The sequence below is a fragment of the Oncorhynchus tshawytscha genome, linkage group LG21 (genome assembly GCF_018296145.1).
Source record: "Oncorhynchus tshawytscha isolate Ot180627B linkage group LG21, Otsh_v2.0, whole genome shotgun sequence".
Lineage (NCBI taxonomy): Eukaryota > Metazoa > Chordata > Actinopteri > Salmoniformes > Salmonidae > Oncorhynchus > Oncorhynchus tshawytscha.
Genome location: NC_056449.1, coordinates 6520051 through 6592139, shown reverse-complemented (window position 1 = coordinate 6592139; position 72089 = coordinate 6520051). Strand labels below are relative to the sequence as shown.

Genomic DNA, 72089 nt, shown 5'->3' with positions numbered 1-72089 from the left:
ACTACAATATGGAGGTCAGTTTGGGTCTTAGGGCTTTATTCAATCAGATCCGCTTTAGCCAACATCCGCATAGCCGTTGTTTAGGTGTGTCAAAGGTGGAACTGCTTTAGAGCTGTCAAATCCACAAGTGGCTCCCGGCATTACACCTAAAGTGAACATTGCCAATGTTCATGGAGTTGCATTAACAGAAATCCCATGCAGCCTGGTTTACAAGTTTCAACACCGGAACTTGAGTTGTAAGGTAGGATTTCATTAGGATTTGAGTAAGAGATGGATTGAAGCCTGGATTCAAACCAGGGACCACTGCGCCACTCAGAAGTCTTAAAGAGGAGGGTATAGTGCTTTTACATCTAGTCCAGGGGAGGGTCATGTCATTTGAAATTGATGAAATGTTAATATGTCTCAGTGTTTTAGAAGGAGTTGCTGATAAAGCTATATATCGATGTGTGTTTCTTGCCCATGATGTAGGATTATTTATCAGCGTTATTGACCTCACAATAGAGGTTGACCGATTCATTGGAATTGCCTATTAATTAGGGCCGATTTCAAGTTTTTTTTAACAATCGGGAATCGGCATTTTTGGACACCGATCATGGCCGATTACATTGCACTCCACGAGGAAACTGCATGGCAGGCGAGTGCAGCAAGGAGCCAAGGTAAGGTGCTAGCTAGCATTAAACGTATCTTGTAAAAAAACAATCAATCTTAACATAATCATGAGTTAACTACACATGGTTGATGATATTACTAGTTTATCTAACTTGTCCTGCGTTGCATATAATCAATGCGGTGCCTGTTAATTTATCATTGAATCATAGCCTACTTCGCCAAACGGGTGATTTAACAAGCGCATTCGCGAAAAAAGCACTGTCGTTGCACCAATGTGCATCAACGCCTTTCTTAAAATCAATACACAAGTATATATTTTTAAACCTGCATATTTAGTTAATATTGCCTGCTAACAGGAATTTCTTTTAACTAGGGAAATTGTGTCACTTCTCTTGCGTTCTGTGCAACAGAGTCAGGGTATATGCAGCAGTTTGGGCCGCCTGGCTCGTTGCGAACTGTAAAGACTATTTCTTCCTAACAAAGACAGCCAACTTCGCCAAATGAGGGATGATTTAACAAAAGCGCATTTGCAAAAAAAGCATAATCGTTGCACGAATCAATGCCTTTCTTAAAATCAATACACAGAAGTATATATGTTTAAATCAGCATATTTAGTTAAAATAAATTCATGTTAGCAGGCAATATTAAACTAGGGAAATTGTGTCACTTCTCTTGCGTTCATTGCACACAGAGTTAGGGTATATGCAACAGTTTGGGCTGCCTGGCTCGTTGCGAACTAATTTGCCAGAATTTTACGTAATTATGACATAACATTGAAGGTTGTGCAATGTAACAGGAATATTTAGACTTATGGATGCCACCCATTAGATAAAATACGGAACGGTTCCGTATTTCACTGAAAGAATAAACGTTTTATTTTCGAAATAATAGTTTCCGGATTTGACCATATTAATGACATATGGTTTGTATTTCTGTGTGTTATTATGTTATAATTAAGTCTATGATTTGATATTTGATAGAGCAGTCTGACTGAGCGGTGGTAGGCACCAGCAGGCTCGTAAGCATTCATTCAAACAGCACTTTTGTGCGTTTTGCCAGCAGCTCTTCGCAATGCTTCAAGCATTGAGCTGTTTATGACTTCAAGCCTATCAACTCCCGAGATTAGGCTGGTGTAACCGATGTGAAATGGCTAGCTAGTTAGCGGGGTGCGCACTAATAGCGTTACAAACGTCACTCGTTCTGAGACTTGGAGTAGTTGTTCCCCTTGCTCTGCATAGGTAATGCTGTTTCGAGGGTGGCTGTTGTCGATGTGTTCCTGGTTTGAGCCCAGGTAAGGGTGAGGGGAGGGACGGAAGCTATACTGTTACACTGACCATACTAAAGTGCCCAGAAGAACATCCAATAGTCAAAGGTACAGTGCCTTGCGAAAGTATTCGGCCCCCTTAAACTTTGCGACCTTTTGCCACATTTCAGGCTTCAAACATAAATATATAAAACTGTATTTTTTTGTGAAGAATCAACAACAAGTGGGACACAATCATGAAGTGGAACGACATTTATTGGATATTTCAAACTTTTTTAACAAATCAAAAACTGAAAAATTGGGCGTGCAAAATTATTCAGCCCCCTTAAGTTAATACTTTGTAGCGCCACCTTTTGCTGCGATTACAGCTGTAAGTCGCTTGGGGGATGTCTCTATCAGTTTTGCACATCGAGAGACTGAAATTTTTTCCCATTCCTCCTTACAAAACAGCTCGAGTTCAGTGAGGTTGGATGGAGAGCATTTGTGAACAGCAGTTTTCAGTTCTTTCCACAGATTCTCGATTGGATTCAGGTCTGGACTTTGACTTGAACATTCTAACACCTGGATATGTTTATTTTTGAACCATTCCATTGTAGATTTTGCTTTATGTTTTGGATCATTGTCTTGTTGGAAGACAAATCTCCGTCCCAGTCTCAGGTCTTTTGCAGACTCCATCAGGTTTTCTTCCAGAATGGTCCTGTATTTAGCTCCATCCATCTTCCCATCAATTTGAACCATCTTCCCTGTCCCTGCTGAAGAAAAGCAGGCCCAAACCATGATGCTGCCACCACCATGTTTGACAGTGGGGATGGTGTGTTCAGTGTGATGAGCTGTGTTGCTTTTACGCCAAACATAACGTTTTGCATTGTTGCCAAAAAGTTCCATTTTGGTTTCATCTCACCAGAGCACCTTCTTCCACATGTTTGGTGTGTCTCCCAGGTGGCTTGTGGCAAACTTTAAATGACACTTTTTATGGATATCTTTAAGAAATGGCTTTCTTCTTGCCACTCTTCCATAAAGGCCAGATTTGTGCAATATACAACTGATTGTTGTCCTATGGACAGAGTCTCCCACCTCAGCTGTAGATCTCTGCAGTTCATCCAGAGTGATCATGGGCCTCTTGGCTGCATCTCTGATCAGTCTTCTCCTTGTATGAGCTGAAAGTTTAGAGGGACGGCCAGGTCTTGGTAGATTTGCAGTGGTCTGATACTCCTTCCATTTCAATATTATCGCTTGCACAGTGCTCCTTGGGATGTTCAAAGCTTGGGAAATCTTTTTGTATCCAAATCCGGCTTTAAACTTCTTCACAACAGTATCTCGGACCTGCCTGGTGTGTTCCTTGTTCTTCATGATGCTCTCTGCGCTTTTAACGGACCTCTGAGACTATCACAGTGCAGGTGCATTTATACGGAGACTTGATTACACACAGGTGGATTGTATTTATCATCATTAGTCATTTAGGTCAACATTGGATCATTCAGAGATCCTCACTGAACTTCTGGAGAGAGTTTGCTTGCACTGAAAGTAAAGGGGCTGAATAATTTTGCAAGCCCAATTTTTCAGTTTTTGATTTGTTAAAAAAGTTTGAAATATCCAATAAATGTCGTTCCACTTCATGATTGTGTCCCACTTGTTGTTGATTCTTCACAAAAAAATACAGTTTTATATCTTTATGTTTGAAGCCTGAAATGTGGCAAAAGGTCGCAAAGTTCAAGGGGGCCGAATACTTTCGCAAGGCACTGTATATGAAATACAAATGGTATAGAGAGAAATAGTCCTATAATTCCTATAACAACCTCAACCTAAAACTTCTTACCTGGGAATATTGAAGACTCATGTTAAAAGGAACCACCAACTTTCATATGTTCTCATGTTCTGAGCGAGGAACTTAAACGTAAGCTTTTTTATATGGCACATATTGTACTTTTACTTTCTTCTCCAACACTTTGTTTTTGCATTATTTAAACCAAATTGAACATGTTTCATTATTTATTTGAGGCTAAATTGATTTGATTGGTGTATTATATTTTGTTAAAATAAAAGTGTTCATTCAGTATTGTTGTAATTGTCATTATTACAAATAAATAAATACAAATAGGCCGATTAATCGTTTCGGCTTTTTTTGGTCCTCCAATAATCGTATCGGTATCGGCGTTGAAAAATCATAATCGGTCGACCTCTACCTCACAAAAAGGCAGATTTGAGTAACTTACATTGTGGTGCTGAAACTTGAAGAAGCATTTGTGGTGCTGAGAAGGCATTTCAACCGTCTTTATTTTAGACTTTACGAACAACAGGAGGGCTTTGTGTTGGAGCCTATTTCTTCCTATTTAGGCACATAAGGTAGGCCTACCTGTTTGACAGACGAAATTAGGCTATAGGCTGCTACATCTATAGATTTTGTCGGTCAATTCCTCTACCCACCATGCACTCTTTATATAGCCTACCTCCGTGAAGGTAAGTGAAAACCAAGACTGGAATTGTGTGAGTATGAGAAGGTATGCCATAGACCTGCACAGACCTACCCCTTGTTAGCTTAAGCTTTTTAAGAAAATAAAACAGATCCGAAAATATAAAGTGATTTATAACAGCGCTTCGGTCCGCAATGCTTTATGCTAAAAACAAGCTGTTGTGACTCCAGTGCATATGAGAATATCACTGTTTCATTTCTTTGGCATTCAGAGGCTGAGCTACAATGTTCTATAGCCAAGGAGACAAAAACATGACTTGGCTTGGGAAGTAATCTAATTCTCTCACTGTCAATAGATTAAGCTATTCACTTTCTGCACAATAGAAGATGTTTAAACCCAGACAGCTTTTAGGGAAACACTTGTGACCTCTCGTTGGGTTAAACCACAGAAGAAGAGTAGCCAGTAGTTAATTAAAGCGTATGTTTTTTTCTGCATTGGTAGGCTTACTCTGTCTGAGGTGGAAAGGTAGGCCTAACTTTTGAAATGACCATGCTTAGATTCCTAATGATGTCTCAGATTTTGTTATTTGCAAACAGGGACCGTTTCGTTGCAAACAAGACACACCGATTTGACATTGGAGAAATATGAATAGATGGGCACATAGGCCTATCTCTCTGTGATTTCAGTCATTTGTGTGGTATTAAAAAAGATTCCTCTAATCCGTAAAATGACTTAGAATGTTAATGAAAAGCCATTTTTTTTCTCGGACCTGCAAATACAATGATAGATTAATTTACTATAAAGGAGATATTTCCACCCCTCCTCTTGTCCACGGTGGTCTGCAAGCCCACAGCCTCCTGGTCCGCAGCCACGTGTGCTATAAAAATTCCTGCATTACCATGAAACGCTAACAGGATGAAGAACAGTTTCTAAGATGGCATATCTTAGGCCCTGGTCTGTCCAAGAAGTGAGGGTAAACAGTAGACATGTTCTCTGCTTTCCACTTTGTGTTTTAATTATTATTTTGGGTACACAGGAGGGTCATCCATTTTCATTTCAGAGAGGTCTGATATTCTCCATGTAACCCTTATAATACTGTAAATAACATTCACTCCCTATTCATTTCTATATAGCCTACACTTCCTTGTTCTGATCTTCTAACGAGAGTGAGGCGGGTGTGGCTTCTGTGACAATGATCTCCAGAGGAGGGATGTCACTAGTTACCACAGCCACAAAGTCGAAATTGACTATAATCGTAAAAATGCATGGTTCATTTTTTTAAAGATTAGGGTTAAGCATAAGATTAGCAGTGTGGTTAACGTTAGGGTTAAGTTTAGGGATAGGTTTAAAATCAGATTTTAAAAGAGCGTCTGACCCTAAAAAACAACTAATCCCTTTAAAAACAGCCAATGTGGGTTAGGGTTAGGGTTAGGGTTAGCATCGATATGAGTCAGAAACATTTTTTCAATGCCAAAATTGACTATAAAGTGTAAATAGGATCATTTTTGGTCATTAAGTCAGTCTCGTCTAAAGTTTGGAGTAATGAGTAAATTAAGGTTGGGTTTGGATTATAATTATGTCAACAATTCATGCCCCCTTTTGCCAACCTCCATGTGCAAGTCGCACCTCGGCCCCTTTTGCTTCGCTTCATGATTGAGGCTCCTTTGTTTCATCTGCCCCCAAAGGATCACGGCCGCTTGAGACTGAAAATCTCTATAGGGCTTGACCACAGCCAACTCTGGTTTGCATGCCCTGCGAAAGGACCCTAGTACCCTGCCATGCGGACGGAATAGGTGGTTGGAATGGTGGTGAGTATACTGGTAGCTAGACCATAGACTGCTGATTAGTAGTATCTGGTTTTGTACATTTTCATAATCATTATCACTATCATTGCTAGCATAGCTGACGTTACCTAACTAGCTAGCTAACTACCTAACTAGCTAGTTACCTAGCTGGGAATGTCAATGAAATGGGAAAGGTGCACATTAGTTATATTAGCACAACACTGCTTCTATGGTATTATGTAAAGGGTTGTTTATCCCACATGGACCTGTTACTACATTTGAAAACTATCGAATCACGTAGTTTAGAATACCTACATAAATTCATCAACTGCATTCTTCTCGTGTTACTCTGTAGGATACTGACCCGTTGAAAGCTTCCGCCAGCACATCACCATACATCTGCCTGTAGTTATTGAACTTGTTAGTTTTGATTGTTTGTTGTGATTGAGTGGGGCGGGGTGGGGAACAGCTGAGGGCAACGTTCTAACAGATGGGTGCCTCTTGGCTGTACCAACTCTAGTTTGGCTTCTGACATAGCCGTCAGCATTCCATGAGGAGAAACACTAAAGAAAAAAGGCCAAATCAGTGGGTGCAGTTCCCCTTTAAAAAGAGAAATTGTGGGAATAGGCGGGGTTTATGACTTTGTGGCTGTGGTAACTGGTGATGGCCCAAAAGCGACTGCTCACCGATTTGACGACTCCAGCGCAATTCCAAAACATCCGCGAAACGGGTGTCTGCTATCGCCGGCTTTATGCTTGATCTGATTGAATCTAGGCCTTAGAGGAAGAAGCAGATGAGACCAGGAGAAGAGTGGGAAGAGGGGAGGAGAGCAGGAGAAGAGTGGGACGAGAGGAGGAGAGCAGTAGAAGTGAAAGACAGTGAAAGAGGAAGGATACGGCGCCCCAGAGAGGCTGGAGTCATAACTCATCTTTTATTAAAAATAATGAAAAAAGTTAATGAGTTAATAAGATCTGGAGAGAGGAGGGGTGGAGAGCACGGGGGGAAGGAGGGAGAGAGAGAACGAAAGGAGACCAGACAAAAAGACAGATTGGGACATAGGCAGAGATCAGATAGTGGAGTTATGTAGCACAATTCACACTTGACACCATAATTTGTTGAACATTTACAAACACCAAGATATCTTCCAAAACATTTAGGATGGATTCCCTTGAAAGATTTAGAAGGATGGATTGTTTAGTTGAACTCCAATCAACTTCAAGAAGCTATTTTTTTTCTGATGAGCCAACTCCCACAGTCATAGACGTGTAATTAAATGTAGTTAGTAAGCAATTAACAGTGAAGCAGCTTCACATTGTCTCCTTCCACTAGGGTTCTGCATTAACACTGGATTAAGGGACAGATACTGTTTGGAGAAGAACTCTCTATGGTCCATATTTGCATATGGACAAATGATGGATTAATTACTATTAAAACATCAGCATCTTAATGAGTTAGAAAGCAATTAAGAGGTTGTTAGCAATAACACAGAACAGCGAGGAACACACATAGATGTTTAGAGAGAACACAAAACACACATACCGGTATGTACAAGATGTACAAAGAAAGAAAGTTACAGACAGAATATTTTCTCCCCTCACCCTCCCACCCTGTGCTTCTCCATCTCAGTCTCTCTTCCTTTCTTTTTCCTCTCTCTTTTTTCCTAAATCAGCCTTTTTTTCCTCTCTCTCCCCCTCTCTTTCCACTATCTATTATCTGTCTCTCTTTCCTTTTTCCCTGAAACATGCTTACAGGGTGCAGTCCTGTGAAGGAATTTAATATGCAACTTTATATGAGAAACCTATTGTATGTGTCTCTGCCCATTCGGACTGCAATCTATCGGTTAGCCGGGCTAATGCAATAGAGAGAGCCTGGGCTATTTATCACAGCAAAGCCAAGCCTATATCTTCCTCTCTCACTATCTCTCTCCCATTCTCTCTCTCTCACACTCTATCTCTCTACTTATCCATCTTTCTCTTGTTCTCTCTTCTTCCCTCCCTTTCTCCCTCTCTCACAACTATCTCTCTACACATTCCTCTCTCTCTCGTTCTCTCTCTCTCTTGTTCTCTCTCTCTCTCTCTTTCTCTTTCTCTCTATTCTACTCATACATTCCAGCATGTGATTAAATCACTGGAACGATGAGCTATCACTGTCCAGAGGGCTTCTCTGTGTTAGAGATTGGGATTCTGCATTATCCAACAACACTGGTCATTTCAACCATGTTTAAAGTCAAGACTTTAAAAAACAAAGAAAACAAGTTTAGTGTCTTTATACTTGTTCTTTAATGTCCCCTTCCTCTCACACACGTAGGCTACACACACGCACACATACAAACAAACATAAACACACACACACACACAGAGACTAGGCTTGGGTAGTACCCAGATTGTCATACAGACCCTGAACACAAGGGGCACTATTTTCAAACCCCACTGAGCCTCTGTAATTCAAAGGTTAGCTATGCTAAAAAGTACATGTAAAATCCCATAGAGAATGCTAACTAAATGATATCAAGTGCATTGTGAACATTTTATACTGTCTCTGACCTAAACTATTTGCAGGACAGACATCCCAGTTCATAATGTTATACAATTTACTCAAAAATGCTGCTAACAACAAAAAACAAATATTAGACAGCAAAGCTCTTAATCCAGGAGGGGATTCTCTGCAGATACCAAGCGAAGCTTGATTTTGGAAGAAGCTAACCACTAGCTAGATAGCTAACTAGCTGCTAAATTAGCAGACCAAATGCACAACTGCAGAGCATTTAGCACATTTTAAAAAGTTATAAAAGATTTAGCTGGCAAAAGATTTAGCTGTAAATTCCATACTGTAACTCGATCACCTGGCTCGTGCTGCACAACAGTGAGTGACTCACAAGGCTCTGGTCTCTCGTCGTTGTGTGCTTGTAAACAAACACCACATGACTGGGGACAACTAGTAAGTTTCATAATTAAAAAATGATGTGACAGGTGAAATGAGGAATACAGCATTGCACCAGTTGACTGCAGGTATTTAATTAAAAAGTGGCTACAAATATTCACATTTATTTAAAAAAATATAAAAAATAGTTTCAACGGTATTGACGGTATTGAAAAACCATCCCGTGCCCATTTCCAAATACCCCGGTATATGGTGTATACATTATACCGCCCAAGCCTAACGGACAGACACACAAACACACACACAAAGACAAAACTTTTGCATTAGCATACAGACTGATGAGCCACCTGCAGCGATTAAAAAATGCACATTGCTAAATTCATTACACAAATCAGCCGGATATATGGCCATTGTGTAATAGCTGATGGCAATTAATAAGAGATTAGTGGTAATCAGACTTATAATAACATCTCACCCAGAGGGCACTGCTGGAAATTAATAACCACACATTCATCTTCACAAAACACACACACACACACACACAGGTGAGAGCACACACATCTCTGGTAAGTTATTCATGAAGAACCTGAATGGTCCGATACTCTCTCTCTCTCTCTCTCTCTCTCTCTCTCTCTCTCTCTCTCTCTCTCTCTCTCTCTCTCTCTCTCTCTCTCGGGTTTGTACAATGTGCTGAACTGTGTCAGCCAACCTCCTTTTCACTGCAGTGGGAGATCCCCATTGAAGACTGTGTTTCAGTGTGTGTACAGTATCAATGGTTGAGGGTGTGTGTGTGTGTGTGGGGGGTGTCACAGAGATGGGGAGGGGGCAGCTGGATACTCTCCCCACCCCTAGGGGTCCTCACACCAATCAGCAGAGTGCACTGAGAATCAATTAACACCAGTGGGAGGGGGCAGAGGGTACGGACACACACACACACACACACAGACTCCCCGTCCACACACACACTCTGTCCACACACATGGTCCTGTCCGAGAAAATATCCATCAGAACGCACACATGTGTTGTATGCCAAAAACCACAAACACACACACACACACACACACACACACACACACACACACACACACACACACACACACACACACACACACACACAGAATTACACATGCTCATAAGCTGTGTGTGTGTGTGTGTGTGTGTGTGTGTGTGTGTGTGTGTGTGTGTGTGTGTGTGTGTGTGTGTGTGTGTGTGTGTGTGTGTGTGTGTGTGTGTGTGTGTGTGTGTACATCTCACTCTCCTGGTGTGCCCCGGTCTCTGGTGGTGAGAGGTTGGGGAACAGATTGGGGGTCAGCAGGGGAGGCAGGCCTGGGTCACCCCCATCCGTGCGTATGTGTGTGTGTGTGTAGAGAGAGGGGGTACTATAATCACATGGGTGTAAAATGAATATGATAAATGATGTTCACTCCAAATTCACTTATACAGCCATCCTTTTGAATCCACAGGGAGGGAGAGGGAAAATCCCACCGGTCCAGGTGAGACTAGGAAACCTACTTACCCCTCCCTTTCTCTCTCCCTCTTTCTCTCTCTCTCTCCCTCTTTCTCTCTCTTTCTCTCTCCCTTTTTCTCTCTCTCTTTTTCCTTCTCTCTCCCTCTTTCTCTCTCTTTCTCTCTCCCTTTTTCTCCCTCTCTTTTTCCTTATCTCTCTCTCTCTCTCTCTCTCTCTCCCTTTTTCTCTCTCTATCTCTCTCTCTCCCTTTTTCTCTCTCTCTCTCTCCCTTTTTCTCTCTCTCTCTCCCTTTTTCTCTCTCTCTCTCTCCCTTTCTCTCTCTCTCTCTCCCTTTCTCTCTCTCTCTCTCTCTCTCCCCTTTTCTCTCTCTCTCTCTATCTCTCTCTATCTCACCCTTTTTCTCTCTCCCTCTCTCTCTCTCTCTTGACATGGTTAAAAAGGCAGACGGCAAAGAACTGGAATGGAATGAGAAGTAAAAAGAGGAGAAAAGTGTGTGGGTTCAACAGGAAAATGCTTCTCTCCACTGCTCCACTACCAACAGTCTCCAGACCCATCTGTTAACCCATACCACATAGACACGAACGCACACACACACACACTCTCCTCCTCCCTGCCCTGAGGGAGGGTAAGCTGATAGCCCTGTGCTGGTGTGAGTGACTGGTATTAGTTTCTCCTTCTCTCTCTGATACACACTAATGACGCACCAGGGACTACCTCTGATAAATAATGGGAAATCAATAGAGAAATAGAGCTCCATGATCACTAACATACTATCTCTCTCATTAACATACTACCTCTCGCTCACTCACTCACTACCTCTCGCTCACAAACATCCTACCTCTCGCTCACTAACATACTACCTCTCTCTCACTCACTAACATACTATCTCTCTCATTAACATACTACCTCTCGCTCACTCACTCACTTACATACTACCTCTCGCTCACAAACATCCTCTCTCTCACTCACTAACATACTATCTCTCTCATTAACAAACTACCTCTCTCTCACTCACTAACATACTATCTCACTCACTTACATACTACCTCTCGCTCACAAACATCCTCTCTCTCACTCACTAACATACTATCTCTCTCATTAACAAACTACCTCTCGCTCACTCACTAACATACTATCTCTGTCATTAACATACTACCTCTCTCTCACTCAGTCACACCTCAGACCAACACGTGTGTGCAGGGAAATATATGAAAGTTTGTGTGTGTGTGTGTGTGTGTGTGTGTGTGTGTGTGTGTGTGTGTCAGACTGCAGCCTGGGGCAGGACAGGTGGGACTGGTGGCAGTGCAGGCCAGGCGAAGCAGGGGACTGGAGTATCTCCTCTATCAGGGAGGGGAGCACTACGGCTGGTGGCAGCTGGTCCCCCCTTCTCCCCTCCACCAGCACCCCGCGGGTAGGCAACAGGAGGGGTGAGGAGGTCAAAAGGCAGAAGAATGGGCAGAACGGCGACACGCAGGATAATCGGCTTTTATGAAGCGCAGAGAACAGAGAGGGCTGGTAAGCGCTGCTCTGACACAATGATACTGAGATGAACACTAATGAATTAACACATTAACACAGGACCAAGGGGCCTGCAGGTCGCCTCAGCTGCTCACACACAAACACACACACACACACACAAATCAAGTCTGACACATCTACACACTCGCTAACGTGCTCACTAATTAATTTCATTAGTCATTTGTCAAGGACAGCCAAATGCATTTTGAAATGTGATGCTTTTTGAAACATTGGGATGTCTGGGTCTAAAAACTATGACAGACAGACAGACAGACAGACAGACAGACAGACAGACAGACAGACAGACAGACAGACAGACAGACAGACAGACAGACAGACAGACAGACAGACAGACAGACAGACAGACAGACAGACAGACAGACACTAACCAAAGCCATGTGATACTCATTAATGTGTTAATGCCGATTCTCTTACATCTCAATCTGGTCCATCCTTTTCCTCTCCATCCATCCCTTTAATTCAAGATCGTGTGGTTACCTTCCTGCCCCCCTCCTCCTCCCCTCCCCTTTCTCTTTCTTTCTCGCTGTCTCTGTCTAACCAGCATGAAGAGGCAGACGTGCATTCAACCATCAGACAAATGTTCCACGCACAAACACACACACTCACACACTTGATCTCAGCCAAACCCCATCCTTCCCTTTGTTTTTACAAACCAAGAGCACAACACTCAACAAATATCTCAAAATAAATGCTCAAAATATATACAATAAAACAATCATTTTCTGTGATTGGCTTTGTCTTCCAAACCTATTTTAGCCAATAGTAGCCTGCCTACTAAGGACTTTGTGCATGCCCTGTACCCACAAGGGCAAAGCCCTACCACCCCATAGTCCTGTGTTTCATGCTCTAACACAGGCAGGGTTATCCTCGTCCCCAAAGGGACTGGAGATCCCGTTCCAACATCTCCAACCTATTGAATCATCCCACTGAGCATGTCAGCATGCAACACAATTCCCACACTGGGAACACCATACGCTGAGCATGGAAAAGAGCAAACATTATCTTTCTCTTTCATTGTAAACAGAGATTTATTCTGTCAAGCAGTGTAGGCTAATGTGAAATAGCCCCAATAAATGTTGTATGACTCAAGCTTCATTGATTGCTATAGCTGCCTGTTGCCCAGTAGCTAGCACCAATGTCTTGGAGCTTAATATGTATATTAAACACTTTAAATATTTCATGAGGACGGCAGGAAAAGAATCGTTAGGAGCGGTAAAGTTTCATTAGCAACTCCATTTGGCTGCGAGGCAATCTCGTCCTCTACCACTGTCGCTTCTATTGCAATAAAACACATCTCTCTAGTCCCCTCTCTCCTTCCTATCCCACACTCATCTCCCCGTTTTCCCTCTCTTTCTACATATCATAATAAAACATTTGTAGATCCTCTTTAAATGCACTATTACTTACGGCTGCCTTTTCATATTCTAACATCACGGGCACTTTAGTGACGACAGAAAAACGCGTCATTCATTATTGAAAAGAAGACGATCACGTCCCTAAGAGAGACAGAAGCCCGCTCGTGAAATTGATAACAGTGGAGACTCGTGCAATAAAAATGGAGCCCGCGGGTGCCACGAGCCCGAACCTCGATTATGCAGATCAAGTGGTAATTTCTCAAACAAATCGCACGCTTTCAGTCTTTTGTTCCCTTTTCTTTGGACTGGAGCAAATCTCTCCAGAGAACCAGAATGCCAGCTGAATAAATTGGCTTTGCAATTTTGCACGAGAATTGACGTTCTAGCAGAGGGTCATTTAGATGAAGAGAGCTCGCCAAAGTCAAGTGTTACGCCAAATACTCGACTAATAATTATAAGTGTTACAATTATTTTAGCCTACTATAGTATTGGCATTGTTGTTTTTTGTAACCACTATTATATAATTGTTGTTAAAGGCTTTAACATTTTTGTTCGAAAGTAGGTATATCTACATGTTCCCTGAGCTGTCTGTGCTCTTGCCAACTCCATTGGTGTCATTGTCAATCAAGCACACTCTTTTTTTATAAAGTTAATATGTTTTGTATCCATTTGCGTATTTATTTATTTATAGTATTTTTATGATTTATTACGGCTATTGTTATTTTATAAACCTAATTGTGATTATAGGATCCATACAGTGGGCCTATGATGCTTATATGTAGTTGCTTGTATGTAGTTCTGTCTTTGAGCTGTTCTTGTCTATTGATGTTCTGTATTATGTCTGTCTGTATTATGTTTCATGTTTTGTGTGGACCCCAGGAAGAGAAGCTGCTGCTTTTGCAACAGCTAATTGGGATCCTAATAAAATACCAAAAGCTTTTTCCGCAATTAGTGACATCATGGGTGGTTTTCCGGGGTACATCGGGGCTAATGTGACATAATCTCGAAAAATCTGAGGATTACACAAGCTCATTTACACCCACGACCCCTGGACCAACGCTTCCCGGTCCCAGTCCGCTCATTCCATTTCCAGTGGCGCCTAGCCTATGGCACGGTTTCCGCCGCGTTCCAGAATCCACAGTGTAGCAAAAAATACGAAAAATATATTGAAAAAAGCTATGGTATATGCTTACAGATTGTCATATAAATCTAAATCGAATGAATGCAATCTAAAAAATAAATATATATCAAACATATAATTTTATAAACCTATGAACAACATACACAAGGAAAAGTGTTTATGATTTTAATATGACATAGCCTGATAACTATATAGACAGTAGCCTAAATGTGTACGGTCAAATGAGAGTTACTAGAGTCCAATTCTTCCCCATGGAAATATGGCCACCAGCGGGGTCACATATGGCGGGGGAAACTAGCCAATTCTGCCAGTCCGTACTGCTAAATAACCACCTCAAGTTTGAGTTTTTGATACCTCGTTTATTCGTTTACAGATAACATATATATTGTAAACTACTTCAAAATAATTACTACGAAATCATTATTATTCATAGAGAAATTTCCACAGGATGAATCTGAAATCCTTAACGCACGTTTGATAAGAAAAAAAAAAGGTTTAGTGTTGCGATGGAACAGAATAGCCTAATGTGCATTGGTCAAGAAGCAAACAACAAGATAACCTCCATTTATTCGTGGAACAAATTTGATCGAGTTGAAATTAATCATGAATACAGTCTTATTCATTATAGTTACAGTTATCTATGCGTGTCAAAATGTAAACGTATTGCAACCCAAAATATAGGGTTCAATTATAAGCTAATTAATAATAAAATAAAAAACGTGAAACCTGTGTTAAAACCTTGTCTATTGTAAATAAGTTAGGTGAAATGTTACATAGGTGAAAGACTAGGCCTATATCAGCACTAGAGATGAGGACAGGAACCCATTTCAGCAAGGCTCTAGCCAGGGTTCGAGAAACAGTTCATTGTGTCGGTCTTTTCATTGCGTCTGATGGGCAGCAGGTTCAAGCGACCATGCCGACCCTCCACTTCATCTGTACTAGCCCGTGGCCTCGTCACACAATTCCCTTTTTATTAACATTTGATGTGGCACAGCGGTGGTATAGTTTAGGCCTTCTAAGGACTTAGAGCATTATTCCTATTATAATTATTAATCCTGGCGTGTGTATGACATAACCCACTGGTTTACTTACAGAGGAGGAGTAAACTGTAGCTGTGAACAGATGCTCGTAATCATAACTGAGAGGTGATGCCTCGCTTATTCTATACCTTAAACCAATGGCCCTAACCAAGGACCACTTCAATCCATGACGAATAGAGAGAAACTCTTGTGTTAATAAAGGCCCTCTCGTGTTTCTCATAGAAAAAAAATCTATAATACGACTGAACTGCCTGCATTAATCTCCACTACTCCATACTGGTCCGGAGAGAGACGCACAGCCCACAACACACGAAGCGTTATGAACTGTTTTGCCGATCACAGATATACCACAGAGAGAGAAAAAAAAAGGCATACACAATAAAGAGACAAGAGCTATTGAGATAATCAACGATAAAAACGGAATATTATACAAATAGGAAAGGCAATAGGAAATATAAATATAGGTAGGCCTAAGTGTTGCAACACTTGTCTATTATTTCAGTTCAATGGAAATATTATATTACAGCATACTGCATTTCCATGGAGACCGGGACAATGGTTACAAAATAGAGATTAGAAAACATGGACTCGGATCACCCTTTGAAAACCTGTAAACCCACAATGTCAAGTGAAGGATTGTCCAAACAGGTCAAATTAAAAGGTTTAGAAATCGATGCTCTGATATGGCACTAAATTGACCAACTCTGAGAGCTAGGAAGGAGTATGGTGCCAAGTGATACCCACCATGCTTCAATCAGTCATTAAAATGACAACCAATGAACAGTCAAGGCGTTGACAGCATCAACCAATAGAAGCACGGGAATGGGGCTTTTGGGGGGAAACAGCAAGACCAAGATGTTTTGACGCAGGGAGTAGAGCGTCATAGACGTCTCCAAACGCACATCAAACTTCCACTGGCGCTCCCGAGGATGATCTGAAGGAGGCCTTTCCGAAGTTGCAGACGGTCGGATTTTGAAAGGAAGATGACATTGGAGCCAACGGCATCTTCTCTTTGGCACAAACCGTCCGTTTAACCTCGTAATTTAATTTCCATCCAGTCCAGCCATCCCACAGTCTATTGAAAGGTGAGGATGGAGCGCGCACCCAGCGCCCCAAGTCCTCCTCCCAAAGCGGCCCAGCACGAACCCATCAGCTTCGGTATCGACCAGATACTCAGTAGCGGTGCTGACTCAGAGACCGGACGGACCAGCAGCAGATACGGTTCGGATACAAGCAGTGGAGACGGTTACCGTTTGGGAAGCCCAACTGGAGGGAGCGCTGCCTCCTACACTGCGCTGTCCATCTCCCTCTCCGGCATGGTACCACAGTTAGAGGACCCTGGTTTGTACGGAGTGAACTGTAGCCTGGGTAGCAGAGGAGTGATCCGGGTGCCTGCTCACAGACCGTTGACTACCTCCGGGCCGCCGCACTTGATGAGCGCTGTACCCGGGTATGGAGGCCTGTGTTACCCGTGGGTCGGGAATAGGTTCGCCAAGGAAAGGTTATCAGGTAACTTTCCGATAGAACCCTTAGCATCAAATAATGTTATTGAAGAAAAAAAACACACAATTTCATGCGCAGTGATTTCGGTTATCTATGTTTCAAAACAGCTTAGCTTACAATAAGCTTAGAAAACGTGAAAAGACTAATAACAACGAGAAAGATACAGCAATAAACATTTAAATAATAAAGATGATGTGATCAGTAAAATAACAAGGCACATTAATTCAATCTTCAACCTTTTATGCATACAAAATAAATGTAGATTTACATTTTTTTATTAATGTAGTCATTTAGTAGACTCGGCCCACGCAATATTACTGAAATTGTAGCCTGTGTCATTATTTCTCTTAATCATTTAGCCAATGTGAATATTACAATACTTAGCCTATACTATAGCAACGAAAATCACACAAATATTGAATTGGTCTATCAAATTGGCCTTTCAAAACGAAATGAGTGAGAAAAATCTCAAACAAATAATTTGGTGCTAGAAGACCCTAAGCCCTAAATTGGAAGTCAATGAAAATGGAGGCATTTACAGAGAGATAAAATATAAACATGCTATTTTGGTGGATTCTTACAATGCAATTTCAGTCAATTATATGCTACAAATTAAAAAGCTATTAACATACCACGTGAAATAGGAAAACATAATAAACAATAACATTGTAGCTATTATGTTGGGAGTCATTATTTTCCACAACGATTTTTTTTTCGCCATAATTCACACCCAACAGTTTAGACAAAGATATATGAAAAACTCGAAAACATTCTCGCCAAGAGTGGTCTCACATAGTTTGAATGTTTGGCCATAATACTATTGATTTATATACATTTGTTATGTTCCAATTCGGCACCCAGAACTGAAGCCAAAATTATTCACTCCCTGTATTTACTAGGCTATTTCATGTGATTGTTTGTTCACGCTAGAGGAGGCAAGCCTAACTTCAATAGCCAGACAGCAATCATATCTTTATCCACAGAAAATAACCGGATAAAACAGAACAAATTAACCTATATAATAAATATTCAAAACATTTATAGCCGAACCTTTGTTTTCGGGTGAGGATTATGTAGGCCTACTACCAAACCTTATCAACTGTACAACAAAGTTGGAGGCTCACCTCACTTTTCCACTGCGTAAACTCAACCTCCAGTCTGTCTGTCTTTCTGCTCTCTCCATCAGCTCTCGTGCCATTTACGGTGACCAGGCGAATAGGTCATCCATACCAGAACCGCACGCCGCCCAAACGGAAAAAGCCTCGGACATCGTTCTCCCGTGTGCAGATTTGTGAGTTGGAGAAGCGCTTCCACCGGCAGAAGTACCTCGCGAGCGCCGAGCGGGCCACCCTTGCCAAGAGCCTGAAGATGACGGACGCGCAAGTCAAGACCTGGTTCCAGAACCGACGGACAAAATGGAGGTCAGTTGATCCATGAGCTTAACTGTTTACTCAAACCTTGAGTTGACCTCATATAGAGGGACAGAGGCGCAACTTTGGTTTCAGAAGTGGGGGGGAGGCATAATTATAATATATTTTTTAATTCAGTTGGATAAACACTCCAAACAGCCTACCCGACCGCTCGGAGGCATCCGCATGGTCCTAAAACACACCGTTGCCTCGTTTTGTATCACACATAAAATTGGGGTGACCAAAAATGCAAGGTCCCCCGTCACCAGTGAAGTTTGCGCCCATGGAGATGGATACAGGGCTCTAGTGTCCAAAAGCCCGTTTAACATGGGCAGGCCATTGATGACTTTCCCCGTTTTGAAGTAGTCAACTGGGTGGGACTTCCTATGGGTTCAGGAATGATCACATGATTGATTCCATCCGGGTAATCGGGAGGGATCAGCCAATGAATTACACTAGTGAGCAAACATTCCACAACTGCAGGTGGCACTAAATCATCAGACTTGACTTTATACCTTTTCAAACAGCACACTACAGCTGACAGTATGCACCCTTTCAGTTTCTTTGCCAAGTCATAGAAGTAGTAGAAGATGAAAAGTGTCTACTTCAAAATAGACATGGCCTCAATGGCACTGCCCATGCTCTCACAGACACCATAAATAGGACAGGTGCAACGATGTGATGTATATCTAAATCTATGGTTTACCTGTTCGTTTGACATGTTTTCAAATCTCATTCACCAGTCACTTCCGCTCATGTGCAATTAGTCTGGGGAGGAGGTTAGTTTTAGCTAGGCCTTAATGGAGGACTAATCCTTTTTGTGTTGTGTGAATGTGTAATTGCAGAGGATTTTAAACTAAAGGCAAACAGACGCAGGATGTTCTTACCATCATCTTTTTTCCTGACACTGATTTCTATTCCTGGTTCTGCTGGTGGTAGGCCTACAGGATATTCCCATCGTCTTTTGGGAAGAAACATTTGGGATCTACCAGCTGGTTCCAGTCGCCTTGTGTGCTTATTATGGGCTTGTTCAGGAGAGTTGCTATGATCTATGCACTGTGAAGCCAATTTTGTACACTTGTGTTATAAGACAAAATAAGCTGTAGATGCATATGTAAAGTTGAGGGGGTTTATAAATGTCCACTATAGGCTACCTAAGTTTGACCATCGCTGAATGTCAACATATAAGTATTCTTTGTTCATAATTCAATTTTATGCAATTAATCTCTCTCTCTCTCTGCTCTCTCAGGAGACAGACAGCGGAGGAAAGGGAGGCTGAGCGTCAACAGGCCAATCGGCTGATCCTGCAACTGCAGGCCGACGCCCTCCACAAGTCCCTCGGCGAATCAGCAGGCTCCGACCCACTGTGCTCACATAACTCCTCCCTGTACGCCCTGCAGAACATGCAGCCCTGGGCCGAGGAGAGGGAGTAGGAGGAAGTCTCCCCCAACCGCTGTTCCAGGGTCACACATTTGTTCATCCGTCCAATTGGGGTGATCTGATCTGATCCTAGATGATTTGTTGGTGCCAAAATGGAGGGTATGGACAGTGTGATGCCCCTTTGAGATTGTGTAGAGACTAGGCGTCTGATAGGACCACACCCTCAACCTGAATGAATGACTCCACTGTCGACATTACACAAGCACCGTTACCAGTTTCCGCAAGTGTTTTTACCCCTATCTGGCCTTATGTCACATTCCACACTGTGACTCTATGGCTAAAGACTGAGGTTGTAGACTAAAATTGACAGGGAAGGATAGGAGGAGGAGTGTGTGTAAGGTAGAGGGATATATAGAGGGAGGAATTGGACAGGGGGGCAGAAGGATGCATGTCATGTTGGTAATGAAACTAAAACATCCTCTAAAGTTTCATTTGTGACACATTTCCTAATAGGATGTAAATGTTTCATAATTTGTACTTAGGATGTATACATATGTAAATAACGATATAAACTCTTCACTTGAGATCATTTTGTTTATGTTTTTGTGTGACATAGAGACATGAATGGAAAGCTTTAATTGCTCACAGCCTCTCCCCCTTGCTAAAGAAGACACTTCAAAAAAGGTCACTACTTTCTTTGAAAAGTTTATTGTTAAATTTCATTTTGTACAACATTTCAATATACACTGATGTGTTTTTTTCCCCCTTTCTGTCTGTCATTCTCGGTCTGTTAGTCTCACCTCTCTGTGCTTTGCTGATCATGAATCTTGATATTGTATAAAAGTATAGGTGAAGGTAAGGTAATATAGGGGACTGTGAAATAAGGGATTCTGTGTTTTGTTGTCAGTAAGTCTTCACATTGATTAGGCTATTGTCATCACCACCCATGTCATGGCTTTCATTCCTGTATTCTCAGTGACAAGGTCTCTCTCTCTCTCTCTCTCTCTCTCTCTCTCTCTCTCGGTCTCTCTCTCACTGTCTCTCTCTCTCTCCTTGAGAGTTGTTACTGCACAGTTGTAATGTCCCACAGGATACCATGCACACACCCATATTGGCACAAAACAAGCATAAGAATACACTTCAAAATAGTGCTGAGCGAATAGCGCTTTTTGAGGTCGGTTCAGTTTTGGTTTTTGAAAAATAATCGCGGTTTTCTTATTTTTTATTTTTTACAATAAATGCATTGTTCAATGTTCAATGTTCAATGCTGTAACAACAATGAATAAAATAATTGATGGTAGTGAGTGACAGCCTATTACTATCAGTTATTGGGCTCTAAACCATCATTTATTCACATGACTTTACTTACAGTAAATTCAATATTTTGGTTATGTATATTACATATTTGTTTTTAGTATGGTGACACTAAGATATGCAATTACTGCATATCACTTATTAACAAACCATCCCTTGTTCACATTACTTTAATAAAATATTTCAGTTGTTGTGTATATATTTTTTTATTTCATTTCATGACTTAGTATTTTATTACAAGTCATCATCTCATCTCTGCGAGTCATCCTTCCGGATAGCAGGCTTACATAGCTGGTTAGCTGTCTGATGAAATCACATTTGAAGTAGTTCTATAAAGTAGATAAGGCATACATTTAACACTGCTAAATAACAACTATCAATCAATTAGATGCATTGTCGGGTTGAGATACATAAGCAACCGGATTCTAGCCCTCTCCTATCTCTCTGTGTCTGTCTGTCGGGCCACACAGGCTTGCCCGGCAAAGAACCAATGAGAACAGGAGGCAGCTAGCTGTAGGCAATGGATTCTGGTCAATGTAGTTCATTACCACGTTTTTGGCACTTAACTCTGATGAGCTGGACAACATGTCCCAGAGAGAAATCTCTCTAGAGAAATGGCACAAATGGTGCACAACTAAATGGAATTCAAATAATGGAACCAATGTCCGTCAATTAGTTATTTACAAACTGAAAATAAACCAACATTTCGGTTATTCGCTCAGCACTACTTCAAAATTGCCATAGGCCACAGAACATTCAATCCCGGCTCTGTGGGTGGGAATATCATCTGGCCAGATTGACAGACAAAGAGGCAGATGAACAGAGCTCAGTGCAGACAGAAAGATAGAAGCCAAAAACACAATGACACAAGGCACCACAACACAAAAAACATTGACTAACACTAACACACATACAGTAGGAGTGCTGCATTTAGCGGGGTTAGGACTGACTTGTTTTAAATGTATATTTCTTAATATGTTGCGGTCAAGTACAGATCACATTAATTCTACAAATGAAAATGTACAGGAAATGTCCTCAATTTGTATCTGTAAACTGTATTTGTGGTAAAATTGAGGCCAGGATTCAATCCAAGGAGTGTTATAGAGCAGCGCACTGACTGTCGACAGTGCAACCTTTAAGGGCAACTTCCCCGACGTTCAAAGAGATCGCTCTATAGTGCACCTCGGATTGAATCCCGGCCTGACACAGTGTAGGTATGTGTGTATGTCTTAATATGTATGTCTCTATAATGTCAGTATGTCAATTAACAGGTGTTATATACACTCTCTGGGAGAACAGTAACCATAACAACGACGACAACATCAACAGAACAAGACTGAGAGAGTTCGGACCAAGGGTGAAAGATTACAGGGTCACAGGAAGATCAAAAACAGGTACAAGGGGTCAGAGGTCAGTGGGAGGGGTCATAACCCAGCCCGTTGATTGGTCACTGCCATTGTAACGTGATGGTGAGACACTGTGCCACACGGCAGATGCATATATCTGTTGCTGGGCGGCCAGTGTTGAGTACCTCTCATAACCATGCTGACAGCAAAGTTTATGTGGGTCCCTTTTTGCCATTAAATGGTGGGCTGCTCTTTCTTCTCACAGTTCAAAGGTCTTTCCTATCTCTCTTTCATTTTCCCACTGTGTCTCTTTTGTCTGTTTCATTTATATGACGTTTTCGAAAAGCTGCAGGGACCTCATGATGTTTTCATCCTGGGGAAGAAAGTATGAAAAAAAAGGAGAAAGCTGATCATGAGGAAAAAAACAGTAACACCTCTGAACTTGCACATACACAGTGGTGGAACAAGTACCCAACTCTCCTACTTGAGTCAAATTTAAAAATATCTTCATAGAAAATGACTCAAGTAAAAGTCAAAGTCACCCAGTAAAATTCTACATGAGTAAAAGTCTAAAAGTATTTGCTTTAAAATATACTTAAGTATCAAAAGTAAAAGTATAACTCATTTCAAATTCCTTATATTAAACAAACCTGATGGCACCATTTTCTTGTTTTTAAATTTATGGAAAGCCACGGGCACACTTCAACATTCAGACATCATTCACAAATGAAGCATGTGTGTTTAGTGAGTCCACCAGATCAGAGGCAGTAGGGAGGACCAGGGATGTTCAGTTGATAAGTGCTTGAATTTGACTATTTGTCTGTCCTGCTAAGCATTCAAAATGTAACGAGTACTTTCGTGTGTCAAGGAAAATATATTGATTAAAAAGTACAATATTTTCTTAAGGAATGTAAGTGAAGTAAAAGTAAAAGTAGTCAAAAATATAAATAGCTAAGTAAAGTACAGATAACACAAAAAACAACTTAACTAGTAATTTAAAGTATCTTTACCCTACTGCACATACTGTACAGTGTAGTACTCTCAGTGTAGTACTCTGACTGTATCACATAAGTACCACTAGGTGGCAACGAAGACTGAGAAAAGGTTATAAATGAAAATGTCTTACTCAGGCAGTTTAAAATAGAGTACCACATTATGAGTCATAATACCCCAAAAGCCTAGCGGTCAAACAAGGAAATGGTTCCAATAATATTTCCACCATTCATTTTTCCCATACGCGATTTTAGAAACACTTAAAATAAGGGCTATGATTCATGTAGGCTCACCCGGGTGTGAAGTTGTGATAACCGTGTACATTTCTCTAGGACAAGGTAACTTCTATCAACACATTTGCCTGTATTTATCCCCCCCAAATCAAACACTAATTAGCTGTTAAAAATAAAAAACTACAAATGATGAGCTGTGGGGGCCCATGCACCTGACATCAATGTCCACATTTTCATTGAATAAATCATTTTGACAGTAACCTTCCAAAAATTCATTCATAAACCTTGTTTTAACAGACATATGTACTCGGAAGCTAAATGTTTGTTTCTTGGGCTTCGGGTATGTGACTGAAAAAGTGCCCTAGGTCTTGAAAAATAGTGCAATGAGTGGAGCTTACTCAGGTCTTCAAAAGAGCATATCAGACCGAGAGCCTAATGCTTCTTGGGTAGTTCTTTATGAGTTTTAGTTTACAAAATAATCTCTCCGCAGAAGCAACAATTACAGGGATGGTAAAAAAAACTGCTTGAAAATCATAACAACATCAGGAAAACTGGGTTGAAGGGAGTGGTGCTTCAAATACAGCAGTTTCGCAACCGTCCCTTATCACTGGAATATCTTGGCGTGCATTATTCAAGAATACGTTTAGATTGTGTGCAGCGCCATGAACATACAATGCACAATGTCTCAATGTCCGGCCCTGCAACCTGGACCTACAGGCCGTGGTGAATACATTTGCTCACAAAAATGCAAGGCAACGCAGTCACATGCTGTAGCTACTATAGGCCTCTACGTGAAAAAGAGAGACAAGCACAGACACAAATAGATTTATTCTAAGAGAAACAAAGAGAGAAAGAAAGACACAGAGAGAGAGAAAGCAAGGAGGACTTCAGCGGACCAGGGGAGTCTCTCAAATTGGCTTTAATTTCATTGAATTTGATTCAATTTAATTTACCTTGAATACCGCAGCCCATTTGTGTAGGCTATTAGCCAGATAGAACCCACTGAGCTCAACAACAAACAATGGCTGAATTTATCCTCAAGCCAAGTACTTTTTTCTTAATTGTAAGGCTGTTTGATGTGTAATTTTGATTTTAAAAAGTGTATGTAAATAGCAACTAAATGCGGTATATAGCTATAGACAGTACACTGCATAATGAAAGCGTCCCTAGTAAGCTAGTGTTTTGAAGGTGGACTGACTGTATTATTTGGAATTAAAAGACTGGCTTCTAGCATAACAACTTTCTATCCAAGCTGGGAGAGAGCCCGAGGATGGCTCATGTCATGCAGGTTCCGGCAGGCTATACAGGACAATTGATTTTTTTAAAATCAATTGGTAGCTGTCGCATCAAACATTTATTTTACAATCTGCAATGTTAAAATGTCCAACTTTAATTACTGAACAAGCAATTACATTATTGCCACCAGCCAGCAGTCTACTGTAAATGGCAGCATTTCGACACCATGTACAGCTTTAATGAAATGTTAGGCTTAACATGAGAAAATTACAACCAAATAGGCCTACCAATAAACATTTATTCATTAGCTAAAGCACAGCTATAGGCTCATATGCCCTGGCACCAGAGAAAGCATGTCATCGATTCAATAGGCAGCCGCACAGACATGTAGCGATTTCAGCACCATGGACAGTGATCGGTAGTCTATAGTTTGTGAGTTCCTGTCCGGCTGATGCGTTAAACATTTTTATGGGGGGAGGGGATCCAACCTTGCAGGGAACCAGAGAAACTGCATTATGGCAGTGGTGTGAGACCAATGGCTCTGGTCTACTTACTGTCCCCTCCCTGCTCTCTCCACCCGCCCCGCCCAAGCTTAAAAAATGAGGGAATGGGGTGTCTCGCTTTCTCTGCGGTCTCTGGTAAAGAGTAAAGACCAACAGCAGGGAGAAATGATAGTGTAGGATTATTATAGAAGTTATATTATTTTCTAAGTCACTGTTGTGTAGTTCTAAAATAACTAACTACACAAAAGTGTTTGGAATTGTAATGATAATTGATTATTGACTACCTTACTCTATTCTGATTGGTCAGATGTTTGTTGATGGTTAGAAGAGTACAGGAAATAGTTGAGTTGAAGAGTGCTGGCCTAATGGCCGTGAAAATGGTCAGTTGATCATCACATTTGCATAAGAGTAGTCAGTCTCCATCCAGGGTTTGTCTACATAGAGAGTGATCAACCCACCATCTAAAACCCTCAAACTACAATAGTATTATACAGGCTTAAGTGGGAGGGATCTTTAATGATCAAATCAAATTTTATTTGGTAAAAGTGACTAGGCAATCAGGATAGATAATAAACAGAGTAGCAGCAGCATGTGTGTGTGTGTGTGTGTGTGTGTGTGTGTGTGTGTGTGTGTGTGTGTGTGTGTGTGTGTGTGTGTGTGTGTGTGTGTGTGTATTAGTGTGTGTGAGCATATGTAGTGTGTGTGTGTGTGTGTGTGTGTGTGTGTGTGTGTGTGTGTGTGTGTGTGTGTGTGTGTGTGTGTGTGTGTGTGTGTGTGTGTGTGTGTGTGTGTGTGTGTGTGTTTGTGTGTTGGAGTGTCCATTGCAGTGTGTGTGAGTGTGTGCATAGAGCCAGTGATAATCATAGAAGTCCAGAGAACTCCAGTTTACCTCCTGGCAGGACAGAATGAACTCATCCAGAGTGACTACTCCATCTCTGTTCTTGTCCATCTTCTGGAAGAAAGCATCCACATGTTGTTTGGGAGTGTCTGTCTTCAGGGCAGGGTAGGTGTACTTCCCCATCATGTCATATATCGCTCTGACGATGTCTGTCATCTCCTGTAACACACACAAAAGCATAGTTTGTCTGTCAGTGGATGTTGAATGTGAAACAAAACACACAATTATTTAGAAATGTACTACACATGTATTTATTTTATTTTATTTAACCTTTATTTAACTAGGCAAGTCAGCTAAGAACAAATACTTATTTACAATGAAGGTCAAAAGGCCTTCTGCGGGGACGGGGCTGGGATTTAAAATTAAAATAAAAATATTTAAATATAGGACAAAACACACATCATGACAAGAGAGACAACACAACATTACATAATGTGAGACCTAAGACAACAACATAGCAAGGCAGCAACACATGACAACACAGCATGGTAGCAAAACAACATGACAACAACATGGTAGCAACACAACATGGTAGTAGCACAAAACATAGTGCAAACATTATTGGACACAGACAACAGCACCAAGGGCAAGAAGGTAGAGACAACAATACATCACGCAAAGCAGTCTCAACTGTCAGTAAGAGTGTCCATGATTGAGTCTTTGAATGAAGAGATTGAGATAAAACTGTTCAGTTTGAGTGTTTGTTGCAGCTCGTTCCAGTTGCTTGATGCAGCAAACTGAAAATATGAGCGACCCAGGGATGTGTGTGCTTTGGGGACCTTTAACAGAATGTGACTGGCAGAACGGGTGTTTTTGTGGAGGATGAGCGCTGCAGTAGATATCTCAGATTAGTGAGGTGAGGCCGAAGAGGGTTTTATAAATAAGCATCAACCAGTGGGTCTTGCGACGGGTATACAGAGATAACCAGTTTACAGAGGAGCAGAGAATGCAGTGATGTGTCCTATAAGGAGCATTGGTGGCAAATCTGATGGCCGAATGGTAAAGAACATCTAGCCGCTCGAGAGCACCCTTACCTGCCGATCTATAAATTATGTCTCCATAATCTAGCATGGGTAAGATGGTCATCTGAATCGGGGTTAGTTTGCCAGCTGGGGTGAAAGAGGAGCGATTACTATAGCGGAAACCATGTCTAGATTTAACTTTAGCCTGCAGCTTTGATATGTGCTGAGAGAAGGACAGTGTGCTGTCTAGCCATACTCCCAAGTACTTGTATGAGTACTTGTATGAGGTGACTATCTCCAGCTGAATATAAGACTGTATCATCTACATACAAATGGATGAGAGAGCTTCTTACTGCCTGAGCTATGTACTCCCTTGGTGACAAGCAATGGCTGAGAGAGCAGATTTTCTGACTTTGTACACCGCACTCTTTGAAAAAGGTAGTTAGCGAACCAGGCCAAAGATCCCTCAGAGACACCAATACTCCTTAGCCAGCCCACAAGAATGGAATGGTCTACCGTATCAAAAGCTTTGGTCAAGTCAATAAAAATAGCAGCACAACATTGCTTAGAATCAAGAATAATGGTGACATCACTGAGGACCTTCAAGGTTGCAGTGACACATTTATAACCTGAGCGGAAACCAGATTGAATACCAGAGAGAATACTGTAGACATCAAGAAAGCCAGTCATAAACTGTATGCTGTACCCACTTGCATGTGCACCTCACACACACACACACAAAAACACACACACACACACACACACACACACACACACACACACACACACACACACACACACACACACACACACACACACACACACACACACACACACACACACACACACACACCTCCTTGTTGATGTAGCCATCTCTGTTTATGTCATACAGGTTGAAAGTCCACGTCAACTTCTCCCTCACTGATCCCCTCAGTAAGATGGACAGAGCCATGACAAAGTCCTGGAGGAGGGAGAGAACGAGACACGGTCACAAGGAGAACAAGAGGAAGAGTGATCCAGCATGGAATGCACGAAGGTTAACAGATCAGAAGATTGTGAGAGGAGAGTGGGGGGGGTTTGAGACGCGGTAGAGGAATGTTAACCTCAAACTTGATGGATCCGCTGTGTGCTGAGTCAAAGGCGTCGAACAGGTAGTGTGCGTAGGAACTGGCATCTGAAGAGCATTGGAGAGAAGAGAGATACATGTCACTCTTTAGGGGCTTACACAACACACCCACTACACAACTCAACAACTTTACAAGTTATGGAGACACATACACAAACTCATTTCTTACCTCCATGGGGAAAGAACTGGGCGTATATCTGTTTGAAGGTGTCCTCGTTCACCACCCCACTAGGGCACTCCTACGGTGGAAAGAGAAAGAGAGAAAGAAAGACGGAGAGACAAAAAGAGAGAGAGAGAGAGAGAGATCAGCCACAGAGAGACATCGGTGATGGACACAGAGTGATGACGTGATGGAGAAATGGAATGATAAGTATAGACTGACTACATACGTTTTTGAAGCCACGGTAAAGGACTTGTAGCTCTCTCTTGCTAAAGTTGCTCTGAGCCTCCAGTTTATCCAGCCCTTCTGGCCGATGACACACAATGCTCATCTCAAAATCATCATCAATTTTATCTGGAGAGAGAGACATACATACCGTAGATATGAGATTTTCGCAAAAGGTTGCATTTTCATCAGCCATGGAAAATAGAAATAGGAAGGGAGAGGGAGAGAGAGAGAGAGAGAAAGGGGAAATATAGAGTGGTCCAGGTAAGAGAGGGCACAATAGGACAGTGGGAGAGATGGAGCAGAGAGAAAAAGAGAGACAGGAGGGTAGAGAGAGTGACCTCAGTGACCTGATCATTAACAATTCATTACTGCCTCTGCCAGAGGGGAGGGGACCAGAGGACGGACAGACGGGCACAGGCGCACACACACTCCTCCAGGCCATTTGGTTTCATCCTGGTGGCAGAGCTGTCTCTGTCAGTGTCTCATTAGTGAGGGGGTGGAGAGTGCTGACTCCAGCCCGAGGTGAGGTAATTCAGACACAACTCACCTGGGAAGCCAAGTGACACTTACGTTACAGGCGCTCTGACAGATGCACTGTTCAATTGTACCGTACTGTCACACATGCACTGACACACAAAACCAGCCTCACACAGAGCTAGGGTTGCAAAGCTACTGGTATTTTACCAAAGCTACTGGTATTTTACCAAAGCTACTGGAATCTGCAGTAATTTGGGTAATTAACAGCAAATCTATGGCAATCTATCGTAACTTTGATAATTTACACTAACTATACTACTTTTGTTAACCTAAAACATTTATTCATGTGCAGTATTCCTTTTTTGGGCCTGCTTTAAATTATGTACGGCTTGTAACGGCTTCAAAAAGCCTTCATAAACACTACTTAAATGTGTGACAAATCATCTATAACCATATGTCATTCTTTATAAAGGGTTCATAAATGTGGCATAACTGTGGGACATGATTCCCAATGTCAAATGTGACATAACCCACTATGTCAAATGTGGCATAACCCACTATGTCAAATGTGACATAAACCTGTGCTTTATAAAGGGTGACATAAGCGCCACTTAATAAAGGCCTTATAAATCATATTCAATAGAGGCTTCACAAAGCATTTCTAACCCTGTCATGTATCTTGGTAGAGCATTGCAACGCCAGGATATTGGGTTCAATTCTCAGGACCACCCATAAGTAAAAATGTATTCACACATGGCTGTAGGTCACTTTGGATAAAAGTGTCTGCAAAATGTTATACATTTTTAGGATGGCTCAACCTCTTTCCCTCTTCGGTGCAAAGTCAATATTGGACCTGACCTCAACTTCCCCCAAAATGTGCAGTCTCTCGCATCAAACATCATTGTTAGGGCATTCATTACATTTTTTTGCCTACTTATTTTTTTGCCTAAATTCTGTTTTCTTAGTTTTGTTTTCCCAGGTTTCGGATTTCCCACGTTTTTTTTTTATAGAAAAACTAAAACTTTTGATTTTCTGTCTTCACAACAATGCTTAAACCACATCAGGGGGTGACTTTTGAGTTATGGAGGAAATCAATGAAACGTAGATTTGTAATTGAGTGTAATTTTCCTTTAATTCAGTGAGCATGCCCTGCATTGTTGTTCGATTAGCGGGTTTTCTGTAGTGCGTTATGCGCACATGTGATATGATTCGGATGACACCGGAATGGGCATACTCTAATTACTGGAGCTTCACGTGAAAGTTCGCTTCTGCTGCAGTGTTCATGGTAAAATATTAGCATTGTGGCTGTGCTTCGTGTAAAAGGCCAGGAACACTACGTATTATTCAGAGCCCCACGAAAGTACACAATATACAGTATACATCCTACAGATCCTCTGAGCATTCCCTAACATATTTTTACTGCGGCACCCAGGATAGTTATTGCTGTAAGCCAATATGTATTCCATATACATCGATTCGCATTGGCGGCATTTATTTATTTAAAACCCAAATGTAATGCAAATGTCACTTAAATATGAACAAATATGAATCATTTTAATGTTTCAACAATAATTGTTCAAATATCATGAATGGTTCTCGAATATTTTATACTATTACGTGGGATACTTTTATTTAGAACATTTAGTAAATTCCGTGACCCGGAAGTACTTTTTTTAGTGTTGCTGACGAGACGCTGAACATGTGACGAGTTTGAACATCAAATGCCAACTTGTGCTGCCACCGGACAGTAAAAAAAGTAAATTAAGCTTTATGAATTATAATATACATTCTTTTGTTGTAGTTAAGTGTTGAGTTAGATTACATACAGTAGCTACCTCAATTGTTATTTTAAATCATTTCGGTGACTTCGCCTAAATGTAGCTTGCTAGCAGGCTCAGCTAAATGCAATTCACCTTAGACACAGCCATGTCTCATAGTCACGTTATGACATTTGTAAATTAAAGAGAAATATAATAATAGGAATTTAATGGAGTTTCCCCTTCTTCCCACTTAGAGTTTCTGGCGCAGCACAGCAATGGTCTTATCCAGATGGTGGGACAAAGGCATTTCCTAACAAACATGCTAACTTTCTTAGTTGTTACCTTTAAGGTTGGAGCCAACATGCAGTAACTCCAGCAGGAAGAAGGACAATAAGTTTTAGCTGTTGGTGATCATTTCCTAAGTGTTGATACATTTGTGTTTACACCATTAAGCCTTTATGTGTGTGTTATTAATGACCAAAGGTGTCTGACTTTATAGTAAGTACAGCACCATATGATATAAGACATTTATGTGTATGTTATTAATGACCAAAGGTGTCTGACTTTATAGTAAGTACAGCACCATATGATATAAGACATTTATGTGTATGTTATTAATGACCAAAGGTGTCTGACTTTATAGTAAGTACAGCACCATATGATATAAGACATTTGTGTGTATGTTATTAATGACCAAAGGTGTCTGACTTTATAGTAAGTACAGCACCATATGATATAAGACATTTATGTGTATGTTATTAATGACCAAAGGTGTCTGACTTTATAGTAAGTACAGCACCATATGATATAAGACATTTATGATATTAATGACCAAAGGTGTCTGACTTTTAGTAAGTACAGCACCATATGATATAAGACATTTATGTGTGTGTTATTAATGACCAAAGGTGTCTGACTTTATAGTAAGTACAGCACCATATGATATAAGACATTTATGTGTATGTTATTAATGACCAAAGGTGTCTGACTTTATAGTAAGTACAGCACCATATGATATAAGACATTTATGTGTGTGTTATTAATGACCAAAGGTGTCTGACTTTATAGTAAGTACAGCACCATATGATATAAGACATTTATGTGTATGTTATTAATGACCAAAGGTGTCTGACTTTATAGTAAGTACAGCACCATATGATATAAGACATTTATGTGTATGTTATTAATGACCAAAGGTGTCTGACTTTATAGTAAGTACAGCACCATATGATATAAGACATTTATGTGTATGTTATTAATGACCAAAGGTGTCTGACTTTATAGTAAGTACAGCACCATATGATATAAGACATTTATGTATGTTATTAATGACCAAAGGTGTCTGACTTTATAGTAATACAGCACCATATGATATAAGACATTTATGTGTATGTTATTAATGACCAAAGGTGTCTGACTTTATAGTAAGTACAGCACCATATGATATAAGACATTTATGTGTATGTTATTAATGACCAAAGGTGTCTGACTTTATAGTAAGTACAGCACCATATGATATAAGACATTTATGTGTATGTTATTAATGACCAAAGGTGTCTGACTTTATAGTAAGTACAGCACCATATGATATAAGACATTTATGTGTATGTTATTAATGACCAAAGGTGTCTGACTTTATAGTAAGTACAGCACCATATGATACAAGACATTTATGTGTATGTTATTAATGACCAAAGGTGTCTGACTTTATAGTAAGTACAGCACCATATGATATAAGACATTTATGTGTATGTTATTAATGACCAAAGGTGTCTGACTTTATAGTAAGTACAGCACCATATGATATAAGACATTTATGTGTATGTTATTAATGACCAAAGGTGTCTGACTTTATAGTAAGTACAGCACCATATGATATAAGACATTTATGTGTATGTTATTAATGACCAAAGGTGTCTGACTTTATAGTAAGTACAGCACCATATGATATAAGACATTTATGTGTATGTTATTAATGACCAAAGGTGTCTGACTTTATAGTAAGTACAGCACCATATGATATAAGACATTTATGTGTATGTTATTAATGACCAAAGGTGTCTGACTTTATAGTAAGTACAGCACCATATGATACAAGACATTTATGTGTATGTTATTAATGACCAAAGGTGTCTGACTTTATAGTAAGTACAGCACCATATGATATAAGACATTTATGTGTATGTTATTAATGACCAAAGGTGTCTGACTTTATAGTAAGTACAGCACCATATGATATAAGACATTTATGTGTATGTTATTAATGACCAAAGGTGTCTGACTTTATAGTAAGTACAGCACCATATGATATAAGACATTTATGTATGTGTTCTTAATGACCAAAGGTGTCTGACCTTTCAGTAAGCACAGCGTCATATGATATAAGACATTTATGTATGTGTTATTAATGACCAAAGGTATCTGACTTTATAGTAAGTACAGCATCATGTGATATAAGGCATTTATGTACAGTACCAGTCAAAAGTGTGGACACAGCTACTATAACACATATGGAATCATGTAGTAACCAAAAAAGTGTTCTCTCTTTCTCTGTCTTTCATACACACACAATTACTCCATTGTCCAACTATTAGTGCATAACAATACAGCAATAGTCATAGCTATCTTCCATTCATAAGGAAGTTTTGCACAGTACACATTTACAACCTTTTAACTCGATTTGCTCAGCAGGCTAACACGGTCAAGAGACACATACTATCCGGGTTGATATTCAGCATAGTAGTGGTGCCAGTGGTAACTACTCACCCTCAACATGGATGACCCCCACAAGGTGCAGTAGTTTAACCGCCCCGCAGATCAGAAGCATAATAGCTATGATATGGAGACTGCTCGCCTCATGTTCTCCCTCATTATCCATCTCTCCTTTATCTCTACATCTATCAGGTCTACCGCTGGTTTTTCCCTTTCTTCCTGTTCTCCTATCTTCCCCTGCTCTGGCGGTACGTATGTAAACTTTCTACAAGACGTATCCCACCCCTCTATCCCCTTCCCCTCTCTCTACTTCTGTCTCCTCTCACTGACTGCAACCACTATCATTCTACCTGCCTCGCTCTCTCTCCACCTCTTCCCTCCTTATCCCCCTCGCCCATCTCTTTCTCTCCCTCTTACCTTCGCACCATGCCTGTGACCCTCACTCCCCATATCACCAGTTTCCCGCTCTCACACTCATTCCCTCCCCCTTTCTCTCTGTTTAGTAATATAGAATGTCCTTCACTCTCAGGATGGACACCACCTCCAGGGCGAGAGATGAACCACTGAACCTACCAGAACAATGATACACTCACCTACAACCTGCCAGCTGTGTGTGTGTGTGTGTACTGTACATCACAGAGCTGTGCTTAACTTGCTTGAAGGTAACTTTGCGAAATTGACGTTATATCCTTTAAATGATACACAATTACAATAGGCACAAGTTATTGTCCCCCATGTAAACCAACCAGTGACGCCAAGAGCTTTTATTTTTACCTAGAAAATACATTCCACTGTATGTATAGGCCGTCATTGTAAATAATAATTTGTTCTTAACTGACTTGCCTAGTTAAATACAGGTTAAATAAAAATCTAAAATACAAATTAATAAAGTAAAATAAACTTGCAGTAATTAAAATTTACCAGTAGAGGGAGGCAGACTCTCTTGCAAGATTAGATCCCTGACTGTCATTGTCCACTTCCTCCTTTCATATTGGTCTATAATGGTATTATTCCAGAACCTGTTCAGCACTTTGAACATGTCTTGTCAGGGTTTCCTTACAATGGAATGGGCGGCAGGTAGCCTAGCAGTTAAGCAAGTTGGGCCATTAACCAAAAGGTTTCTGGTTTGAATCCCCAAACTGACTAGGTGATTTTATTTTTGTCAATGTGCCCTTGAGCTAGGCACTTAATCCTAATTGCTTCTATAAGTCTCGCTGGATAAGCGTGTGATGTAAATAAGTGTATGCATCCCTATTCTTCTCCTCTGTCGTCCTATTCAAACTGATCCCGGTAATCCTTCTGTACGATACGCTCGTTTGCATAATCTGAATCAGGCAAGGGCTACAGCTGCTTCTCATTGGCCGTTTAACAGCGAGGAGCACTCGCTAAGAAGCATAACCACTACTCTGACATCACAACACTGAGCTGGTACAGTGCCTTCAGAATGAATTCGCACCCCTTTTCCACATTTTGTCGTGTTACAGCCTGAATTTGAAATGGATTACATTGAGATGTTGTGTCACTGATCCACACACAATACCCCGTTATGTCAAAGTGGAATTATGTTCTTAGAAATGATCAACAACCAATTTGACAGAGCTTGGAAGACTTTTTGAAAGAATAATGGGCAAATATTGTTCAATCCAGGTGTGCAAAACTCTTAGGCCCCAATTCCGACCCGAGTTAAGAGTGTCTAAAGGGAACGTAGCATTGGAAGAGCATGCTATTCACCCACTATTCGTTTTGGGTGGAGATGGAATAAATGAAGGCGTGGCGGAGGTGTGTCTACAGCTACACCGTATTCTGACCTTGACTTCATTCCCTCATAATTCCACCCCCTTTACACGTGAGGAAACCATGAGTAAGGTCAAGCGAACCTGCCGGTTCCAAGTGGAAAAAGCATCTATTTTCCTTTTCCTAATGGAAATAACAGAATTTCCCGTGCACATTTATACATTTATAATTTTATTTATAAATTGGTAAATGCTATTGATAAGAGCTGGGTAAATGAGTAATCTGTTTGTAGAAGGGGATTACAAATGGTCATTGTTTTAGATGATTTTTCCTTATGATCCCTGGGGATTAATGTGAAACTAGCCATACGGAAGCAAACTGAAAGTCATATCAACATGACATCTATTGCGGCCCCTTTTCCGTGGTCAAATTGGAAATAAACCGTTTTTGCCGTTATTCTGAATTTGAATTGTGTGCCCTCGTAATTTGCACGGATGAAATGTGGAGACTAATGCTACAGACATCAGTAGGGCTGATGAGTTGATCTATGCACTTTGTTTTGACTATGTGCCCGGGCTTTTCTCCATTTTATTTGACAGTCTGTAACATGTTAAATATTAGCCACTATCGGGAGCCACCGTTAGTAATACCGACGCGCATGTATTTTTTGCATCATTCCATTCTGTTTACCTCTTCCCTCTGTCACATCCTTGTAGTTGTGCCTGAGGGTCGCTGGCATTAGTGGATCACATTAGGCTAACGTTGTACAATCGTTTGGGACATGTAGCCTATTTGAATCATTATGGAACTCAGACCACGCGTAGCAGGTTAAACCTGGAGCCTGGCGCACAGTTCATAACGACTGGATCGTAGTCGTATGATCAGTGAGGATCAGGGTAGATTTATAGGACTGTTGTTCAACCCCTATCGTGCGCCTTTTCCCCACCTCCCAATATTTGGTGGATTGATCTTGAATATGGCAACTTTCAGGGTGAATCAAACCACTGTACTTTTTAGTCGCCGTTATATTTTGTGTGCAAAGGTTCATTTTTGTACTTTCCTAACCCTAAAACGTGACTGAATAATCTACATGAATGTATCTACCAGTTGGTGCTGAAACAGACGAATATGCATAGATGGCTTTCTTTCTTGGCAGCCTATATTCTGACCCTGTTCTCTCAATGTGTTCTAATGAGTCTGTCGACCAAATTCTAATTGAAAGTACACCTTATTTAAACAGATGGCTGAAGACAAATGTACTTTTAAAGCCCATTGAATGAAAACTCCATGAGAATATCTGTTGGCAACTCAATAAGGCAAAGTCTGAATCGCCAAATACTGAGAAGTGTGTAGGAAAGGCGTGTGTAGGAAAGGCGTGTGTAGGAAGGGCGTGTGTAGGAAAGGCGTGTGTAGGAAAGGCGTGTGTAGGAAAGGCGTGTGTAGGAAGGGCGTGTGTAGGAAAGGCGTGTGTAGGAAGGGCGTGTGTAGGAAAGGCGTGTGTAGGAAGGGCGTGTGTAGGAAGGGCGTGTGTAGGAAGGGCGTGTGTAGGAAAGGCGTGTGTAGGAAAGGCGTGTGTAGGAAAGGCGTGTGTAGGAAGGGCGTGTGTAGGAAAGACGTGTGTAGGAAGGGCGTGTGTAGGAAAGGCGTGTAGGAAGGGCTTGTGTAGGAAAGGCGTGTGTAGGAAGGGCTTGTGTAGGAAAGGCGTGTGTAGGAAAGGCGTGTGTAGGAAAGGAGTGTGTAGGAAGGGCGTGTGTAGGAAAGGCGTGTGTAGGAAAGGCGTGTGTAGGAAGGGCGTGTGTAGGAAAGGCGTGTGTAGGAAGGGCGTGTGTAGGAAAGGCGTGTGTAGGAAGGGCGTGTGTAGGAAAGGCGTGTGTAGGAAGGGCGTGTGTAGGAAAGGCTTGTGTAGGAAGGGCGTGTGGTAGGAAAGGCTTGTGTAGGAAGGGCGTGTGTAGGAAAGGCTTGTGTAGGAAGGGCGTGTGTAGGAAGGGCGTGTGTAGGGAAGGCGTGTGTAGGAAGGGCGTGTGTAGGAAAGGCGTGTGTAGGGAAGGCGTGTGTAGGAAAGGCGTGTGTAGGGAAGGCGTGTGTAGGGAAGGCGTGTGTAGGAAAGGCGTGTGTAGGGAAGGCGTGTGTAGGGAAGGCGTGTGTAGGAAAGGCGTGTGTAGGAAGGGCGTGTGTAGGAAGGGCGTGTGTAGGGAAGGCGTGTGTAGGAAAGGCGTGTGTAGGAAGGGCGTGTGTAGGAAAGGCTTGTGTAGGAAGGGCGTGTGTAGGAAGGGCGTGTGTAGGAAGGGCGTGTGTAGGGAAGGCGTGTGTAGGAAGGGCGTGTGTAGGGAAGGCGTGTGTAGGAAGGGCGTGTGTAGGGAAGGCGTGTGTAGGAAGGGCATACATTCCTAAGTCAGGATCGGGACCTTAGACTTACCCAGGATGATGGAGTGTTTCTTCCACTTTGAGTATTTTGTTTAGGTCGTTGACAGAAAAATAACAATAAGTCCATTGTAATCCAACTTTGTAACAAAAGAAAATGTGAGCAAAAGTCAAGGGGCGTGAATACTTTCTGAACGCACTATATATGGATCCCTAACATAGACATATTACACACACAAATGTATTACCACAGCCTTACCTCATACACTCTCAGCCAGTGGAAATAAGATACTCGTTTTTAAATCCCATTTGACTAAAGCAACTTTATCGACTTCAGGGTGGCAAATTGGCATACCTCCAACATACACACGCCAATAAATCACTGTCAAATTTGAGGCAGCCCTACTGCCAATGTATGTAATCACCAGCCTTTTGAATGGCTCACTACATCCAAAACGGACACACAGAGAGTGGCATCTCCACACATTCTTAGAGAGTGCAAAAGCAACACACCCATTAAAAAACAGGCAGAAACTGACTAACAAAGATTCAGCAAACACACACACACCACTGCACTAATTATTACGCTAATGCCACGAGACAGTCAGTGTGAAAGGCATTAGAGTTCATCCGTCCGCTCATCCCCATGGACAAGGAGAGAGGCTTCTGCATATATGGTGTCCGCAGATGAAGACACACATACACTACTAGATAGTCAACTGAGGCCGTCGTCACAGGATGTCTTGGTTAATAAGCACTCTCACACCCTGCAATACAAAGTCTACACCACAGTGTGGGTGAGAGAAGGAACGGGAGGGAGGGAGGGAAAGGGAATTGAATGGGAGAGGTGGATGAGAGAGAAAAAAAGAGGGATGTGGAAGGGTTGGGATGAGAGCGAGGAGAAAGATGCAGATGATACAGTCTGAAGTGTGTGGGAGAGAAAGACGTAAGGAAAGAGAAAAAGAAGAGTGGAACGAGCAAGAGAGATACGAGAGCACAACTGAAGAGGGAGGAAGGAGAAAGATTGGGGGCAAAAAAAAGACGAGGTTGACAGAGAGAGCAAGGGAGGAAGAGATGTGGAGAGAGAGAGAGAGACGACGAGGAAAGACACAAAGGGACAGAAAGTATGAGAGCGAGAGTGGCAGGGAGAGAGAAGATGAAGACAACATTGCTTCAGGGGGCCAGGTGAGGGAGGGAACGATGGAGGCGGAAGAGAAGGAATGAACAATTCACCAGAGAGAAAAAGCCATCAAAAAGCCTCTGTTGAGACTCAGTCAGACTGACTGTCCCAGAAGACACACAAACAGACACTGTCACAGAGACAAAAAGCAGTAGAGAACATCAGGGAGATAGAAAGACCCAGAAACAGAACAGGATAACACACGTCCAGAGCACAGCGTTGTTATGATAAAGCGATGACATGACAATGCATTGCCAGAATAGGACTATAATCACCTTTAAACATATCACATTATCTGCAACATGTCACAAGGGATATCTGACGTTCTCACGGCCTTGTATTGAACACAGAGTAGGCCTAGCACACACCATTGAAATGTCAAGACACAAAAACTATATTTAATCATGTACGTGTTCATGTACAGTATGTCAGTATTTCATAATATAAAACGTGATACGTTAGCCAATGGGATTTACACTAAACTAAAATAAGAAACCCAACATGCAAAAATGTACAGTTCATATATTGAAATCAGTCAATGGAAATCAATTCTTTAGGTTTCACAGGACTGCGAATACAGATATGCATCTGTTGGTCACAGATACGTTTAACAAAAAAGGTAGGGGTGTGGATCAGAAAGCCAGTCAGTATCTGGTGTGATCACCATTTGCCTCATGAAATTTTGGAATCTTGTCCCACTCCTCTTCAATGGCCGTGCGAAGTTGCTGGATATTGGCGGGAACTGGAACACGCTTTCGTACACGTCGGTCCAGAGCATCCCAAACATGCTCAATAGGTGAAACATGAGGTAATGGTGGCGGACAAATGGCACGACAATGGGCCTCAGGATCGCGTCACGTTTTCTCTGTATATTCAAATTGCCATCGACAAAATGCAATTGTGTTCGTTGTTCATAGCTTATGCCGGCCCATACTTGAAGCCCACCGCCACCATGGGGCACTCTGTTCTCAAAGTTGACATCAGAAAACTGCTCGCCAACACGACTCCATACACGCTGTCTGCCATCTGCCAGGTACAGTTGAAACCGGGATTAATCCGTGAAGAGAACACTTCTCCAGCCTGCCAGTGGCCATGGAAGGTGAGTATTTGCCCACTGAAGTCGGTAATGATGCCGAACTGCAGTCAGGTCAAGACCCTGGTGAGGACGAAGAGCACACACATGAGCTTCCCTGAGACGGTTTCTGACAGTTTGTGGAGAAATACTTCAGTTTCATCAGCTGTCTGGGTGGCTGGCCTCATACGATCCTGCAGGTGAAGAAGCCGGATGTGGTTACACATGATCTGCGTTTGTGAGGCCGGTTGGACGTACTGCCAAATTCTCCAAAACATTGGTTGTCTTGGCAAAGGACAAATGCTCACTAACAGGGATGTAAACAAATTTGTGCACAACATTTGAAAGAAATCAGCATTTTCTGCGCATGGAACATTTCTGTGAGCTTTTATTATTGTGTTTTTTTTTACCCCTTTTTTCATGGTATCCAATTGGTAATAGTTGCAGTCTTGTCTCATTGCTTCAACTCCCGTATGGACTTGGGAGAGGCTAATGTCGAGACCCATGCGTCCTCCGAAACACAACCCAACCAAGCTGCACTGCTTCTTGCCTTAGACCACTCTGCCACCCGGGAGGCCCCTGGGATCTTTTATTTCAGCTTGTGAAAATGGGACCAACACTTTACATATTTATATTTTTGTTCAGTTTAATGTTATAATGTTACAATATGGCAATAGCCCATATGGAAATATCCTAGAATTACAGAGTAATATGTAAAAGTATGCAAATTAGCAATAAGTAATAAGCAAAAGAATGAGCAATAAGCACATTTTCTTCTGGCTAAAAATGGAGAGCAACAGGTCCTCAACACCCCCTTCTCTCCCCTCTCCCTTTCCACAACCCCCCCTCTCTACTTCTTTCTCTCTCTGTCTCTCTCTTAACTTGTGAGTACATGCCCTAAATGGCCTTGGTTAACTTTGGACCCACATGTCTTAGAATACTGCGCTGACCTGTCCCTCCCGAAAACTGACATCTTTGTTGCCATGACGACCGTGCTTCCAAGGTAACAGGCAAGAAAAAATTGTGTGAGCAGAGTGATAAACACCTTGTGCATGTGTGTGTGTCGCCCCTCCACTGCTGTGCGCACGCACACACACACAATGTCACTTCCTTCCACCTCCAACACATGGACATGCAAACACACAGACGCCACCTGGGCATGCACCTAGACATGAACACTAGCTATACATCATCTCTTTCCTGATGAAACTCTCTCTCGCTCTTTAGTTTTTACACACCTGTTACCTCAGTCTCTCTCTCACACAAACATTCAACAGATGCTTCCATGGTGTAGTGACACAGTTACCTGATTACTAGTGTGTGTGTGTGTTTGACTTTATATTGGTTGCGTGTGTTTTTGCTAGGTGTAGGTTGTGTTGTTTTCATAAATGTGTGTATGTGAGTGCTAACATCCTTTTTAAAGTTGTGTGTGTGTGCACGTACATGCCCATGTGTCTCTCCTCTGGACGGCCTCCCCTCCTCTCCCCCTTGGTTCTCTCCCCCATGGTTAACGTGCCACCACTGCGCCCATGTTGTCGTCATGGTAACAGCCTTGTCTACGTTCTGTCTGTCTGAAGAGGTTTCATCACGTCTGACAGTTTTCACTCCCACTGCCCCCCCCCACTCCTTCCCTCTCTCCACTCATCCCTCTCATGAACCGACCCCCTCTTCCTTTCTTCTACCCTCTCAATCTCTGTGGAGGCGCTTAGCTCCTCTCCCTTCCTCTCCATCTCTCTCTCACCTGTTACACATTAGTAGTTGCTGCTGTGCTCCTACCCCCAAAATACTCTAGAGCAGGCCTGGGCAACTCCAGTCCTCGGGGGCCTGATTGGTGTCACACTTTTCCCCCATCCCCTGGCAAACAATCCGTGAATCAGTGAATCGGTAAATCAGTAAGAGGTTGATTCATTGAATCATAGATCATGATTTGGATTTCACTACTGTTATACCATTCCATCCCCCCTAAGTATAAATATGAGACTCAAACACACAGATATAATCACACACACAAACTAATTATTTAAGTTAACGAAATTGATTTCATACATAATCATACTGTCACACAAACACCTTCACAGACACACACACAAATCATTCTCAAGTGAACAGAGACCTGTGTGTCACATCTTCTCCTGCCTCTTTCTCCCCCACCCCACACACACACACAGCCCTCATAGCTTGTACATGAAGCACACACAGCCCTCCAATCCATCAACCATCTCACTTATCACCCAGTTCATGCATCATCACATCCCCCAGTACATACATTAATCTATAAAATGCACACTAGGAGAGAGAAGAGGGAGACAGAAAGGAGGAGAGCGAGAGGAAGGGAGGTGGAGGGGGAGAAGGAGTGTGAGGAAAGGGTGGGAGAGGAAAAGGAGGAGGATGAGGAGGTGATAGACTTAAATTAAAGGGAAGAGAAACAGGAAGAGAAGGGGAGAGAGAGGATGTAGAGAGAGAAAAGTGTTAGGGAGCAAGGTGGAGAGAAGGGGGATCATGATGTTAGTTTTTTTAATAATTGCTAGGACCCATTTCTCAATACTTACTGTAGGTCACTTTTTCCAAACTCTTCACACAGTTCTCCTAATCAACTTTCAGCTTGGCACAGCAGTTAATTTCACATCCCAAATGCACTAAAACGACCAAAACACTTCATACAGGTCTCAAATCAACTCATTCTTCCGTCACCCAACGTGCACACCTTGACACTCACAAAACAATGACTTAAAAAACACTAACAACAGTTAGGATTGCTCAACGCTTTCTTTTGTAAAATGTCTTTACAAAACAAGAATGACACCTCCCTACTGTTTAGAATTCCCTGCAGTTTATGTTACAGGAATGAATCAGACATGATGCAATATGCTTCAATATGTTTTATGGCATTTTTTGGCATTGAGTGATTCCAAAATACAATAATTTGTATATACACCATCTACCAATACAGATACAGTAGCAGTGCTGGTCAACCCTGTCTTCTGCATTTGGCCACAGGTTCTCATCCACATCACATCTTATGTCATCTTGGGCAACACACCTAGGAACTAATCTATTGGCCTGGTCCACCCCTGGCAGTCTTCTGCAGATTTGTCCAGGCATCCAGCATTCATTGCGTCCAGGAGGGACATTTGATCATGTGGATGGTGGTCATAAACCTTCCACCTCCATGAGGAAAATAATTCCTCTATGGGTTTGAGGAATAGAGAGTAAGGAAGGAGGAAAAGTGACACCATCCTGGGATGGGCTGCAAACCACTGACTGCATGGGAGTGGTGAAATGTCACACTGTCCCATACAATTACAAACGTTGGCCGATTTCACCTCACTGCAACCCTTTCCTCACCTGGCACAACCCTTCCATAGAGGTCATCCAGGAATGTAATGAGACGCTCGGTGTTGTACGGCCCAATTAGCGGTTTGTGTAACAGCCATCCATCAGAGGATATTTCTGCACACATTGTGATGTTGTCACCCCTCTGGCCCGGGACGTCCACTGTGGCTCTTTTCCCAATCACATTCCTTCCTCGCCGCTGTGTTTTGGCCAAGTTGAAACCAGCCTCATCCACACAGATGAATATGTGGTGTGTTCGCCTGGCTTCAATCTCCATGACTCTCTAAAATAAATCCACATGGCAACATAAGAGTTATTAAGGCTATTACGGTAGTTTACATTATACCTAAAAACATGCCATTGTGTGCCTCTGCCCTGTTTGGCTTTGTTCAAAACCAGTTCTGTATTTTATAATCATCTTACCTGGACATATTGGTTCCTGAGTTGCTTGACTCGTTCAGAGTTCCCCTCAAAGGGGACAGTGTACAACTGCTTCATCCTGAATTAATGTTGTTTCAGGACTCTAGAAATAGTTATGCATACATTGTGAATATTTCCATATGTATCGTTCTCTGCCAACACTCTGTCCCAAATCTCTGTGAGTTCTATGCCATTGTTCCTGACGACCATATCAACGATTGCAGTTTCCTGCACAGCAGTGAAAATCCTACCTCTCCCGCCTGTGGGAAGCAACCGTTGGGTCCTAAGCAGAAATACAAAAACAATTACACACAAGTGGGTTTGGAGGCTTTGCTCAATTGACATCTGTAATGTACAGTTCAGTCAGACGCTCTTGCAGAATGCACATCTTACCTGTTGTTTTGCCATCTATATCTCACAATAGATGCCACTGTTGAGCGTTGCAGACTTGGCTGCACTCTCAGACCAGTCTCTCCCATTCATGGACCATGATTTATTACATGATCAATTATAGTAGCCCTAATCTCATCTGAGACTACAGCTCTTGATCTTCCTCTCAAGTCCTCTTCCACCACGCATACATACTCCTCCCCCTCTCCTAGCCACTTTTCTTCCTCTGTCAGCCACTTCTCTATCGCTGGCTGGGTACCATGTTTACATTACAGTTCAGCATATTCCTAAGATGTCCCCTTTTGTATAGATGTAATGAAATTGAAAGACTAACACCTGGGTGTTCAGCTACAATGGGAATCAGCTGTGGTTGGTCTAATTGTTTTGATAGCATTTCATTTTTTAGATGTGGAATATATTTCAATACAGTATTACTGTAGAAATTTAGCAAATTTCTGTCTTAATCAGTTTTGTTTCATCTTAGATTTTGAACTTAAGTTTAACAGTTTTGAAAAGAGTATGTAAACATGTGCAAATTGGCCTGTAGGTACATAGAGTTTGTGGTGGTCGTGTCCGAGTGAGAAAAGAATTGAATGAAATGAATGAAATTTGAAAGATGTAGCCATTGAATGCATTTTGTACCAAAGCAATGAAAAAATGATCCACAGTTTATCCCACATAGACTGCTGTTGTGCACACTGTGAGATGAGTTTTGAAACAGTGACCTAAGTATTGAGAAATGGGTCTTATGGGTTGCAAAAAAACTGTAACGTGTGATTTATTGTGTGATATCCTGTGCAGTGTCACACACGTGTGCGTGTGCTCTATGCCTTCTGTACTGTACGTTCTGTCCCCAGGTGTGAACAGAAAGGAATGTATGATCCCAGTGCAGCCAGGTCTCTGAGGAGTACAGCAGCATGTGTCCTCTGCGACCACGTACGGTATGCATCATGACCCATGTCCACTACCACTCATCATGTTCAGAAAATAGAAAAAGAGGTTCAGCGCCAGGTTTGTGATGCCGATAAAACACAAATACTTTAGTGGGCTCTGCTCTTCACTTTCAAGTCTGTCTTTCTCTCTACCGTTCTCTCTCTCTTCATCCCTCCAAGGAAACCGTCTCTACCTCTATCTTTCATTATATTCCTTTATCTAGAAATCTCTCTCTCTCTACAGTAGCTCCCACTCCACACTACTTCCTCAAGGTGTAGCCTAACTTAACACTCCTGGGCAAGTTGTTATCTCCTGCTCCATCTCTCTATCTCAACAATGACAGGGAAAGTCATTTCCCTGAGGTACACATAATAGTTTTTCTTGCTAGTAACCATTTTACTGAAAGGAGGAGGAAGACCCATAAAGAGTGTGTGTGTCGTATTGCGTGTGTGTCATATTGTGTGCGTGTGTGTCGTATTGTGGGTGTGTGTGTCTGTCGTAATGGGAGTGCCAAATTGTGTGTGTCTTATTGTATGTGCCTCTGAAAAGCTTGTTGAATCCCTGCGGGCAGATTGAGGAACAGCTACACTGTTTATTAAGGTCCCTCTCAAGTCCTCTTCCACCAGCATACATACTCCTCTCCCTCTCCTAGCCACTTTTCTTCCTCTGTCAGCCAGAGCTGGCTGGGTACCATGTTTACATTACAGTTCAGCATATTCCTAAGATGTGTGTATAGATGTAATGAAATTGAGAAAGATGGGAATCAGCTGTGGTTGGTCTAATTGTTTTGATAGCATTTCATTTTTTTAGATGAGAAAAGACTGAGTCTTAATCAGTTTTGTTTCATCTTAGATTTTGAGACTTAAGTTTAACAGTTTTGAAAAGAGTATGTAAACAGAGCAAATTGGCCTGAGAGAGAGAGAGAGAGAGAGTGTCCGAGTGAGAAAAGAGATTGAATGAAATGAATGAAATTTGAAAGATGAGATTGAGAGCGAGATTTTGACCAAGAGCAATGAGAAAAGCGAGAGTTTAGAGAGAGAGACTGAGAGAGCACACTGTGAGATGAGAGAAAGAGTGAGAGAGAGAGAGAGAGAGAGGAGAGCAAAAGAGAGTGCGTGCGAGGAAGAAGAATCCTGTGCAGTGTAGAACAGGAGATGAGATCCCCAAGAACAGAAAGATGAGAAGACAGAGAGACAGAGGAGGTATGGAAACACGTGACTTAGGAGAGAGAAACTGGAAATGGCAAGAAAAGGGGGACAGTAGGGGACAAACATACCGATCTCAATGAAGATGAAGTCAGTCAAACCCATCCCTCAAACCCCAGAAACACTCATTTCCCCTTTTGACCAATGATTTCACATCTACGTGCATCTCTTCCCTTTATCAAGATAGATTTTGTGAGCCTTGAGACTTCTCTTCACAAAAAAAACACATTTCAAATGAATCAATTCCATTCCTTTCGGGTAGATATCCGTCTGGGTAGATATCAGTCCTCAGATATGTATCTCCATCTGGGTAGATATCAGTCCTCAGATATGTATCTCCATCTGGGTAGATATCAGTCCTCAGATATGTATCTCCATCTGGGTAGATATCAGTCCTCAGATATGTATCTCCATCTGGGTAGATATCAGTCCTCAGATATGTATCTCCATCTGGGTAGATATCAGTCCTCAGATATGTATCTCCATCTGGGTAGATATCAGTCCTCAGATATGTATCTCCATCTGGGTAGATATCAGTCCTCAGATATGTATCTCCATCTGGGTAGATATCAGTCCTCAGATATGTATCTCCATCTGGGTAGATATCAGTCCTCAGATATGTATCTCCATCCTGGGTAGATATCAGTCCTCAGATATGTATCTCCACCTGGGTAGATATCAGTCCTCAGATATGTATCTCCATCTGGGTAGATATCAGTCCTCAGATATGTATCTCCATCTGGGTAGATATCAGTCCTCAGATATGTATCTCCATCTGGGTAGATATCAGTCCTCAGATATGTATCTCCATCTGGGTAGATATCAGTCCTCAGATATGTATCTCCATCTGGGTAGATATCAGTCCTCAGATATGTATCTCCATCTGGGTAGATATCAGTCCTCAGATATGTATCTCCATCCGGGTAGATATCAGTCCTCAGATATGTATCTCCATCCGGGTAGATATCAGTCCTCAGATATGTATCTCCATCCGGGTAGATATCAGTCCTCAGATATGTATCTCCATCTGGGTAGATATCAGTCCTCAGATATGTATCTCCACCTGGGTAGATATCAGTCCTCAGATATGTATCTCCATCTGGGTAGATATCAGTCCTCAGATATGTATCTCCACCTGGGTAGATATCAGTCCTCAGATATGTATCTCCACCTGGGTAGATATCAGTCCTCAGATATGTATCTCCATCTGGGTAGATATCAGTCCTCAGATATGTATCTCCACCTGGGTAGATATCAGTCCTCAGATATGTATCTCCACCTGGGTAGATATCGTACATTATATCCTCAGAAAATCTATTCTGCATCAATATCAATTCATTTCCTTCACTGTCTTCAAAAATGGACACAGTATATATTTAGCAGGATATACTTCACAAGCTTTCAGTCATGAACACATCTCTTCAGACAATCAATTTCATGTTATGCATTCCTTTCCAACCCTCTTTGTTTTTTTAATCTCTCCCAGCACAGACGTCATGAGCCCTCAACATTATCTTCAGAATACCAATTTCACATCAATATCTCTTCCTTTGACTCACAGTCCAAAAGACGAGTCTTGCTGCTCAGACAGGGATAGCTGTACCTCTCAGTCTCAGACCTGGCTTTATCTCTACCAGCATAGAGATGATCAACCTTCCTTCCGTCTCAAATCTCATTCAGTCAATCAATCAAATGTATTTTACAAAACCCCTTTTCACATCAGTAGTTGCTTGACAAATACGCAGCCTGAAACCCCGACGAGCAAGCAATGCAGAGGTAGCTGAACACAGGTTGATTAAGAATCCCAGTCCCATTTATCTGTCACCAACGCCCTGAGAAAGACAGAGAGGGAGACAGAGAGAAATGGAGCCACCATACTTTGACACGCTTTGCTTTTATTCTCGGCTAACTGGGGCTGATGTGATTTCTCTGCTCCCGGTGCTGTGACAGACTGGGGACTCCGTTTCAGAACAGCATCTCCTCCCATTCTGATTTGCTCTCTCATTTGTTTGTGGGGTTGGGAGTGGGAGCAGGGAGGAAAGCAATTCTGACAGTCAATCTATGGGTCTGTTGGGGATAAGGGCACATATGAAGAGATACCACACACATAACTTAGAGATGACAGCGCACACACACACACACACACACAGTTCAGTTGACGGGCAAAACTCAGTTTGAGCTACACCATGACTCATTGACCTCCTGCTGTTTAGGGCAGTCACATAAGCCTCTCTTCACATCATAATCGTCATGGCCACAGCCATTTACAGTGACACGTCATATAACTTCATACACCCCCCCAGCTACTAAAACACACAGCTATAACCACTCAAGCATACAAGATAAACGTATAGCGGGGGTAAAAACACCACAGGCATGTTTTAAATCATGAAGTATTAATATGAGTCTTATGGTATGTGTCAGAACCATACAGTGCAGCAATGTCATGTATCACTTCTGTCATTTCAATGAAGCCATCTATCAATCATCACACCTATGTTATAGCACACAGCTCATTACAATAACACCGGGCTGGGGACGTCGCTCTTAGAAGTTCCGTCTTGAAATTTAGGGTGTTTGAATAATTCAGGATGTCCCTAATCTGTTATTATTCAAGCAAATCAGCGTCATTTTTCGAAATCTAAAATGTCTGCCGGTCATCTTCCCCCGGGCATGTCAGAGATACTGTGTTTAGCCACTCTCCCCGGGGACCACCGAATCAAATCGAGCTTTCTTTACGTTGGTCCTGGGCTTTGGAATAGTTAAAAGGCCAGTACCTGAGGACCTGAGGGACCTTCTGGGTATATAACTTAAAGCATATCTGATATGTATTAGGGTGCACAATCAAGCATTGATCAAAGAATCTTAAAACTCACAGGCAGCCAGTGCAGAGACCTTAAAACCAGTGTACTGTGTGCTCTCCATCAGGTCTTGGTCAGTACCCGTGCTGCAGCATTCTGAATGTTTTGCAGTTGACCAATGGATTTCTTGGGTAGACCAGACAGGAGAGCATTACAGTAGTCAGGCCTGCTTGTAATAAAAGCATGGATGAGTCTCTCTGTATCAGCCTGAGAGAGAAACGGCCTGAGAGAGAAACTCAGGTGGTAAAAAGCTATTTTGGTCACATTCCTGATGTGTGATTCGAAATTGAGTTCAGAATCTAAAATGACACCTAGGTTTTTTTTACCTGGTGTTTTATCGTTATTATCGTTAAAATGTGCGGCCAGATTCTCTCTCTGTGCTTTGGCTCCAATAATAATTACTTCGGTCTTGTCTTGATTTATCTGGAGGAAGTTGTGAGCCATCCAAGTATATAAATGACTAATACAGTCTAATAATTTATCCATGGAGATAAAATCCTCTGGTGACACAGAAATTGGAAGGTGTGTATGCTTTCCGATAACAGCCCAAGGGGTAACATATATAAACTGAACCGTACCGGACCCAAAATCAAACCTTGTGGAACACCACAAGTGATATCTATAATGACATTTTAATAGAAAGTGTTTCTTTATCATTAAACCCCAACATGTTTCAGCACACCAGCTTTAATCAGGGTGCTTCTTCCATCATTGAACAAGCCTGGCTCTATGTCAGACTCTGGGCACTCAGCCTCCTCTGGGATTGGATATGAAAGGAAAGGAAACTGAAATACTCTTCATACTCTTCACACCCATTCATACCCTTCATACTCTTCACACCCATTCATACCCTTCATACTCTTCACACCCATTCATACCCTTCATACTCTTCACACCCATTCATACCCTTCATACTCTTCACACCCATTCATACTCTTCATACTCTTCACACCCATTCATACCCTTCATACTCTTCACACCCATTCATACCCTTCATACTCTTCACACCCATTCATACCCTTCATACTCTTCACACCCATTCATACCCTTCATACTCTTCACACCCATTCATACCCTTCATACTCTTCACACCCATTCATACCCTTCATACTCTTCACACCCATTCATACCCTTCATACTCTTCACACCCATTCATACCCTTCATACTCTTCACACCCATTCATACCCTTCATACTCTTCGAGTGAATTTAAATTTGGCAACCACTCAAACAATCGCACATCAAGCTAATTAAATACTAAAAACTTAATTAAGCACAGACACCGGCAAATACACATACACAAAGACACACACACAGGCACAGTGCTGTGGGCAATGGATGATCACCCCTGGATAGAGCCATGTGTCTAGTATAGCTATTTGGCAGTTGCTCCTTTTGGTGGGTGTCTTTTGATGTGTGTGTGTGGGGGGGGGGGGCTCTAGAAGCAGAGAGGAGATGTACTGCTCCTCTACTGCTGCTGCTGTAGCCTCTTCAGTCTGTGTCTGAGGGGGATATTAACCCAAAGACACACCCACAAACTCTACCCTAGATAGACCCACATTCACTCTACCTGATTAGCCCAAACTCTTCAAAGCCTGAGATCAGCTTTAGGGAAGCACGCAGCGTGGACGTCCCTATCAGACCTCAAAGACAGAGCGAGGCAGAGAGAAGGGGCGGAGGGAGAGAGAGAGAGAGAGAGAGATTGAATACAGAGTAAGATGGGGTGAGAGAAAGAGAGAAGGGGGATGAGGACATTTTTGATAGAGTAAGAGAGGGGTGGACGGGTGGAATATTTTCTTTACAGCTCGGTTTCCATCCAATTGGGGGAAAAATGTTCATGTGAATATTCTATAAGCCGCATAAATATAATATACACATTCTCTTCCACCAGAGATGTGTTTCCATCAAGTTGACTTGCAGATGAAAGGCTGTGCGTGACGATGGAGCGCACGTAAAAAACACATGAATTCCCATGTGTCGAATAAAAAATACAAGTTCATTTAAAATGGGTTTTCATCGTATTTTCAACTCTACTGATGGTTTTCCCACAAGAAATATAGTGTGCCCACTCTGGTATTTTTAAATATTCGCATGGAAATCTGTCACCAACTGGATGGAAACCTAGCTGATGTTATGGATTTTTGTTATTATCTACTCTGGGGAAATCATTCTTATTGGAAGTAGTGTGTTGTGAGGTGACAGAAGATAAAGGATCATCGTTCCCTGAGGCTCCACAGAAGCAACGGCAGAGCTATGATCTCCTGCTGTACTGAATAATGTCTCTTCATCTCTCAGCCTGACCTTTGCTAATCTCCCTCCCTCCCTCCCTCCCTCCCTCCCTCCCTCCCTCCCTACCTACCTACCTACCTACCTACCTTCCTTAAAGGTTCAATGCAGCCGTTTTTATCTCCTTATCACTTTCAACAACAAAAAAATCCCCCCCCCCCACACACACACACACAAACACACCAAAGAAATTGCTTCTTAGCAAAGAGCAATTTCTCAAGATAGAATTTTGCTACGACTGCCTGGAAGTCGTCTTAATGGGGAGGGGAAAACTCAAATCTAGATTAGATCTAAATTATTGGCAGAGAGGTTTAGAACTCTCTTTCTTATTAGTCTATCGCAGGCCAAAACTCCATCCCACCAAAACAGGCTTAAACTTCAGGCAGTCTTTTCAAACAGCTCTTACATTTTCACAATTTCACAGTATTGACCCATGTTGACTCCAATTCCTCCCACAGTTGTGTCAAGTTGGCTGGTAGTGGATCTCTGAATAGTTTGTTCCGTCTCATCCAAAAAAGGCTCAATTGGATTGACACCTCTCTTTCTCCACCTCTCTGTCCATCTACCCATGTTAACCTCCTCTATCTACCCATGTTAACCTCCTTTCTTTCTCCACCTCTCTGTCCGTCTACCCATGTTACCCTCCTCTATCTACCCATGTTAACCTCCTCTCTTTCTCCACCTCTCTGTCGTCTACTCATGTTAACCTCCTCTTTCTCCACCTCTCTGTCCGTCTACCCATGTTAACCTCCTCTCTTTCTCCACCTCTCTGTCCGTCTACCCATGTTACCCTCCTTTATCTACCCATGTTAACCTCCTCTCTTTCTCCACCTCTCTGTCTGTCTACCCATGTTAACCACCTCTTTCTCCACCTCTATCTACCTCTGTTAACCACCTCTTTCTCCACCTCTATCTACCCATGTTAACCACCTCTATCTACTCATGTTAACCACCTCTTTCTCCACCTCTATCTACCCATGTTAACCTCCTCTTTCTCCACCTCCATGTCCGTCTACCCATGTTAACCTCCTCTATCTACCCATGTTAACCTCCTCTCTTTCTCCACCTCTCTGTCCGTCTACCCATGTTAATCTCCTCTCTTTCTCCACCTCTCTGTCTGTCTACTCATGTTAACCTCCTCTCTTTCTCCACCTCTCTGTCCGTCTACCCATGTTAACCTCCTCTCTTTCTCCATCTACCCATGTTAACCTCCTCTCTTTCTCCACCTCTCTGTCCGTCTACCCATGTTAACCTCCTCTCTTTCTCCACCTCTCTGTCCGTCTACTCATGTTAACCTCCTCTCTTTCTCCACCTCTCTGTCCGTCTACCCATGTTAACCTCCTCTCTTTCTCCACCTCTCTGTCCGTCTACCCATGTTAACCTCCTCTCTTTCTCCACCTCTCTGTCCGTCTACTCATGTTAACCTCCTCTCTTTCTCCACCTCTCTGTCCGTCTACTCATGTTAACCTCCTCTTTCTCCACCTCTCTGTCCGTCTACCCATGTTAACCTCCTCTATCTACCCATGTTAACCTCCTCTTTCTCCACCCTCTGTCCTCTATCTACCCATGTTAACCTCCTCTCTTTCTCCACCTCTCTGTCCGTCTACCCATGTTAACCTCCTCTCTTTCTCCACCTCTCTGTCCGTCTACCCATGTTAACCTCCTCTCTTTCTCCACCTCTCTGTCCGTCTACCCATGTTAACCTCCTCTCTACCCATGTTAACCTCACTTTCTCCATGTATCTACCCATGTTACCTTTCTCCATCTCTATCTACCCATGTTAACCTCCTCTCTTTCTCCACCTCTCTGTCCGTCTACCCATGTTAACCACCTCTTTCTCCACCTCTATCTACCTCTGTTAACCACCTCTTTCTCTACCTCTATCTACCCATGTTAACCACCTCTTTCTCCACCTCTATCTACCCATGTTAACCACCTCTTTCTCCATCTCTATCTACCCATGTTAACCTCTCCTTTCTTTACCTCTCCATCTTAATCACTCTTCTTCCCCCTTTTACCTATACTCTGTCACCTCTTCTTACTCTACCTCTCTTTCTATCCCCCTCTCATTACAAACCTCTGTTCACCTCTATCTCTCCTGCCTTTTGGGACTCCCACTCTGATGCGACGTCTTGGAAGTTGAAGCAGAGGTTCTGTAAGCATGTTATGACATGTTCTGTTTCTCAGGAGCTTGTAGCTCTGTACTGCTAGTCCAACTCTGTAGAAACTGTACCGTTTCAGCTGTGTTGATTAAATAGAGGAATAGATCATGGACAGTGTCTTTATTGTAATGGATAGTAGACCTAGTTGTAATGGATAGTAGACCTAGATAGTAGACCCCTTGTAGACCTAGTTCCTGTAGACCTAGTTCCTGTTGCTCTAGTGTTTTATAGCTCTACGTCTGGGAGTTCTATGCTCTTTAGTTCTGGGTCCACTGGTGTGTGACAGAGTCAGTCTGGACATCAGTAGACACACCACAGGCAATGGCTGACCGATTACAGTGATTTCCTCAACACAGCATCTCAAAGGATTCTCCTTGTCCGGCTCCCCTCTGAGGACTAGAAAGGCGCCCCTATAACCTAAAGACAAACAGACAGACTAATACGCACTCAAGCACACAGACAGACAGACAGACAGACAGACAGACAGACAGACAGACAGACAGACAGACAGACAGACAGACAGACAGACAGACAGACAGACAGACAGACAGACAGACAGACAGACAGACAGACAGACAGACACGCGTGTGCTCGCACAAACACTGTTTCCTGTCCTTGTCAGACAGGTGCTGCTTCAATGAACAGAAGGAGAGACGTTGAGGCTAGTGAATACCATCACCTTTTATAGACATTGGGAACCTCTATTTCCCTTAGCAGAGTGCTGTGTACACACACACACACACACACACACACGTGCTAGCACTTGAGAACTGAGTTGGTTTTCCTCACTGTAACTTTGCTCTCCTCCGGTATCCAATGTTTATTTGCATATTCACTCGCACAATGTACATGTAACGCCATACGCATAAACAACCCATCACAAATGGATAGAGACACTAATGGATTCCAGTACATATGCAGGCAAACTCACGTGCATAATGTAGCCCACACACACTCACGTAAGTGGAGTACCTACACCTACGACCAAGTCTCTCACACCCACAGTGAACTGGATCAGCTTACAACTCTGAGAATAAACAACGGAGGTCTTACCTTTCCGATAGGTCCGATCCTGCTTATTGGATTGCATGGAAAAGGTCCCCATGACGAGACCCATGTTTACGGCCACACACGGGGTTTGTGTGTGCGATTGATTGAGTGTGTGAGTGTGGTGCAACTGATTCCGTTAAGATATGAACATGAGGCTACTCTGTGTGCAAGCCAGTGTCATTCCTCTTCCGTCTGACACCTACGCAGTTGTAATGCCTGTGTGTGTAAGTGTGTGTGTGTGAATGAGAGAGAGAGAGAGAGAGAGAGAGAGAGAGCAAATGCACTACGGAGCTACCTTTGTCTGTATGGCAACACTGACACCCCTGGGTTTACAGCCATCTGTCGCTCTCTCTTTCTCGCTCACTCTCTTTCCCTCACACACTATCCCTCTCGATCTCTCTCTTACTCTCTCTGTCACTGGCTTCCTGTCATTCTATCAATTCCTTTCACACGCTCCCCATTTTCTCTTTACATACGCCTGATACTCCCCCTCTTTTTCCCTCTCTGTCTCTTCCTCTCTTTGTCTGTCTCGTGGGGAGATGATGAACACACTGTTGCGTGCAGAGGAACAAGAAGCCAGACACAATCTCCCTCTACCTCACAGGGGAAAGCTGAAAGCCCGGGAGGAGAGAGGGAAGAAACCCTCGATGAGAGAGGGAAGAGGGGTGCAGAAGGAATGGAGGAGAGAAAGATATATATTCAGTTTGATGAAAAGATCATTTGAGAATTTGACTCTAGGTAATGCAAGAAGCAGCTGAGTGAGAAACGAAGAGAGAGAAAGAGATATGAAGTGAGAAAGGAGAGGGGGCTCTTCTCAGCCCCTCTTGCTATTCCGCAGACACGCCGTCTGCCTGTTGTGAGTGGTTTTGGGATTATCTCACACATGACTAGCTTGGCGCGCGCGCGTGTATGTGTGTTGATTGTGTCTGTGCGTATGCAGTGTGCGTATACATGTGCCTAGTGTCTGTGTACTCGTATTTCAAGTGGGTATGTGCTATCGTGTCTGTGCAGAGTGCTGATACATGTACAGATACACTGAGCCATACATGTCTGGAGTGGTGCTCATCGTTCTGTCACCACTGACCTGATACACAAGGGACTGCCTGGGACCACAATAAACCTTCTGTGTTATCACACACACAAAACCACATGGGACCACCAGGGAGTGCTCTCAAACACAGAAATGGATATTAGACCAGGAGTGCTTTCACACACATGCAACCACATTAGAACACTGGCATTCTGATTTACAGGAGACCCCATGGGATCACTAGTAACCCACACACCCATGCCACTACTTTGGCATTGTAATAATATAATCCAAATAGATTTCATTTAGCATCCGCCTCTGATTTAAAGCGACTCAGTGGTACCTGTATACATTTATGTACAGGTGTTCCCAGGAATCACACACACTATCCTGGCGTTGCAAGCACCATGCATGCCCGACCAAATGAGCGACAGAAATGAGGAAGTGAAACCACACAAAATGACCTGAAATCACAAAGGACCATAAGCGTCATAGCATACACACCTCTGTGACCCCTATTGGACTTCCTGTCCTGTACTGGCAGGACTGCTACGGTATGGAGCCCTGTGTATCGACTAGAGCTTATTGAAATTCCCGGCATGACTTTACTAAAGAAGACTATTTACAGAGGCGAGGACTTCTCTAAGGCCAAAGCATAAATGCCAATAACAGTCATTAGGGCAGCACTCTCATTAAACACACTGCTCCCTCAGCAACGGTAATCAATCAGAACAGGAGAGAGAGTGAGAGAGAGAGAGGGGGAGGGGAGGAATGGAGGAAGAGGCAGAGGAGCTGGGAGGGGAGGAAGGAGGTGAAGATAGAAACAGGAAGGTAATAATAAGTGACATTTTTGGGATATGCAAGAGTCATTTCCCCCCCCCGTCGTTCCTTCCCATTCCCTCTGCCCCCTGTCTCTCCCGCTCAGTGAAAGTGATATGACAGCACTTTAGATCCACCCTCACATAGAGGAGAAGCACACACTCTTTCTCTCTCCATCTCCCTGGAATGCACAGGAGGTTTGCAAGGAATACAAAATAGTGTTTGTCTGACCAGACATGTCAGGCAGGGCAGCAACATTCAGGCGGCCATGCAGCACCAGCTACTCTAGCACACGACAACAGGGCCACAACACTGAGCTTGTAACATACTGAAGTGGAAAGATAAAGCAGTGCTAGCCAGCTGGTGTTGGTTTTGTTGATCTCTTTGTTGCTTCCTGAAATAGACAGAATAGACAGCCAGACACATGAAAACAATCTTCTTCCCCTGCTATTCGCTGTACACTCTTAGAAAAAAAGAGTTCCAAAAGTGTTCTTCGGCTGTCCGCGTATGAGAACCCTTTTTGGTTCCAGGTAAAACCCTCTGTGGATAGGGTTCTACATGGAACCCCAAAGTTTGTTTTTTACCAGAAACCAAAAAGGGTTCTTCAAATGGTTCTCCTATGAGCACAGCCAAAGAACCCTTTTAAGTTTTAGATGGCACATATTTTTCTAAGTGAGTACATGAAAATGTTGAAAGCGTTGTATCCGTGTTTGTATTCGTACTTGGGGAGAAATAAAGTACAATTCAATTCAGTACGAAAGCGGTTTAGCACAGTGAAACGCTAAGCCACTCTAGGCACGTTAAGTGGAGAGCCATTAGGTTAGTGTGGTGGGGCCTTACATATTCAGTGTTTCCACACGTTCCTCTTCCTCATCGTAAAATGTGTCGAGGTCTCTAGGATGATACAAACAAGAACAGCAAAGGTTGACAAAGGACCAGAGCGTTAAAGGACATTGAGGGAGAGCGAGAGCAAGAGGAGGGAGAAACGTGGAAGGTCAGAGAAGAAAGACTATGTAGGCACCGTGGGTCGGGTGAACGAGAGAATGAGCAGCACTTCCTACTCTACGGCTGACAAAACCGACTCAATCAGAGGTATTTCAGGCCAGTGTTCTAATGTGGCTGCGTGTGTAAAATTGAAATAAAGAATTGTAGGATATCTTGAACTGCCTTGTTGAGGAGAAAATCTGCATTTGGTTCGCAGAAAACGTCAGGAACAGTAGATCTTGCTGCAGATTATGTCCTGGCATGTCACAATATAAGAGAGACAATATCTCCCACCATGTCATACACATGAGCCCTGGTAGATTGAATATCTCCGTTGTTGCTATTGTTTACTTTTGTGTATGATTTGACATCTATAACTGTTTCTGTTGATATATATGTTATTATTGCTCCAAGCCAAAAATTAAAGCATTTATTAAAATGATGAGATAGAGAGGGGGGAGCTGGGAGGGGAGGAAGGAGGTGAAGATAGAAACAGGAAGGTAATGATAAGTTACATTTTTGGGATATGCAAGAGTCATCCACCCCCCTGTCGTTCCTAACCATTCCCTCTGCCCCCTGTCTCTCTGGCTCCGTGAAAGTGATATGACAGCACTTTAGATCCACCCTCACATAGAGGAGAAGCACACACACTTTTTCTCTCACTTCTCTCTCCATCTCCCTGGAATGCACAGGAGGGTGGCAAGGAATACAAAACAGTGTGTCTGATCAGACGTGTCAGGCAGGGCAGCAACATTCAGGCGGCAATGCAGCACCAGCCACAACACTGAGCTTGTAACATACTGAAGTGGAAAGATAAAGCACTGCTAGCCAGCTGGTGTTGGTTTTGTTGATCTCTTTGTTACTTCCTAAAATAGACAGTGTAAACAACCCAACACATGAAAACTCTCTTCTTTGGTATTCCTCTATGGAATACTGTGTCTCTGGTACTGATGAACAGAGTAAAAGACACAGAGTTCTCCACGCTCCTGTTGAGTTTGGAGGTCCTGTCACATAGTTCCACTGAATGTCACAGCCTAGTCCTGGAATCAAAATAGACAGAGAGCCACCTTGCAGACAGACTGGGATTAAATATTTTCTTTTCCATAAGCCATATGAATATTTTACACACACCATTACCCTACCTCAGGGGTCCACCTGCCATGCACCTTGTTTGAGTGTGTGCGTATGGGGGGAGGGAGGGGGGGGGGTATTCTATCACCTTATTCCTTTACATATGGGACATGTTAGCAAAGCCATTCAACTGCGCAGCTCCCAACCATTACTTTGCTCCGCTCATTTTTCCCTCGATCCTGACTAGTCTCCCAGTCCCTGTCGCTCAAAAACATCCCCACAGCATGATGCTGCCACCACCATGCTTCACCGTAGGAATGGTGCCAGGTTTCCTCCAGACGTGACAGTTGACAGGCCAAAGAGTTTAATCTTGGTTTCATCAGACCAGAGAATCTTGTTTCTCATAGTCTGAGAGTCCTTTGGGTGCCTTTTGGCAAACTCCAAGCAGGATGTTATGTGCCTTTTACTGAGGAGTGGCTTCTGTCTGGCCACTCTACCATAAAGGCCTGATTGGTAGAGTGCTTCAGAGATGGTTGTCCTTCAGGAAGGTTCTCCCATCTCCACAGAGAACCTCTGGAGCTCTGTGAGAGTGATTATCGGGTTCTTGGTCACCTCCCTTGACCAAGGCCCTTCTCCCCCGATTGCTCAGCTTGGTCGGGCAGCCAGCTCTAGGAAGAGTCTTGGTGGTTCCAAACTTCTTCCATTTAAGAATGATGGGGGCCACTGTGTTCTTGGGGACCTTCAATGCTGCAGACATTTTTTGGCACCCTTCGCCAGATCTGTGCCTCGACATAATCCTGTCTCAGAGCTCTACGGACAATTCCTTCAACCTCACGCTTGGTTTTTGCTCTGACGTGCACTGTCAACTGTGGGACCTTATATAGATAGACAGGAGTGTGTGCCTTTCCAAATCATGTCCAATCAATTGAATTTACCACAGGTGGGACTCCGATGAATTTGTGGAAACATCTCAAGGATGATCAATGGAAACAGGATGCACTGGAGCTCAATTTCGAGTTTCATAGCAAATTGTCTGAATACTAAAAAAATCTAAAAAGCTGTTATCGCTTTGTCATTATGGGGTATCAGATTGCTGAGGAAACATTTTTTTTTTTGTACATTTCATTGAAGAAGGCTGTACAGTAAAAAAATGTTTTATTTGCAAGGGTTCTGAATACTTTCCGAAGGCACTGTAACCTCAGCTGGCCTACGATATTCTTCCCACTTGCATAGACGTGACACGTCCAAATCTTTTGCATTTATAAAACTGCAGGGGCTTGTGCACCAAGATCTTACAGGGTATCTCATTAAGCCTAGCTTTACATGAGAAGGGAGAGACTTCATCTGGATCTCCCAGGTAACACGGATCTAAATCCTCACTCCGACTAAAAACACAACTCGACTTCTTTTGTTTCCTTTCTTTTTAGCGGCTGTAGTCCACTCATTCTCACTCTCTGTGCTCTCATCTTCAGCCGACTCGCCATCAGTTTCAAACAGAACATTAGTTTCTGCCATCTTCCCACCCTCTGACTGGCGTTACGTTGCCATTAAATGCTGCTCTAAATGGTGAACCTAAATGTCCAGAAGGTGTCATCATAACCAAAACAAAATGTGGTTTCTATAAACATCAGCATATTTATTTTCTAAATTATATTATATACACAATTCAGCACATTTTCTTTTCCAACAAAAAAAACAATATGGTCAGTTTTACGAGGGTATGTTTGGCAGCATGAGTGAAGGACGCTTTGTTGCAAAATAGGAAGCCGATTCTAGATTTAATTTTGGATTGGAGATGTTTGATGCGAGTCTCGAAGGAGAGTTTACAGTCTAACCAGACACCTAGGTATCTGTAGATGTCCACATATTCTAAGTCAGAATCGTCCAGAGTAGTGATGTTGGACGGGCGGGCAGGTGCTGGTAGCGATCGGTTGAAGAGCATGCGTTTAGTTTTACTTGCAATTAAGAGCAGTTGTAGGCCACGGAAGGAGAGTTGTATGGCATTGAAGCTAGTCTGGAGGTTAGATAACACAGTGTCCAAAGAAGGGCCAGAAGTATAGAGAACGGTATCGTCTGCGTAGAGGTGGATCAGAGAATCACCAGCAGCAAGAGCGACATCATTGATGTATACAGAGAAAAGAGTCGGCCCGAGAATTGAACCCTGTGGTACCCCCATAGAGACTGCCAGAGGTCCGGACAAAGGCCCTCCAATTTCACACACTGAACTCTGTCTGAGAAGTAGTTGGTGAACCAGGCAAGGCAGTCATTTGAGAAACCAAGGCTGTTGAGGCTTCAAATAAGAATGTGATGATTGACAGAGTCGAAAGCCTTGGCCAGGTCTATGAATACAGCTGCACAGTATTGTCTCTTATCAATGGAGGTTAAGATATCGTTTGTCGGGGTCCAGATTTTGCAGCTCTCTCAGAACATCAGCTATCTGGATTTGGTTGAAGGAGAAATATGGGAGGCTTGGGCAAGTTGCTGTGGGGAGTGCAGGGCTGTTGACCAGGGTAGGGGTGGCAATGTAGAAAGCATGGCCAGCCGTAGAAAAATGCTTATTGAAATTCTCAATTATTGTGGATTTATCGGTGGTGACAGTGTTTCCTAGCCTCAGCCTCCTACGCTCCGTATCGGCAATACAAGGGGTCCAGGCCAATTGGCTAAATAGGTATTGTAGCCCAAGGAGTGGTTGATGGACCTCTTCAGCTAGCCGGGAGATGGGCCTAGCATAGGTGCTAATTGGTGCTTGCTTCGGGAGAGAGACGTTAGCCAGGAGAAGCCAATCGGATAGCAGCTAGCTAGCTGCGAGGATCCAGGTGAAGAGGTTCAGAGCTTGCGGTAGGAATCCGAAGATATGGAGAAAAAGAAGTCCGATAAGCTCTGGGTTGAATCGCCCTGTGCAGACTGGCAGGAGTTGTCCGGGCTAAAGGTTAGCTGATGACCACTAGCAGTGACTAGCTGACTACTAGCTAAATAGCTGGCTAGCTACTTTTGGGGGTTCAGGTTCTAAAGTAAAGAAAATTGCAGATCCATTCCACATTGGGTGAGGCGGGTTGCAGGAGAGTATGTTGAAGTTGGGGTTAAGAAAAATATAAAAATATATGCGGAGAAAACATATATTAAAAGATGGATATATACACAGGACACGACGAAGACAAAGAAGCTTGACTGCTACGCCATCTTGGATTTGAAATGGACTTACAGTAGGCTATTAGTGTGTGAATGAGTGCATTTATGTGATCTACATATCTTTTAATTGTTAACTTGTCTTTTGAGACAATGATTGTAAGCAATGATGAGCATGCAGTCTGCACCTCATCACAATAGTAAACCAATGAGAGAAGCAGGACCTCTAGTTGTCATGAAAGGAAGTGACATGTAGCAGAGCTACACAGCTACCAGCAGAGGTCAGTGTTACTCTGTCAGTGACTGCTCAGTGAGCCAAAGCCCAGACAGACCTGGGGCCTTATTCATTAAGGCGATTATTTTTCAAACGTTTCTTAAACAGACGCAAACTGAACGAACGGGGAAGGACCTACATGAATTTGTCCAATATAAACTCTAGTTTTATTTGCAAATTGCAACGGTTTGCAACTGTCTGTACTAATGTTTATACAATGGACTTAGTGCTTTTTGTCCTCTGTTTGAACTGAAATTAGAAGCAATTGATAAGCAATGTGCACAAAAGAAAAATCAATATACCTACCAAAGACAAAATGTGTGGTGTTTTGTCTCATCCATTGCCTTTATGACCATTGTGTAATCCAATGTTCATAGATACAGATATAGCTCTTGTTCCCTGTGGAACACTGAGATTGTGCAGAGACAGCCTAGTGAGATAGTATGTGTGTGTGTGTGTGTGTGTGTGTGTTTGTGTGTGTGTGTGTGTGACGTTATGCAGACCCTGGTCTCTTTCTTTTCCTATCACTGTGTGTGAGTGTGCGCGGTTGTGCATGCCGTGCTTGTGTGTGTATGTGTGTGCGTGTGTGCTTTCAGCTTTTAAGGAGCCATTTGTTACACAACATAACCTCTGCAGGGCCCCTAATGACATCATCTCAGTGTGACCTGGAGGCCAGTTTTACCCGCTCTCTCAGAGTACAGAGCCAGCTTTACCACCAGTGTGTGCTGTCGAGTTTGTTGCACCCTCCAAGCACAAAGTAAATTGCAGTATGCCTGTGCGTGTGCGCGCACAGCCGGGTCTCATAGACTAGACGTAACATAGCAAATGTAAATCCGGGACGCGCAAACTCGTACGATATGTCACATTTGGTATATAGGGTGGTTGGGTAGGTGAACATCTAGCAACCCCGAGGTTTTTTGCTTGAACGGACATCACGGACAACATTAGCATTTTAGCAACTTTGTTACTACTTACAACTACTTAGTATGTTAGCTAACCCTTCCCCATAACACTAACCTTAACCCCTAACCTAGCTAACGTTAGCCACCAAGCTAATGTTAGCGTTAGCCACCTAGCTAACGTTAGCCACAACAAATTGGCATTTGTAAAATATCATACCTCTGAGTCCAGATTGGTGTGCATGTGTGTGTGTGTGTGTGTGTGTGTGTGTGTGTAGGTATGCTTGTGCTGTATGTCCTCCAGGCTCATAATGTCTGTACAGTACTGTATTTGAGATTGAGATTGTTCTTCCTTTTGCCCTGCTTTCCTTCAACAACAGAGGAATGAGATAATGAATCACAATAACATGAACACGCACACAATAATACAATGAATCACAACAATAAACCCCTTCCTATTCATCCTATAGTGAGAGCATCACTGTGTTCCCCCGCCCCGCTCTTGCGTTGCCACGCCGACATGTTATTACACACATTCATCTCACACACACACACACACACACACACACACACACCACACACACACGTTGCTCTCTATCATGTTTATCACTCCTCCGTTAGCGCTCACTCCCCCCACCTCTTGTTTATACAAGACTGAACATCATTCTGACAGAGATAGGGGGAGGAGAGAGGGAGGGAGGGAGAGAAGGGTGAAAGAGAGAGTGATAGAGTAAGATAGTGACACGAATAAAGAGAAATAGATAAAGAGAGTCAGGGAAGGGGAGATATATCGATAGCAGGGATGGGCAACTCCAGTCCTCGGGGGCCAGAGTGGTGTCAGATTTTTTCCCCCATCTCAGCCGATTAAGCTAATTGCATTCTAAACTGAAGATCCTGATTATTGGAGTCAGGTGTGTTAGCTGGGCCTGGGGCAAAAGTGTGACACTGGTCAGGCCCCCATCCCTGCTCTATAGGATAGATGGAGCTATTCAAGAGAAACCATACAAACTCTATATGGACTGACACACAAACACATGTCCTCAGCTGTATACAAACTCCCACACAATCTCATGCACTTACATACAGTACATACAACCCCACAACAGACACCCACAACCAGGTACAGCAACTTAAACCCTATAAACTCCCATACTGTACAAACAGTATATTCACGCGACCATGCTAAAACTTGTCCTTGGATGCATGCTTGCTTACACACACACAGGCCAGTAACATACCTTTTTTGAGAGTCCCTGTGATGAGTTTGTGCAGGGACAGGACAAACTTCACCAGTCCCTGTTTACAGCGCTTGGCACAGCCTGCCATTCGGACTCCAAGTTGGGCCAAAGCAGGCCAAGAATGGCCAAAGGGTGCCAATGTGGTCTGCAGCAGGAGGTACAGTCTATGTTTGATGGCGAAGGAGTTTATAGATATTTATTCAAGAAGATACGCAGTTCAGAGGAGGACCTCGTCTGAATCTCTCTTCCTGGGCTGAAAAAAACAGTGATCTCACCCTCTGTTTCCTGATCTCTCCCTCCGTCCCTCCCTCCGTCACATACCCCTCCTCTTTCCCCCTGAATCTTTCCAATTCTCTGTCTCTGAGAGAAAGAGAGAGAGTGAATGAGAGAGGGGGAGAGAGTGAGAGAGTCAGAATCAAACAGACATGATTGGTAAGAGAAGTCTGATGTCTGAATCCAACTTTTGAAAATCATATATCTGGTTATGTTCCCTTACAAATGGCTCCAAACTTCGAAAAGAAAACCTGTATAGACAATCCAGTGTGCTCCGAGTGCCAGAAATGATCCTGCTTTAGTTTAGTCCTCTTTCTTGTCTCTTTCTTCCATACTCCACTTTCAGCACCACTACCGGTGGACAGCTTCTAACAATGCAGGGCAACGCACACATACTGAGATCTAACACTTGCTCTCTCTCTCTCTCTCTCTCTCTCTCTCCCTCTCCCCTCCCTCTTTCCCTACCCCTTGCACATACACACACAAACCCCCTGCACTGCGCTCACATATGCTTTATGCGTCTCTGTATAATTCCAGTACATGACCTCACTAACAGCCCCTCCATATAGTCTCATATAATGTATAGTACCGGTCAAAAGTTTGGACACACCTACTCATTCAAGGGTTTTACATGATTTTCTACATTCACTCCCAAAAGTATTCACACATTTTCCCTATTTTGTTGCATTACAACCTGTAATTTCATGTAATGGACATACACAAAATAGTCCAAATTGGTGAAGTGAAATTTAAAAAAATACTTGTCTCAAAAAATTCAAGAAAATGTCAAACTGAGAAGTGGTGGGTGCATATCTATTCACCCCCTGTGCTATGAAGCCCCTAAATAAGATCTGGTGCAACCAATTACCTCCAGAAGTTGCATAATTAGTTAAAGTCCACCTGTGTGCAATCTCGGTGTCACATGATCTGTCACATGATCTCAGTATATATATACCTGTACTGAAAGGCCCCAGAGTCTGCAACACCACTAAGCAAGCGACACTATGAAGACCAAGGAGCTCTCCAAACAGGTTAGAGACAAAGTTGTGGAGAAGTACAGATCAGGGTTGGGTTATAAAAAAATATCAGAAACTTTGAAAATCCCACGGAGAACCATTAAATCTATTATTAAAAAATGGAGAATATAGCACCACAACAAACCTGCCAAGAGAAGGCCGCCCACCGAAACTCACAGACCAGGCAAGGAGGGCGTTAATCAGAGGCATCAAAGAGACCAAAGATAACCCTGAAGGAGTTGCAAAGCTCCACAGCGGAGATTGGAGTATCTGTCCATAGAACCACTAAGCCGTACACTCCACAGAGCTGGGCTTTACGGAAGAGTGGCCAGAAATGAGCCATTGCTTAAAGAAAAGAATAAGCAAACACATTTGGTGTTCACCAAAAGGCATGTGGGAGACACCCCAAACATAGGGAAGAAGGTACTCTGGTCAGATGAGACTAAAATTTAGCTTTTTGGCCATCAAGGAAAACTTTATGTCTGATGCAAACCCAACACGTCTCATCACGCCGAGAACACCATCCCCACAGTGAAGATTGGTGGTGGCAGCATCATGCTGGGGGGATGTTTTTCATCGGCAGGGACTGGGAAACTGGTCAGAATTGAAGGAATGATAGATGGCACTAAATACAGGGAAATCCTTGAGGGAAACCTGTTTCAGTCTTCCAGAGATTTGAGTCTGGGATGGAGGTTCACCTTCCAGCACGCTCAAGTTTAATGTTTTGATGTCTTATTTTTGTTTCACAATAAAAAATGTAGCATCTTCAAAGTGGTAGTCATGTTGTGTAAATCAAATTACCATCGTTTGAAGAATCAAGTGTGCCTTGAATTCTAAATAAATTACTGACAGTGTGACCAGCAAAGCACCCCCACACCTCCTCCTCCATGCTTCACAGTGGGAACCACACATGCAGAGATCATCCATTCACCTACTCTGCGTCTCACAAAGACACAGCGGTTGGAACCAAAAATCTCAAATTTGGACTCATCATCTTTGCAGCAAATCAACCACGAAGGCCTGATTCACAGTCTCCTCTGAACAGTTGATATTGAGATGTCTGTTACTTGAACTCTGTGAAGCATTTATTTGGGCTGCAATTTCTGAGGCTGGAACTTATCCTCTTTTTTTAACCTTTATTTAACTAAGCAAGTCAGTTAAGAACAAATTCTTATTTTCAATGATGGCCTAGGAACAGTGGGTTAACTGTTACCTCTGCAGCAGAGGTAACTCTGGGTCTTCCTTTCCTGTGGCGGTCCTCATGAGAGCCAGTTTCATCATAGTGCTTGATGGTTTTTGTGACTGCACTTGAAGAAACTTTAAAAGTTTCTAACATTTTCCAGATTGACTGACCTTCATGTCTAAAAGTAAAGATGGACTATTGTTTCTCTTTGCTTATTTGAGCTGTTCTTGTCATAATATGGACTTGGTCTTTTTCCAAATAGGGCCATCTTCTGTATACCACCCCTTCCTTGTCACAACACAACTGATAGGCTCAAACGCATTAAGAAGGAAAGAAATTCCACAAATGAACTTTTAACAGGCACACCTTTTAATTGAAACGCATTCCAGGTGACTACCTCATGAAGCTGGTTGAGAGAATGCCAAGATTGGCAAAGCTGTCATCAAGGCAAAGGGTGGCTTCTTTGAAGAATCTAAAATCTAAAATACATTTTGATTTGTTGAACACTGTTTTGGTTACTACATGATTCCATATATGTTATTTCATAGTTTTGATGTCTTTTATTCTGCAATGTTGAAAATTGTAAAAATAAAGAAAAACCCTGGAATGATTAGGTGTGTCCAAACTTTGACTGGTACTGTATATATATTCCATCCAGGGCATTCTCAAGTCTGTACATAAGCAACAAATGTCATACACACCAAGCCTAACATCTCATTTCACTTTCAATCTGCCCTGTCTGATCAATCAAGCCACCAATCACATCCATACCAGTTCCACTGTCAATTTTTCTATCAGCTAATCATTTATAGTGACAAATTTAGCCTGTTTTCACAGGTCAGATGAGTGACCATAAAGCGTAGGCTCCGCCTCCTCCTTCTCAATCTCTCCGTTCAGAGCCGGAAGCTTTCCTTCCTAAACAAACACACTTCAGCTATAGGTGAGGAAAAAGCAAGGGACAGGGAGAGGGCTGAGAGAGAGAAGAAGAGGGGGAGAGATACAGAGAGAAAGTGAGAGAGAGTTAGAGAGCATAGAAGAAAGGATGGAGCAGTAATCTTGTAAACTGGAGAGCTTCCATGCCTGTACTATGTACAGATACTTCTTTATTAATCCCCAAAGGGAAATACAACATAAAGCATTTGAATGCATTTATTCATAAAACACAGGCTGGGTAATGGTCTAATAGCATTAGCACATTAGGAAAATGGTGGAAAGCAGATACACAGTGGCATGAAGGAAGGGAGAAGAGGGGGGAACGAAAAATAAATATACAGGAATAGCAAGTTAAAAAGCGAGTGACAATTGGTTGAGAGAAAGAGCTCAGGAGAGTAGAAGCGTCGATGCCGGTGGTGCTGTATAATGTGTCCAATGCGCCATAAACTCCCATAGATTATACATGCTCAGGCTGTGGGGCTCAACATCTGATCAACATCTGCATATAGACAGAACTAGCCCTGAGACTCACCTACACTAGTTTACTACCACTGTGACTCCTGGAGGAGGAGAGGAAGAGGAAGAGGAAGAGGAGAGGAGAGGAGAGAGAAAAGACGAGGGAAAGTGTTTGGAGGAGCTTATGGTCAGACAGATACAACAGAACAAAATTGGAAAGATTGGAACAAGATGTGAAGCATGGAGGAGGAGGTGTGGGGGTGCTTTGCTGGTCACACTGTCAGTGATTTATTTAGAGAAAAGAATGAAAGGAGATAAAGTAGTAGTGACCATTTAAGCAGAGATATCATAATGTATGAATTAGAGGAGAGGAGGGTAGAAAAAAAGAGATAAGTGGGGGAGCAGAAAGTGGATGAGAACTGACGAGTGGAGTAGAGAATGTTTCCATACAGCTTCTCTGTTTGCGGTTAATAACTGTGGAGATTGTTGAGAGGGGGTGAATTTGCATAAACATGTTTTCTTAATTCAGCCTTCATTGTTATACCACCTTCATTGTTATTCATTAATACGATTAAGGTTACGTTTACGTATCGATTCAAGGCTGTAATATGAGATAATTGCTTGTCTCTTCCCAAATTGGAAGTGTTTTTGTTTGATGTTTGTTTATGCAGGGATTAACTAGTGTTTCCATCTCTTGCCTGGCGGGAGAGAGAAAAGAGCAGCTTAACCTGATTGGCACTACGTCTAATTAAGATGGAGGAAGAGAGGGAAGAAAGAAGTAAGGGGATGGAGAGAGAGGGGAGTGGAAGACAGATTGGTATTTGGTATTTATTAGTATCCCCCTGAGCAAAAGCATCAGCTACTCTTCCTGGTGTCCACATGAAACATGACATAATATAAATGTAGAGATCGAGTTTCTTCCCTTTTAATGCCAATAAAGCTTCTTGAATTGAATGGAGAGAGAAAGAAAGGAAAGGGGGTGAGGGCGTGGAAGAGAGGGGGGGATTGGCAATGGAAAGGGTGGAAGGGAAGGGAATAAAGAGATTGAAGGCTAAAATAAAGAGATTGTAGATTAAGAGATTGAGGGGGAGGGTGAGGAGATATGAATAGAGAGGAGGGTGGTGCAAAGGGATAGAGAGAGGAAGAGGGGAATCGGGATACAGTATATGGATGGGAAGGAGATAGGAGGAAAGAGGGAGAAGGGATTGCTTTGAATATAGTCGATCTGTCAGAGCATTGCACACACAGCTGTAAACTCAGATAGCGTCCTCTCTCTAAATATAGCACACCCTAAGATGGACAGATAAGACCAGAACAAAACAGAGAAGGGGGGGCAGGGGGATATGGTGGTGTGACAGAGAGTAGGAAGTTTAATGCTAACACATAAACATGCAAAAGAAGCCACACCACAGAACAGCTTATTTACATACTCAGAACACACATAACAGACAAGCACACACACAAAAAAGTTGCACACACGAACATACTGCACGCATAAATATTGGCACTAAAATTAATTATTGCTTGAGCGAAAACATAAAACAATTAGCATTTGATTTTGACCGCCTACATGGAAAACAATAACGTCAGTAACATGAAACACCATGTTCATTTACAGTTTCTGTCAGAAAAAGACTCAAAATCTAATTTCCATCCAGCAGGGTGTCCCAGACATGCTGGAGGGGGAAGCCCATTTTGGGAGCTCAACAGTGGGGTGTGAGCAGCGAGCTCTGCCTGGAGGGTTGGAACTGGTGCTCCAGATGCAGGTTGACGTTTAGATAGGGCAGCTGCAAAGTCAAAATGGACTATATTGTAAACTTTTATGAAAACAAAAAATGTGCTTTTTGGGCTTAATTTAAGGTAAGGGTTAGGCATTAGGGTTAGCAGTGTGGTTAAGATTTAAAATCAGATCATTCTGCAGAGCTGAATGGCTTGGGGCTAGAAACTGTTGAGGAGCCTTTTGGTCCTATAACTTGGGTGACTGGAGTCTCTGACAAGATTATGGGGTTTCCTCTGACATCTCCTATTATACACATCCTGGATTACAGGAAGCTTGGCCCCAGTATTGTACTGGGCCGTTCACACTACCCTCTGTAGCACCTTACAGTCAGATGCCGAGCAGTTGCCATACCAGGCAGTGATGCAACTGGTCAGGATCCTCTCGATGGTGCAGCTGTGGAACCTTTTGAGGAACCAGGGACCCATGCCAAATCTTTTCAGTCTCCTGATGGGAAAAGGTTTTGTTGTGCCCTCTTCACGACTGTCTTGGTGTGTTTGGACCATGATAGTTTGTTGGTGGTGTGGACACCAAGAAACTTGAAACTCTTTACCCGCTCCACTACAGCCCCGTCGATGTTAATGGGGGCCTGTTTGGCCCGCCTTTTCCTGTCGTCCACGATCAGCTCCTTTTATCTTGCTCACATTGAGGGAGAGGTTGTTGTCCTGGCACCACACTGCCAGTTCTCTGACCTCCTCCCTATAGGCCGTCTCATCATTGTCGGTGATCAGGCCTACCATTGTTGTGTCGTCAGAAAACTTCATGGATGGAGTCTTGTTTGGCCACGCAGTCGTGGGTGAACAGGGAATACAGGAGGGGACTAAGTACACACCCCTGAGGGCCCCAGTGGTAGGGATCAGCGTGGCAGACGTGTTGCTGCCTACTTTTACCACCTGGGGGGCGGCCTGTCAGGAAGTCCAGGATCCAGTTGCAGAGGGAGGTGTTTAGTCCCAGAGTCCTTACCTTAGTGATGAGCTTCGTGGGCACTATGGTGTTGAACGCTGAGCTGTAGTCAATGAACAGTATTCTCACATAGGTGTTCCTTTTGTCCAGGTGTGAAAGGGCAGTGTGGAGTGTGATTGAGTCATCTGTGGATCTGTTGGGACAGTATGCGAATTGGAATGGGTCTAGGGTGTCCAGGTGGATGCTGTTGATGTATGCCATGACCAGCCTTTCAAAGCACTTCATGGCTACACACGTGAGTGCCATAGGGTAGTAATCATGTAGGCAGGTTACCTTCAATTCCTTGGGCACAGGGACTATGGTGGTCTGCTTGAAACATGTAGGTATTACAGACTCAGTCAGGGAGAGGTTGAAAATGTCAGTGAAGACACTTGACAGTTGGTCCGCACAAGCTTTGAGTACACATCCTGGTAATCCTTTTGGCCCAGCGCTTTGTGAATGTTGACCTGTTTAACTTATGGCTGCAGGGACAGTATTGAGTAGCTTGGATGAAAATGTGCCCATTGTAAACGGCCAGTTCCTCAATCTCAGTTGCTAATATATGCATATTATTATTGGTATGGGATAGAAAACACGTTGAAGTTTCTAAAACTGTTTGAATTGTGTCTGAGTATAACAGAACTCATATAGCAGGCAAAAACCTGAGAAACTCCACTCCGTTTTTTTTCTTTTCTGGGGGATGGCAGAATTTCAACCAAGACCTCATTGAAATTACAGCGAGATATGGATGAGTTTTCACTTCCTACGCCTTCCACTAGATGTCAACAGTCAATAGAACTTTGTCTGATGACACTCTTGTGAAGGGGGGTCGAACGACACAGGAAATAGTCACAACTGCCACGAGTTGACCATCTATTCACTATGCCTGCGTTCCATCGCTCATCTGAAGTCATTCTAATTCTCTGGTTGGAACGTTATTCAAGATATATGTAAACAACGTTCTAAAGATTGATTCACTACATCGTTTGACATGTTTCTACTGACTGTTAGGGAACTTTTGGACATTTCGTCACGTTATAGTGGACGCGCTTTGTGACTTTGGAATTGTTTACCAAACGCGCTAACCAAAGTAGCTAATTGGACATAAATAACGGACATTTTCGAACAAATCAAGCATTTATTGTGGACCTGGGATTCCTAGGACTGCATTCTGATGAAGTTCATCAAAGGTAAGGAAACATTTATCATGTATTTTCTGGTTTCTGTTGACTCCAACATGGCGGATAATTTGTCTTCTGTTCTGAGCGCCGTCTCAGATTATTGCATGTGTTGCTTTTTCTGTAAACTTTTTTTGAAATCTGACACAGCGGTTGCATTAAGGAGACGTATA

At 42.7% G+C, this 72089-nt stretch overlaps 2 protein-coding genes and 2 long non-coding RNA genes across 4 annotated transcripts in view; 3 read left to right on the top strand and 1 right to left on the bottom strand.

The window, feature by feature from the left end:
- The window catches only part of LOC112220618, a 2802-nt gene extending 2302 nt beyond the window's left edge, over nucleotides 1-500 (top strand). Inside the window, exon 3 of the long non-coding RNA XR_002948882.2 lies at nucleotides 1-500. This exon is cut by the window's left edge and continues 1734 nt beyond it. This is a non-coding gene — a long non-coding RNA (uncharacterized LOC112220618).
- Nucleotides 501-16363: 15863 nt separating this feature from the next.
- Nucleotides 16364-21088, top strand: LOC112220794 (T-cell leukemia homeobox protein 3-like). Its single transcript, XM_024382697.2, has 3 exons — nucleotides 16364-17000; nucleotides 18181-18415; nucleotides 19653-21088. Exons 1-3 carry the CDS (start codon nucleotides 16583-16585, stop codon nucleotides 19834-19836), a joined length of 837 nt encoding a protein of 278 aa, XP_024238465.1. The 5' UTR covers nucleotides 16364-16582; the 3' UTR covers nucleotides 19837-21088.
- Nucleotides 20602-55278, bottom strand: LOC112220795 (Kv channel-interacting protein 1-like). Its single transcript, XM_042302938.1, has 7 exons — nucleotides 54721-55278; nucleotides 28784-28908; nucleotides 28564-28633; nucleotides 28372-28442; nucleotides 28122-28229; nucleotides 26298-26465; nucleotides 20602-22816 (listed from the first exon to the last, which is right to left on the bottom strand). The coding sequence occupies exons 1-7, from the start codon at nucleotides 54782-54784 to the stop codon at nucleotides 22769-22771; spliced, it is 654 nt and encodes a 217-aa protein (XP_042158872.1). The 5' UTR covers nucleotides 54785-55278; the 3' UTR covers nucleotides 20602-22768.
- On the top strand, nucleotides 31862-35223 carry LOC112220796. The gene is made up of 3 exons (XR_002948929.2): nucleotides 31862-33810; nucleotides 33924-33979; nucleotides 34261-35223. It is a non-coding gene; the product is annotated as an uncharacterized LOC112220796 (long non-coding RNA).
- Nucleotides 55279-72089: the final 16811 nt, after the last annotated feature.

Bases quoted from the DNA above. Each gene is read 5' to 3' on its own strand.
- LOC112220794 (XM_024382697.2), top strand. From the start codon at position 16,583: ATGGAGCGCGCACCCAGCGCCCCAAGTCCTCCTCCCAAAGCGGCCCAG. The intron at 17,001-18,180 runs GTAACTTTCCGA...TCTCTCCATCAG, and splicing joins CGCCAAGGAAAGGTTATCAG to CTCTCGTGCCATTTACGGTG. The intron at 18,416-19,652 runs GTCAGTTGATCC...CTGCTCTCTCAG, and splicing joins AACCGACGGACAAAATGGAG to GAGACAGACAGCGGAGGAAA.
- LOC112220795 (XM_042302938.1), bottom strand. From the start codon at position 54,784: ATGGGTCTCGTCATGGGGACCTTTTCCATGCAATCCAATAAGCAGGAT. The intron at 28,230-28,371 runs GTTAACATTCCT...TCCCTCCTCCAG, and splicing joins GCGGATCCATCAAGTTTGAG to GACTTTGTCATGGCTCTGTC. The intron at 26,466-28,121 runs GTGTGTGTGTGT...TGTGTGTTACAG, and splicing joins ATGGCTACATCAACAAGGAG to GAGATGACAGACATCGTCAG.